The sequence below is a fragment of the Oncorhynchus mykiss genome, chromosome 14, assembly GCF_057628025.1.
Source record: "Oncorhynchus mykiss isolate SJ-2025 chromosome 14, ASM5762802v1, whole genome shotgun sequence".
In the NCBI taxonomy this organism is placed as follows: Eukaryota; Metazoa; Chordata; class Actinopteri; order Salmoniformes; family Salmonidae; genus Oncorhynchus; species Oncorhynchus mykiss.
The window spans coordinates 24,204,364-24,276,452 of NC_143035.1; the positions used below are offsets into that span (position 1 = coordinate 24,204,364).

General features: G+C 42.6%; 1 protein-coding gene and 1 pseudogene across 2 annotated transcripts; one reads left to right on the forward strand and one right to left on the reverse strand.

The window, feature by feature from the left end:
• Positions 1-14,324: 14,324 nt before the first annotated feature.
• Positions 14,325-17,289, reverse strand: hs3st1 (heparan sulfate-glucosamine 3-sulfotransferase 1). 2 transcript variants are annotated; one of them, XM_021561556.3, is made up of 2 exons: positions 17,026-17,289; positions 14,325-16,140 (listed from the first exon to the last, which is right to left on the reverse strand). In XM_021561556.3, the coding sequence occupies exon 2, from the start codon at positions 15,998-16,000 to the stop codon at positions 15,065-15,067; it is 936 nt and encodes a 311-aa protein (XP_021417231.1). In that variant the 5' UTR covers positions 16,001-16,140; positions 17,026-17,289; the 3' UTR covers positions 14,325-15,064. The 2 variants fall into 2 exon arrangements, with proteins under 2 accessions (XP_021417231.1, XP_021417232.1); XM_021561557.3 differs by having other exon boundaries at positions 14,325-16,143; positions 17,026-17,258.
• Positions 15,999-52,676, forward strand: LOC149978329 (uncharacterized; annotated as a pseudogene).
• Positions 52,677-72,089: the final 19,413 nt, after the last annotated feature.

Consider the following 72,089-nt stretch of genomic DNA (forward strand, 5'->3'; position numbering starts at 1 on the left):
TCCAATTTGACACACTGAACTCTGTCTGCAAAGTAGTTGGTGTACCAGGCGAGGCAGTCATTAGAAAAACCAAGGCTTTTGAGTCTGCCGATAAGCTTACGGTGATTGACAGAGTCGAAAGTATAAAAGGTCGGTGAAGAATCCAGCTACGAACTGGTCCGTTTGTCACAACTTGGGAAAGCTCATGGGAGACGGTGTGGCCACATTACCATAACCCTGTTTATATAATAGCCCCAGATATAAGGTTTACATCTAATTGTTGTATAAGATGAACGAGTGAGTATGATACAATTTTACAATATGATTTTGGACTGTTTAATGAAGGAAAACTCAAAAAGGGAATTGGATTTTAACAAAATCAGAGGACCGCCCCTGAGCCCAGTTAGGGTCAGACATCCTGGGACGGCCTTTTCTGCCATTCCAAATAAAACCCCCACACGGGTTTTCGATCAACAGACCGAGCTTACCTCAATTGCGAGATGGCTAAAGGTTGCAGACCATGTTTTTCTCCATTAGGAGGAAAAAGGTTGTAGACCATTGCTGAATCTTTTAACCATACCACGTGGTTAAACTCTTGGACTATCGATACCGACAGAATAAGAACAAGTCTTTGATTTTGATTACTAGTCTGCAGCTAGGAATTCGGCATCATTGAACGCGAAGAACGACAACCGCCGAAACATCCATTCTATAACGAATGTCAATCTGAACAATCCCCTCACACCACAACCGAGAGAGAGAGGGAGAGAGACGGACAATTCTACAAAATAAATTAACTTTTCACCAGCGATCAAGATGACACACTGAGTGTAAATATACACTGCTCAAAAAAATAAAGGGAACACTTAAACAAGACAATGTAACTCCAAGTCAATCACACTTCTGTGAAATCAAACTGTCCACTTAGGAAGCAACACTGATTGACAATACATTTCACATGCTGTTGTGCAAATGGAATAGACAACAGCTGGAAATTATAGGCAATTAGCAAGACACCCCCAATAAAGGAGTGGTTCTTAGTTCCTATGCTTCCTGGCTGATGTTTTGGTCACTTTTGAAAGCTGGCGGTGCTTTCACTCTAGTGGTAGCATGAGACGGAGTCTACAACCCACACAAGTGGCTCAGGTAGTGCAGCTCATCCAGGATGACACATCAATGTGAGCTGTGGCAAGAAGGTTTGCTGTGTCTGTCAGCGTAGTGTCCAGAGGCGCTACCAGGAGACAGGCCAGTACATCAGGAGACGTGGAGGAGGCCGTAGGAGGGCAACAACCCAGCAGCAGGACCACTACCTCCGCCTTTGTGCAAGGAGGAGCAGGAGGAGCACTGCCAGAGCCCTGCAAAATGACCTCCAGCAGGCCACAAATGTGCTTGTGGCTTCAAACGGTCAGAAACAGAGTCCACGAGGGTGGTATGAGGGCCCGACGTCCACAGGTGGGGGTTGTGCTTACAGCCCAACACCGTGCAGGACGTTTGGCATTTGCCAGAGAGCACCAAGATTGGCAAATTCGCCACTGGCGCCCTGTGCTCTTCACAGATGAGGTAGGTTCACACTGAGCACACGTGACAGACGTGACAGAGTCTGGAGACGCCGTGGAAAACGTTCTGCTGTCTGCAACATCCTCCAGCATGACCGGTTTGGCGGTGGGTCAGTCATGGTGTGGGTTGGCATTTCTTTGGGGAGCCGCACAGCCCTCCATGTGCTCGCCAGAGGTAGCCTGACTGCCATTAGGTACCGAGATGAGATCCTCAGACCCCTTGTGAGACCATATGCTGGTGCGGTTGGCCCTGGCTTCCTCCTAATGCAAGACAATGCTAGACCTCATGTGGCTGGGAGTGTGTCAGCAGTTCCTGCAAGAGGAAGGCATTGATGCTATGGACTGGCCCGCCCGTTCCCCAGACCTGAATCCAATTGAGCACATCTGGCACATCATGTCTCGCTCCATCCACCAACAGTTGCACCACAGACTGTCCAGGAGTTGGCGGATGCTTTAGTCCAGGTCTGGGAGGAGATCCCTCAGGAGACCATCCGGCACCTCATCAGGAGCATGCCCAGGCGTTGTAGGGAGGTCATACAGGCACGTGGAGGCCACACACACTACTGAGCCTCATTTTGACTTGTTTTAAGGACATTACATCAAAGTTGGATCAGCCTGTAGTGTGGTTTTCCACTTTAATTTTGAGTGTGACTCCAAATCCAGACCTCCATGGGTTGATAAATTTGATTTCCATTGATAATTTTTGTGTGATTTTGTTGTCAGCACATTCAACTATGTAAAGAAAAAAGTATTTAATAAGAATATTTCATTCATTCAGATCTAGGATGTGTTATTTTAGTGTTCCCTTTTTTTTTTGAGCAGTGTATATATTGATTTCAATTGTTCCCGACTGAGTGAGCATTCATGTGCAAAGGATTCGCATTTCAATTGTTATATTTATCACTTTGTAGAAACTTCTTAGTCGACCACCTTTTGTCTAACAAGCCGCCATGCCGGTTTAGCCCACTAGGGCACATTCTCCTATCATTACATTTACCTTGTTTGTTTGTTTATGCATTTCTGTGAATTACTTAGTTAGTAATAAATAAATGATTTAAGACAATTGATGTATGGATGACTCATAGTAAAGACTGGGTTCATGCAGATAACCAACAATTTACGACGTTTGGAATGAGACTAACGTGAGGTAAAGTAAATAATTTATTAATTCGAAGACTAATTGATCAGATAAAATATCTGAAAAGTTAGTTTAGGAAATGATAACTTTGTAATCTGAATATTTTTCCTTGGTGCCCCGACGTCCTAGTTAATTAGTTACGTGATTAATAAGTTGATCGCGTAGTAACTAATTACAGAGAAACTTTGATAAAAACTATCAGTCTTCAGTTAATGATAGTAAAGACACGACAGTAGCCAGGTGGAAAGCATGGCCAGCCGTAGAAAAATGCTTAGTGAAATTCTCAATTATTGTGGATTTATCGGTAGTGACAGTGTTTCCTAGCCTCAGTGCAGTGGGCAGCTGGGAGGAGGTGCTCTTATTCTCCATGGACTTTAGTGTCCCAGAACTTTTTTGAGTTTGTACTACAGGATGCAAATTTCTGTTTGAAAAAGCTAGCCTTAGCTTTCCTAACTGCCTGTGTTTATTGGTTCCTAACATCCCTAAAAAGTTAATGCTAATGCAGAACGCCACAGGATGTTTTTGTGCTGGTCAAAATCTATTCCTAGTTCTACATTTTTTGAATGGAGCATGCTTATTTAAGATGGTGAGGAAGGCACTTTTAAAGAATAATCAGGCATCCTCTACTGATGGGATGAGAATGTCATTTCAGGATACCCGGGCCAGGTCAATTAGAAAGGCCTGTTTGCAGAAGTGTTTTAGGGAGCGTTTGACAGTGATGATGGGTGGTCGTTTGACTGCAGAACCATTACGGATGCAGGCAATGAGGCAGTGATCGCTGAGATCTTGGTTGAAAACAGCAGAGGTGTATTTGGAGGGCGAGTTAGTTAGGATGATGTCTATGAGGGTTCCTGTGTTTAAGGATTTGGGGTTGTACCTGGTAGGTTCATTGATAATTTGTGTGAGATTGAGGGCATCAAGCTTAGATTGTACGATGGCCGGGGTGTTAAGCATGTCCCAGTTTAGGTCACCTAGCAGCACGAGCTCAGAAGATAGATGGGGGCAATCAATTCACATATGGTGTCCAGGGCACAGCTGAGGGCAGAGGGTGGTCTATAGCAGCGGCAACGGTGAGAGACTTGTTTATTGTTTCTGTTTTTTTTTGGTACAGACCTTGATAGTAAGATAGAACTCTGCAGGCTTCTAATGTTAGCATGCATGAAACCAAGGCTTTTACGGTTACAGAAGTCAACAAATGAGAGCACCTGGGGAGTAGTAGTGGAGCTAGGCACTGCAGGTCCTGGATTAACCTCCTCTAAGAGGCTGTTTGAGAACAATACCAACATAGCTACTGTAGAAGGTCAAAGCTGTGTGATGGAAAACCTTGGTAGTGCATGGTTGAATTGGCATTGTGGTGCTCATGTGAATTTCCTATTCTCACTTTGTTTTTAATATATCCAGATGTCTGTAACAATGGGTGTCACTACTCACAATTCTCAAATATCATGTCAAATGTGCTACGTTTGGCTGGAGTCATCATAACAGGGGGAACACTAATGAAACAATGTGACAATCATGAGATAACTACAAACATATCGCAGTAAAATTTGCTGTAGAATAACATCTGATTGCAATAAAAACGCTTAACAACATACAAAAGCATCTCTATGCTGTAGTCTGCAAAGCATTTGTAAGATTTCCAAATAGCCATTGGCTTTGAATGTTGTATCCTCTTTGTTCAGTTGTCACAGCTCTCTCAGAAACGCATAAGCATCTGTGTGCCTAAACATTTTAAGATGGAAATTGAACAAAAACACAAGATTAAAGATGTACACAAGATTCAAATTAAACCATGACGATTACTGATCATGAGTTGTATTTATACGTCAAAATGTAAATGATACTTTTCTGGAATGGGGTTTCTGACCAAGAACGGAGAGATAAACACAATAAGACATGCAGGAAGCAGTGAATAACAAAGTCTGCCATCTCCAAATTGTAATGGGTCAATTATTAAAAAGATTGCGTTACCACAGCCCAAGTGGGATGCTTACATCACCATCACAGGTCATGGGTTTTCAGGATTCATGGGTGAAAGGATTTGGTCAATGTAGCCAATGGATTGATTTTCCTATTTTTATTCAAGGATCCTTAAATTAGACTTTTCTCCTTAGATACAGTGACGGGATACAATTTAGAGCTCAGCTCACCAATAACAGGCAGCCACCATCACCTGTTTTCCATTTTCTTGATTTGACATTTGAGGAGATTAAGTTCTTGAGTGATGTGCTCATGAAAACAAACATTGAACCATGGACTTACAATTTCTCAAGGTCCATAGTAGTGGTCAGACCCTTTACTAAGTACTATGTTGAAGCACCATTGGCAGCGATTACAGCCTCGAGTCTTCTCGAGGCTGTATGACACTACAAACGTGGACACCTGTATTTGGGGAGTTACAGGTTGGATGAGGAGAGTCACTGCACAGCTATTTTCAGGTCTCAACAAAATATGTTAGATTGTGTTCAAGTCCAGGCTCTGGCTGGGACCCTCAAGGACCTTCAGAGACTTGTCCCCAAGCCACTCCTGAGTTGTCTTAGTTGTGTGCTTTGGGTTGTTGAGCGCTGAGGTCCTGAGCGCTTTGGAACAGGTTTTCATCAAGAATCTCTCTGTACTTTGCTCCGTTCATCTTTCCCTCAATCCTGACTAGTCCCCCAGTCCCTGCCGCTGATAAACATCCCCATAGCATGATGCTATCACAACCATGCTTCACCATAGAGATGGTGCCAGGTTTCCTCCAGACTTGATGCTTGGCATTCAGGCCAAAGAGTTCAATTTTGGTTTCATCAGAGCAGAGAATCTTGTTTCTCATGGTCTGAGAGTATTTAGGTGCCTTTTGGCAAACTCCAAGTAGGATTTCATGTGCCTTTTACAGAGTAGTGGCTTCCGTCTGGCCACTCTACCTTAAAGGTCTGATTGGTGGAGTGCTGATTGGTGGTTGTCCTTCTGGAAGGTTCTCCCATCTCCACAGAGGAACTCTAAAGCTCTGTCACAGTGAATATCGGGTTATTGGTCGCCTCCCTGACCAAGGCCCTTCTCCCCCGATTGCTCAGTTTGGCCGGGCGGCCAGGTCTAGGAAGAGTCGTGGTGGTTCCAAACTTCTTCCATTTAAGAAGGATAGAGGCCACTGTGTTTTTGAGGATTTTCAATGCCGCAAAAACATTTTGGTAACCTTCCCCAGATCTGTGCCTCAACACAATCCTGTTTCTGCGCTCTACGGACAATTCCTTCAAACTCATGGCTTGCTTTTTGCTCTGACATGTACTGTCAACTATTGGACCTTATAAAGACAGGTGTGTGCCTTTCCAAATCATGTCCAATCAATTGAATTTACCAAAGGTGGTCTCCAATCAAGTTGTAGAAACATCTCAAGAATGATCAATGGAAACAGGATGCATCTGAGCTCAATTTTGAGTCTCATACCAAAGGATCTGAATACTTATGTACTGAATACTTATTTACTTATGTGAATAAGGTATTTCTGTTCTTTGCTTTTAATACATTTGCAAAAATGTCTGAAAACCTGTTTTCAGTTGGTCATTATGGGGTTTTGAATGCTGATTGATGAGGTGTGTTTTTTATTTAACCCATTTTAGAATAAGGCTGTAACGTAACAACATGTGGAAAAAGTCAAGGGGTCTGAATACTTTTCGAATGCACTGTATACACTGAACAAAAATATAAATGCAACATGCAACAATTTCAAAGATTTTACTGAGGTACAGTTCATATTAGGAAATCAGTCTATTGAAATAAATTAAATAGGCCCTATATGGATTTCACATGACATGATATGCATCTGTTGGTCACAAATACCTTTAAAAAATGTAGGGGCATGGATCAGAAAATCAGTCAGTATCTGGTGTGACCACCATTTTCCTCATGCAGCGCGACGTACTGTACCTCCTTCGTATAGAGTTGATCAGGCTGTTTGATTGTGGCCTGTTGAATGTTGTCCCACTCCTCTTCAATGGCTGTGCAAAGATGCTAGATATTGGCGGGAACTGGAACACGCTGCCGTACAAGTCGATCCAGAGCATTCTAAAGTTGCTCAATGGGTGACAAGTCTGGTGCATTTTCAGCTTCCAGAGACTGTATACAGATCCTTGCGACATGGGGCCGTGCATTATCATGCTAAAACATGAGGTGATGGAGGCTGATGAATGGTACAACAATGGGCCTCAGGATCTCGTCATGGTATCTCTGTGCATTCAAATTGTCATCGATAAATTGCATTGTGTTTGTTGTCCTTAGCTTGTGCCTACCCATACCATAACCCCACCGCCACCATGGGGCACTCTGTTCACAACGTTGACATCAGCAAACCGCACGCCCACACAATGCCATACATGCTGTCTGCCATCTTCCCAGTACACACTTCTCCAGCGTGCCAGTGGCCATCGAAGGTGAGCATTTGCCCACTGAAGTTGGTTACGACGCAGAACTGCAGTCAGGTCAAGACCCTGGTGAGGATGACGAGCACGCAGATGAGCTTCCCTGAGATGGTTTCTGACAGTTTTTGCATAAATTCTTTGCTTGTGCAAAGTTTCATCAGCTGAACATGTGGCTGGTCTCAGACAATCCCGCAGGTGAAGAAGCCGATGTGGAGGTCCTGGGCTGGCGTGTTTACACATGGTCTGAAGGTGTGAGGCCGGTTGGACATACTACCAAATTCTCTAAAACGACAAACGTGTGGTAGAAATTTGAACATTCAATTTTCTGGAAACAGCTCTGGTGGAAATTCTTGCAGTCAGCATGCCAATTGCACGCTCCCTCAAAACTTGAGACATCTGTGGCATTGTGTTGTGTGACAAAATTGCACATTTTATTTACCTTGGCAAGTCAGTTAAGAACAATTTCTTATTTTAAATGACAGCCTAGGAACAGTGGATTAACTGCCTTGTTCAGAGGCAGAACAACAGATTTTTACCTTGTCAGTTCGGAGATTCAATCTTGCAACACTCTAACCACTAGGCTACCTGCCCCCACTATACATTGGGGGAATATGCATTTGCTAAATTTAATTTTACCTTTATTTAACCAGGCAAGTCAGTTAAGAACAAATTCTTATTTTCAATGACGGCCTAGGAACAGTGGGTTAACTGCCTGTTCAGGGGCAGAACGACAGATTTGTACCTTGTCAGCTCGGGGGTTTGAACTCACAACCTTCCGGTTACTAGTCCAACGCTCTAACCACTAGGCTACCCTGCCGCCCCCAATAAATAATAATGTATTTATATGCAGAGTGTAATGATTGCCACAGTTTGTAAATCAACAGAATTTTTTTTCTCTAATTCTTAACTTAAAATGGAATACCCCTCTGAAACTCTATGGCTCAGTGTCCACAAATGACCAAATATGCTCCCTTTTCACATTGCAGAGATCAGAGAGAACAGAGATAAGTGAAAATATGTTATCTGGGTGGAGAAAATACTGCCTGTGTGCTATTAGCTGCTGAAAGAAACCCTCTAACATTCCAAAATGTAGTTTAGTATGTCTCATCCACCTGGAGCGGAGCTGTCTCATCCAGCGCATGTTTTTGGGACCATACCAGCGCTGTTCAGGGGTCAGAACAACACATGGTTTCAATCAGGTGCAACTCTACACTGTCAAATAAAGACGATGGAAAAAACAGACTTTTGAACTGTTTTTATTTTTAATACTGTGCACGAATGATTTCACATCATAATAGTTTCCTATTTGATCATTTGTCAGTTATCATGGTTTCTTGGACAGTAGAACCAATCTTTCTTCAACAGAGTTGTAAATGTAATGAAACATGAGAATTGGCCAGTGTCCAAATACACTCTCTCATAATGTCCAGCAAATGGGAGCATTTCGCTATTAATGTAAAGTTGCATTCCGTTCAGTGGAGCTCATTTCTGTATTTCTGTTAGTCTAACACACTTGGGGGAATGCTTTTCATTTTAAGCCATATCAGTCTTAAGTCAGACCCTAACGCTTAAACAGATTATTCCCTGCCAATTCCTATGAAATGAACGCACGCACGCATGCACGCACACATGCACGCACACACACACACACACACACACACACACACACACACACACACACACACACACACACACACACACGTGTTCCCTGGAGAGGGAGCCGGGGCTATCTGTGGGCCCAGTCATTCTCTACACAGGCAGAGGTGTCTGGTAGCAGCGGGACTTATCCTTGGCCACCAGGGCTTATGCCTCTGTCAGGGAATGCCATGCCAGGGAATGACTGATAACACAGCATTGCAATGACTGGATTGCACTGTGCACTGGATGTGTCAAATATGAAGGAACGACTGCAAATACATACATCATCACGAGCTGCATAGCCCTGCTTTACCACTCAGTACATCCATTAATGTCTCATCAGTTCGTAAAGGGAAAAGGCAGCACACAGAAGGCACAACCACATTTCAGTTTAACTGATCCCTTATTTGTTGTGATGACAAGTTAGGAAATTAAAATGCCCAAAGATATTTTTTTTTATTTATTTCACCTTTATTTAACCAGGTAGGCTAGTTGAGAACAAGTTCTCATTTGCAACTGCGACCTGGCCAAGATAAAGCAAAGCAGTGTGACACATACAACAACACAGTTACACATGGCGTAAAACAAACATACAGTCAACAATACAATAGAAAAAGGCTATATACGATGTGTGCAAATGAGGTAGGAGAAGGGAGGTAAGGCAAAAAATAGGCCATAGTGGCAAAATAATTACAATTACTGGAGTGATGTATGTGCAGAAGATGAATGTGAAAGTAGAGATACTGGGGTGCAAAGGAGCAAAAAATAAAAATAAACTAACAGTATGGGGATGAGGTAGTTGGATGGGCTATTTACAGATGAGCTATGTACAAGTGCAGTGATCTGTGAGCTGCTCTGACAGCTGGTGCTTAAAGCTAGTGAGGGAGATATGAGTCTCCAGCTTCAGTGATTTTTGCAGTTCGTTCCAGTCAATGGCAGCAGAGAACTGGAAGGAGAGGCAGATGAAGGAGGAATTGGCTTTCGGGGTGACCAGTGAATTAGTGGTGGGAAATATAAAAAATGTGGCTGGAAATTGATGATTTGTATGATCTCTGTCAGGAGGGAAATTACTTGGAGCCCTAAGCTGTACTTAATTCAGGTAATTCGATTGATTTGATCACCCGTCTCATGCCAAAATAGCTTTCATTCAGCATGGAAGGGAAAATGTGTGAAGGTTCTTCTCCTTGAATCCTCCAAAATGTTTAGAGCCAGGAGTCCTGGGAGATATTCCAAGTTTCAGTCAGCAATGATATGGTTTTTACAGGAATCCAGAGTCCCTATTCCACCAACTGTTTCTACAAAGTTCCCAGATCAACTGAAGGGAACAGGGAGCCAGATTTGTTTTCTCCAGTCCATTATAAGTCTGTTGAAAAATTGCCACTTAGAAAGATATCATAAGCTGGCAAATTTATGTTTCTAATGCACTGTGTGGATCTCATTGGTAAAGTGGTATTACGCCATATTTAGGAGCATGTAAGACACAAGGGACAACGGTGCCACTCAATACAACTAAGCCTGACTGCCCTCTTAAAAATAGCGTGACCAGTTGAGATTGTTAGACTGCCTCCTCAATATGCCTTGCCATTGTTTAATCAAAGCTGCTCATTTAGAAGTGATATCCAGTATTCGTCGAACACCTTAGGACATTTATAATGAATGACCGTAAAGACAACAGAAAAGGCTGAGAGGCTTCTTAACCATTTTTATTGGGCCACCCTGTCCTCATCTCAAGGTCACTTTTTATATTTATTATTTAAAAAAATTGTTTACCTCTGTTTCTCCCCAATTTCGTGATATCCAATTGGTAGTTGCAGTCAGGTCCCACCTGTCACGCCCTGACCTTAGATATCTTTGTTTTCTTTATTATTTTGGTTAGGTCAGGGTGTGACAAGGGTGGTTTGTTTAGTTTTGTATTGTCTAGGGGTTTTTGTATGTCTAGGCGTTTTTGTATGTCTAGGGGTTTAAATGTCTATGGTTGCCTAGATTGGTTCTCAATCAGAGGCAGCTGTTTATCGTTGTCTCTGATTGGGTACCATATTTAGGTAGCCATATTCATTGGGTATTTTGTGGGTTATTGTTTATGTGTAGTTGCCTGTGTCTGCACTCATTGTTCATAGCGTCACGTTCGTTTTGTTGTTTTGGTTAGTTTGTTTATTTAAGTGTTCTTCCTCCATTAAAATAAGAATGTATTCTAATCACGCTGCACCTTGGTCTCATTACAACGAACGTGACACCATCGCTGCAACTCCCATACGGAATAAGGAGAGGCGAAAATCGAGAGCCATGCTTCCTCTGAAACACGTCCCTGACAAGTGGCACTGTTTCTTGACACACTGCTCGCTTAACCCGGAAGACAGCCACCAATGTGTCGGATGAAACACTGTACAACTGGCTACAGTGTCAGCGTCCATGCGCTCAGCCCGCCACAGGATTCGCTAGAGCGCAATGGGACAAGGACATCCCAGCCGGCCAAACCCTCTACTAACCCAGACGACAATGGGACAATTATGCGTCGCATCATGAGTCTTCCGGTCGAGGCCGGCTGCGACACAGTCCGGGATCAAACACGGATCTGTAGTGACGCCTCAAGCACTGCAGTGCCTTAGACCGCTGCGCCACTCGGGAGGCCCCAAGGTCACCTTTTCTAAGAGACGCTCCTTCATCTTTGTTGGTGAATGTCACTTGAATATGGCTCACTGCAAATGGTGTTGCTGAGTGGTCAATGCTTTTCAAGATGAAACAGACATGTCTCCATTCACTCGTCTGTTTTCCAGAGAGGAATTGTGACAATTTACTTTTAAATGTATACTTTTGTCTTGAAATACAAACAGAGAATTGAATGATCAGTGTGCCAGTGAGCCTTCATCCACAGATACAAGGCATGTAAGGAACGTAGCTTGAACATTCCTCTGTTATGTTCATTCTTCCTCTAAGGAACGCATTGTTTCAGTTGTAAAGAATAGAGCATGAAATAGTTCAGCAATAGCTTCCCTTCTAAGAATTTACACATTGATTTAGTCGGGGGGTCTGTCCCGGCAGGGTCACCCCTGAAAGTGTGTGTACATGTATGTGTGTCTTGGTGTGTGTGTGTGTCTGTGACAGAGAGAGGGGGAGAGAGAGAAAGAGAGTGTGTTTATGTTGGTGTGTGCGCTTCACATTTCTGCTGTCCTTCACACATTGAGTGGACAAACAATCTATTGTAATTAAAAGAAGGCTGCAGCCCTGGTAACCAGAGAAGGGGTCATACTCCATTGGATCACATCATCCCTTTAAAGTTCACAGTATGAGTGGCTGATTGTAATTCAGAGGAAACAAGCCCATCAAAAACAACAAGAGTGGACTGGCAGGGGAGAGATGGGAGAGTGTGTGTGTGTGTGTGTAGATGTCATCCAGAATATTCCATGGTCAGCAATGTGGTGTCAGGGGGAGAGTGTACTAGAAGTAGTGCCAGTCCATTAGTCTGACTTGTATAGACTGACTTGTATAGTCAGTCCCCCCACACTCCCTCAGCTTGCCCTCACCCAATACCAATTAATTTAGCGATGTTGAAAGAATATCTACGACTGTAAGCCTTTCATTTGATCAGCTCCACAGCTGATTGGGACTCATGAGGCTTTCATGAACTCTTAATAGATTCTGTGTTAATATTCTATAAAGTGTGGGTAGACTTACAGTATGGCTACAGGTGGACTTTTAGGAGCATGTCAGAGAAAGGTTGTGTCCTCTCTAAACACTGAGAGATGTAGTTTCAATGGTAAGTTTGACAACAACAAAAAAACATTTGAGAGAGCACTTAGCTTAGTAGGTGTAGGTTTTCGTAGAATCTGTGAACAAGCTTGTCTCAAGAGACTCTCTCATGGTCTCCTGCTGGCTTCACTGCTGCTCGTCTCAACGACACCTTCCACTTAGTAGTCCGGCTCAGCAAAGAGGGGAGTGGATACATACAGGAAAGGAGGAGGAGAGTCCTTGTTTGACCTGGAAAGGTCAACAAAGGTCACAGAGGAAAGATCATCTGTTGGAATGTATTTTTTGGAGGATGCATATGAGCAACCCCTACAGAGTTTTTCCCCAGTCGAGTCCCCTTTGAAGGCTGTCTGGTGGCTGCCTGGAGGCCTGAAACATTTCCATCAAAGTCAAAAGCAATGTCACTCAAAACATAATGCAACCTTGAGCTCAAAAATAGTGATAATGTTACTAGGGATTTTCATCTCTCCCCATCTTCAGGCACTCTCTCTTTGCTTTGTATCTATCTCTATCTCGCTTCCTTGATGTCTGTGACCTGCTTCGACATGTTCCGATGACGGCCGCTGATGGCATAACTCAACAATAACCACAAAACCATATGTGATCTCAGAGGAATTTAGCCAGCATTGCTCTCCACAGACTGAAAGAGGTAGTAAGAATGCTTTGGTTTGCATTAAGGAGATTAAGAGGGTTAGGAATCTGTCTGGGCAGTCCTGGAGGTGCTCTATGGTTCTACGTGGAACTAAGCTACCACAGAATTAAAGGTGCAATATGCAGAAATCACTCCGCCATTAGAGAATAGTAGAGAATCATTGTACCCTCTAAACCACTGAGAAATATATAAAATAAAAATATTTGTAGCGTTTTGAAGGTGTTGCACAAAACCGAAAGTACCAAAACTTAACGGGAAGCATACACATAGCACACATAGTACAGATCTACCGTTTCTTACACTTGCATTCAATGAGAACGATAGATCTTTAACTCACATTTCTATATGAATTGTGTTGGGTCGCCCAAAGTTATATAACTGCGTCTTTAAATTCAACACAATATAATGTGAACTGGTGGATCTACTTTTCTTAATTCAAATACCCAGAGTGTCCCATAATAGCACCAGAAAAGGTTTGAATGAATAATTAATTGTTTAAAAAATATAGTATGGACACACCTTTAGTCATAAACAACTTCTATTTTGATTAAACACAGTTTGACTTAACCTTACCTGTATCCTCCCGCTAGAACGCGCTCATAACACACATATCTTTCGCTCTACACCAAATATCCTCCTGCAACCATTTACATGAAAAATATACCAGACAGCATACTGTACAGCCATTGAATGTCACCATGATATCTCACATGAATGCAAGAAGCAACCAACTAGCATCTGTCCTCAGCACCCACTATTCGGTCCTCAGCACCCACTACTAACAAAGCAGAAGTGTCTCCCACAGCTGTTAGAGGGCTTCTGTCTACACTGGCTTAGACATATGCAGGGTAGCCAAGCAGGCATTTCAAGACTGAAATGTTTGTTAAAGATCCAATGTAGTATATAAACCCTGTATTTCTGATGCTATGTACATTTGTATTATTGAGAGGCTTTGAAGCCACCGGTCAGCCATATTGGCTCTCCCCAGTAGGAACAGTCCTCCATAGGAATGGAGTGCTATAAATCATTGGAAAGATCTCATCTAGGCATCATGCTCATCTCCTTTAACCATAATAAATACAAATGACGAAACATCCCATACCGGACTCCGAATGTGTACATTAGCAGTCTGTAAAGCTTTTTTCCCCCTTCATATCCTGAAAATTAAATAACGTTGTGGGATGAAATATGAGGTGTACATACAGAGATAGACCAAAAACATATTATAGCAAAATACATCTTTATTATTGTGTTAATCCTTCACTATAGAAAAAAAATCTATTATAATATTATTTACAGTATACTGTAGTACATGTGGACATAGCAATGACCATAATACGTATTCGACCCTTTGTTACTCAATGGCTTCTTAAACTATGTATCTATTCAGTATGAATGTGCCTGAAAAAAAATACAAATAATAATAATAGCGTAGCAGCATATAGACCCTTCAGAACACTGAATAATGACTGTTAGCAAAAATAACATGTGTGCTACTGATGACAGCACATCAATGGAAATACAGGCATACTGTTCTTCAGATTGATGCTCAAAAGAGTTGTTGCAGACATGCAATCCTTAAAAATGGCATGTGACACGTTAACTTAAATCGACCTTTGAATGCCCTTATCATTGATCACTCCATTGCTTTGAAGTGATTTAGAATTAAATAATAATGCATGTGTCTGCCATGCACTACACAGAGAGGTGAGGACACCAGGTTATCGATGAAGCCAAAACAAGACTAAATAAACTTGTATTGACTTGCAATGAATGACGATAGACAAAAAAAACAGATGTGCCAAGTCTGTCTTGATAGTTGCTGGTCAGAACGCTGCCACACGTTTCAAATAATACAAATATATATCTAGCTTAAATCTCCCTTTTATACTCTGTACAGCTTCAGGATCAGCTCTTTAACATGAGAATCAGAACTGTGGTTAATACTGGCCTGAATAACAACTCAGTTCCAGTTGAATGTTCGGCCCACAAGCTCAAAGAACTTCCTATTGGGTTCATGAAAGAATCGGTAGAGTTTGTGGAGGATGGCGGGAGCCACGTGAGGGTGCGCCCTGCCCTTAGAGTCATGTAAACAACGCTCTCGCCCGTGGTCCCTCAGGCAGTAGAAGCCTTTAGTCTTGTTAAAGTAGAAGTTAGATGCGTTTATCTGCGGTTCTAGATTCAGGAACCTCTCCACTCTCTTCATCTCCGGGAAGGGGTCCCTGATCAGCTTATCCCCGTCCACAACATGGATGCTCTCTAGGGGGAAGTAACGCAGCCAGTTCTGAAGGTGCAGGTGATACAGGCTACGGTTGAGAGCTTTGTATCCTAGGTTGATCTCTCCGTCCTTCACAAGCAATGACTCGATGGGCTGGTAGCGCTTGTGCTTCTGAAGACGGTTGTAGAAGACCTGGGTGTAGTCCGACAGAACCCGCTCGGTTGGGTCCCGGAGAATGAGCAGCAGCTTGATGCCTGGGTTCATGTCGTGGATGCGTTCAGGCACCTTGCTGGAGGTGAAGTAGGCAGGGGTTTTCTCCACAGTCAGCTGGTCAGGGAGGGCGAAGGGCATCTGGCTGAGATACCAGGGTATGCCCTTCTGGAAGTGACTCTCCCAGTCAAAAAAATGCACCTCGTTCTCGGCCGCTGCTACCGCGCTGTGCAGGCTGAGCATCTCGATGAGCGCCCGTGTGCCGCCCTTCCTCACGCCGATGATGATGATGTGAGGCAACTGCTTGAAGGTCCCGTTGGGGTGGCCGGTGGCCCCGGTGTCATTGAGGGCCAGTGGGGAAGAGGCGGTGGGGGACGGAGGGGGTCCCCGGTCACCCCTCTCCGCGGGCCTGGAGGGGATAGGGGGGGGCTGCATCGCGAAGAGAAGCAGCCCGAAGAAAAAGGCCGCCATGAGGGAGGTCCTCAACCTGGTAGATTTCAGCCTGGCTAAAGGAGCACAACGGTATCCAACATTGAAAGAGCAGCTGACTGAGGACGACGGTCCACTTGAGAAAGAACAATGGTGCCTCCTCTCTGTCGATCACAGCAACACTGCTAGGACAAAAGAACAGAGGCATCATTAGATGACACTTGACACTGCAGCTGATAAGTAAGTAAGTAAATAAATATATAAATACATACATACATTTCCCCTAGGCTTAATATATACAAATACATTGTATGCCAAATGCCAGAAATAAAGACATGGATGTTTACATTAGCTCAAATGAATCTATTAGGCTAGTTGCAAGTGTACATTCTCTAGTGTGCAGAGAGCTTAAGTTGAATAGTTGTCATGTGTAGACTACATAACTCATCTAACTGTCACTCTCATCACAGTGTACACATCTTTCCAGAGTGTTAATAAATAAAAAACGATTGTATTGCATGATTAAATCATTCTGTAAAATTACCAAGGTAGTGTAATAAGCATGATAGTTAATTGCAATATTACTCTGATTTGTTCAACAGAAATCAATAGGTTTCTCCCAATCTCTATTTAACCCTATGGCATTGCACCACTGTCTCTACAGATGCAAATCACTATTCAGACTCTCAAGACATCAATAAGGGGAATTGAACCTGAGATTGTGATATATCATCGGGTACTTCAGATTGAAAACGGGGTGTCAATGGAATACTTCATTTTATTGTTGTTGAAAAGACGTGTCTGTAAAAATAAGAATTCAAGTGCAATAGCCTGCAGAGGAAAATAAACGGAGTAAAAATATTGTAAAGTAGGCAATAATAAACTATAACTTAGACTCTATATACGACAGCCAGGGTGCACATTTCAAACATTTACTGTCGGATATGAAATGTTTGTAGACGTTTTTTTAGCCAACATTCAAATCCCTACGAAACAAACGTGTGCATGCATTCCTCGTCCGAGTTTTAGCAATCAGTTCTACCATTGGAATGCAATTGAAATCTTACCTTTGTATTTGTCGAACTAAAGTTCATTGAGCACTCCTTTTCAATGTTCTTGGTGAGGGAGAGTCCTTGAAAAATGAAGTCAGGGATCCACCAGTTCGAAAATCTATTCCAGATACATTAGAACGTGAAAATATTGCTGCAGCTTAAATTGTCGTTACTCAACTTTGTTTGCACGTCCCTCTTCTGCGAGTGTTGCGGGCTTGTGTGGTTCCTCGTATTCCGAGTTATGGCTGGATAACGTAGGCTCACGCACCCACATTACGCAGTGGAGACCACTCCCCCTCTCTGACTCAGTCTTCCGGCAATTTTATGGTAAATTACAGATAGCGTTTATGGATGTGATGATGAGTAAGTAGGCATCATATCTTTCTGATGACTTTCTGACATATATTTCAGGTGAAGGTAGGGCAGCAAAGTCATGAAGTTTAATTTCTTGTCAAAATGTGACCGTGAGCTACAGGTACAGGTGAACAACACTTCAAGCTGGAAAAACATAGTATTAGTTTATCAACTAGAGTACACTTTGAGAAATTATGATTCAGATAAATCCAGTGTTGAAACATTTTCCATGTTTAAATATGTCACAGTGTCACACAAGCCTATAAAACAACTTGATTTATGTCAATAATAAATCAAAAATGCAAGATGGCTTAGCAGTCAGACATCTTTTGTCCTTCTTCTTGTCGTGACCCATGTATATACCTTTTTATATCTTTTTCTTCGCATATCTTTTTATATTTTTTTCTAAATCTCAACTTCAAAACACTCTCCTGCAACCTGCCTCACCCAATGTGGTGCGGACCTGTTTTAAAGTATTTTTATTAACCTCAAATCAAGGATCCCCCAACAGAAGCTAGCCAGCTCACTAGCTACTAGCTAGTAGTCAGCTAACCACTGCTAGAGGTCATCAGCTAACCATTAGCTCGGAAAGCTCTCTCCAGTTTGTACAACGCGACACAAACCAGAGTATACCGGACCTATTTTCTCTCCATATCCCCGGATTCCTACCGCAAGCTCTAGACATTTTCACCTGGATCATCGCAGCAAGCACCAATTAGCCTGGAGCTAGCCCATGCTAGGCCCTCTCTCCCGGGCTAGCTAAAGAGGCCCAGCAGCTACTCCTGGACTACAATACCTGGACCCCTTCTATTGCCAGTACGGGGCACGGAACCCCACCGATTCCTCATGACTGGACTACGACGTAATCTGCTCGAGGGGGTACTCAACTGGTCTCTACATCGCGACATCCCCTGAATGTCCATCCGCTAGCCGCGGCCCGCTAGCTGCTAGCCGTGGCCCGCTAGTCGTTTAGAGCATATTGGACTGTTAGCTGTATAGATCCAGCCACTATACCTAATTTGACAATTGGACTTGGACCCTTCTGCTACTCGGAACCCTACTAATCCATCACGTCTGGTCTATCGACATCACCGCACGCGGAGGCTAAAACAGACTTTCCTCCGACGAGACATCCCTCTAAGGCCTTTCTGCTAGCTTGCTAGCCCCGGTCTGCTAGCTTGCTAGCCCCGGTCTGCTAGCCTGCTAGCCCCGGTCTGCTAGCCGTACCCTTATCCTACTCCTCCTCTGTTCCTCTGGTGATGTAGAGGTTAATCCAGGCCCTACAGTGCCTAGCTTCACTCCTACTCCTCAGGTGCTCTCATTTGTTGACTTCTGTAACCGTAAAAGCCTTGGTTTCATGCATGTTAACATTAGAAGCCTCCTCCCTAAGTTTATTTTATTCACTGCTTTAGCACACTCTGCCAACCCGGATGTCCTAGCCGTGACTGAAAACCACCAAAAACCCTGAAATTTCCATCCCTAACTATACCATTTTCCAACAAGATAGAACTGCCAAAGGGGGCGGTGTTGCAATCTACTACAGAGATAGCCTGCAGAGTTCTGTCTTACTATCCAGGTCTGTACCCAAATAATTTGAGCTTCTACTTTTAAAAATCCACCTTTCCAGAAACAAGTCTCTCACCGTTGCCGCTTGCTATATACCACCCTCTGCCCCCAGCTGTGCCCTGGACACCATATGTGAATTGATTGCCCCAAATCTATCCTCAGAGCTCGTGCTGCTAGGTAACCTAAACTGTGACATGCTTAACACCCCGACCATCGTACAATCTAAGCTTGATGCCCTCAATCTCACACAAATGATCAATGAACCCACCAGGTACAACCCCAAATCCTTAAACACGGGCACCCTCATAGATAACATCCTAACCAACTTGCCCTCCAAATACACCTCTGCTGTTTTCAACCAAGATCTCAGCGATCACTGCCTCATTGCCTGCATCCGTAATGGGTCTGCGGTCAAACGACGACCCATCATCACTGTCAAACGCTCTTGAAAACACTTCAGCGAGCAGGCCTTTCTAAGCGTCCTGGCCAGGGTATCCTGGAAGGATATTGACCTCATCCCGTCAGTAGAGGATGCCTGATTATTCTTTAAAAGTGCCTTCCTCACCATCTTAAAAAAGCATGCCCCATTCAAAACATGTTGAACCAGGAACAGATATAGCCCTTAGTTTTCTTCAGACCTGACTGCCCTTAACCAGCACAAAAACATCCTGTGGCGTTCTGCATTAGCATCGATATGCTACTTTTCAGGGAAGTTAGGTACAAATATGCTAAGGCTAGCTTTTTCAAACAGAAATTTTCATCCTGTAGCACAAACTCACAAATGTTCTGGGACACTGTAAAGTCCATGGAGAAAAAGAGCACCTCCTCCCAGCTGCACACTGCACTGAGGCTAGGAAACACTGTCACCACCGATAAATCCACAATAATTGAGAATTTCAATAAGCATTTTTCTACGTCTGGCCATGCTTTCCACCTGGCTACCCCTACCCCAATCAACAGTCCTCCACCCCCCTCAACTACTTGCCCAAGCCTCCCCCACTTCTCCTTCACCCAAATCCAGATAGCTGATGTTCTGAAAGAGCTGCAAAATCTGGACCCTACAAATCAGCCGGGCTAGACAATCTGGACCCTCTTTCTAAAATGATCTGCCAAGATTATTGAAACCCCTACTACTAGCCTGTTCAACCTCTTTCGTATCGTCTGAGATTCCCATAGATTGGAAGGCTGCTGCGGTCATAACCCTTTTCAAACGGGGAGACACTCTAGAGCCAAACTGTTACAGACCTATATCTATTCTACCCTGCCTTTCTAAGGTCTTTGAAAGCCAAGTTAACAAACAGATTACCGACCATTTCGAATCCCACCGTACCTTCTCCACTATGCAATCTGGTTTCAGAGCTGGTCATGGGTGCACATCAGCCACGCTCAAGGTCCTAAACGATATCATAACCGCCATCGATAAGAGATATTACTGTGCAGCCGTATTCATCGACCTGGCTAAGGCTTTCGACTCTGTCAATCACAACATTCTTATTGGCAGACTCAACAGCCTTGGTTTCTCAAATGATTGCCTTGCTTGTTTCACCAACTACTTCTCTGATAGAATTCAGTGTGTCAAATCGGAGGGCCTGTTGTCCGGACCTCTGGCAATCTCTATGGGGGTGCCACGGGGTTCAATTCTCGGGCCGACTCTTTTCTCTGCATACATTAAAGATGTCGCTCTTGCTGCTGGTGATTCTTTGATCCACCTCTACGCAGACGACACCATTCTGTATACCTCTGGCCCTTCTTTGGACACTGTGTTAACTAACCTCCAGACGAGCTTCAATGCCATACATGGTAAGTTGGTGGTTGAAGATATCCCTCAAGTGGTGTGGGAGCTGTGCTTTGGCAAAGTGGGTGGGGTTATATCCTGCCTGTTTGGCCCTGTCTGGGGGCATCATCGGATGGGGCCACAGTGTCTCCTGACCCCTCCTGTCTCAACCTCCAGTATTTATGTTGCAGTAGTTTGTGTCAGGGGGCTAGGGTCAGTCTGTTATATCTGGAGTATTTCTCCTGTCCTATCCGGTGTCCTGTGTGAATTTAAGTATGCTCTCTCTAATGCTCTCTTTCTCTCTCTTGGAGGACCTGAGCCCTAGGACCATGCCTCAGGACTACCTGGCATGATGACGCCTTGTTGTCCCTAGTCCACCTGGCCGTACTGCTGCTCCAGTTTCAACTGGATTACTATTATTCACTGTGTTTACTATTATTACTATTATTTGACCATGCTGGTAATTTATGAACATTTGAACATCTTGGCCATGTTCTGTTATAATCTCCACCCGGCACAACCAGAAGAGGACTGGCCACCGCTCATAGCCTGGTTCCTCTCTAGGTTTCTTCCTAGGTTTTGGTCTTTCTAGGGAGTTTTCCTAGCCACAGTGCTTCTACACCTGCATTGCTTGCTGTATGGGGTTTTAGGATGGGTTTCTGTACAGCACTTTGATATATCAGCTGATGTAAGAAGGGCTATATAAATACATTTGATTTGAAATTTGATTTGATACAACTCTCCTTCAGTGGCCTCCAACTGCTCTTAAATGCAAGTAAAACTAAATGCATGCTCTTCATCCGATCGCTGCCCGCACCTGCCCGCCCATCCAGCATCACTACTCTGGACGGTTCTGACTAGAATAGAATATGTGGACAACTACAAATACCTAGGTGTCTGGTTAGACTGTAAACTCTCCTTTCAGACATTAAACATCTCCAATCCAAAATTAAATCTAGAATCGGCTTCCTATATCGCAACAAAGCATCCTTCACTCATGCTGCCAAACATACCCTCCTAAAACTGACCATCCTACCGATCCTCGACTTCGGGGATGTCATTTACAAAATAGCCTCCAACACTCTACTCAACAAATTGGATGCAGTCTATCACAGTGCCATCCGTTTTGTCACCAAAGCCCCATATACTACCCACCACTGCAAACTGTATGCGCTCGTTGGCTGGCCCTCGCTTCATATGCATCGCCAAACCCACTGGCTCCAGGTTATCTACAAGTCTCCTCTAGGTAAAGCCCTGCCTTATCTCAGCTCACTTGTCACCATAGCAGCACCCACCCGTAGCATGCGCTCCAGGAGGTATATTTCACAGGTCACCCTTAAAGCCAATTCTTCCTTTTGCTGCCTCTCCTTCCAGTTCTCTGTTGCCAATGACTTGAACGAACTGCAAAAATCACTAAAGCTGGAGACTCTTACCTCCCTCACTAGCTTTAAGCACCAGCTGTCAGAGCAGCTCACAGATCACTGCACCTGTACATAGCCCATCTGTAAATAGCCCATCCAATCTACCTCATCCCCATACTGTATTTATTTATCTTGCTCCTTTGCACCCCAGTATCTCTACTTGCACATCCATCTTCTGCACATTCTACCTTTCCAGTGTTTAATTGCTATATTGTAATTACTTTGCCACCGTGGCCTATTTATTGCCTTACCTCCCTTATCCTACCTCATTTGCACATGCTGTATATAGACTTTTCTACTGTATAATTGATTGTATGTTTGTTTTTGCCATGTGTAACTCTGTGCTGTTTGTGTTGAACTGTTTTGCTTCATCTTGGCCAGGTCGCAGTCACAGAACTTGTTCTCAACTAGCCTACTTGGTGAAATAAATAAAATATAACTGTGGACTGGACCAAGAATGGACCAAGAATGTTTTGCATATTCAACCAACTTTCAGACTAGTGGTGTAGGCATAAATATATTGATGGCAGGGCCAGCAAAAATGTAAGTGGGCCAAAATGTGGCCACTCAAATCATAATAAAATTATCATAAAAGCATAGCCTACCCTATTACATACTGTAATTGATTGCACACAACAAACCATCTAACATGTGATTTCACATTACTGACCAAATAGTATTGTAGGCCTATGTAAATCCATGAGTCTTGCATTTAACATGTGACTCAGATAGATCTACACATAATAAACCATAGGCCTATAATTAATAGTATGAGACTAGAACATATGTAACAACAAAAAATAAATCTCAACAAACAAATTTAGAACAACAAAACGTAAAATAATCTTCAGTTCACATTTGATGGTACATTCATACGATGCATTCGTTACATATGTTACATATATGTAATGCCCTGTTAGAACAGTAATAATCACAGTAATAATCACAATAGGTTTGGCAACCTCTCACTGTCTCACTGACCAGGAGATTGTCGGCTAGGCTAGGCAACCTCTCACTGTCTCAGTGACCAGGAGATTGTCGGCTAGGCTAGGTTAGGCTAGGCAACCTCTCACTGTCTCAGCGATCAGGAGATGCTAGGCTAGGTTAGGCTAGGCAACCTCTCACTGTCTCAGCGACCAGGAAATGCTAGGCTAGGCTAGGTGGCCACAAATGTAATATTTGAACACTAGGAGTGCCGAGAGCTCAAAACTGACACAAAACTAATTTACTCTTTTAATTACTCTGCCATTTTTAAAGTTATGTCCCCCCTTTCCTAAATATGTCTATTTAACACACTATTATTGTTAGAATCTTAATATCTCAAACATAATTTGTGTTATAAGCAGTTAAGAGGACATGTCATTGCTCCGCCCATCAGGCCTGTGCAGCTGATGATGGCCCATTGAAACTACACCTAAATTATATCAAAACTAGTTTAGCACATATAATATAATTAGCCTAAAGATAATATTATATTGACAATAGTCTGATGGGTGAGAATATTATCAACTGTATATGAAGAATCTGATGAATTGCGCAGCTTGGATTTGACACAGTGTACTTTATTTTGATGGGGAGTTTAACCGCATGTGCCAGCCGGTGCTAAATGTTGAGCCACACTGTTAATCACTCTCTGATTTGTATTCGGAAACAAGAAAGACAACAATACATAATTTTGTCATTCAGGGTTACTGTACGTAGACACATTTTCTCCAATTAGCAAAGATTTTTACTGTCTGTTTCCTGTGTGTCACTCGTGAGTGTCCTCTCTCTCAGCATGGAAATGTCTGTGTGAGTGAGAGTGACTGTAACAATCTGGTGAGAAACTATGTAGATAGACACATTGCTAAAGTGGGTAGGTCCCTTGGCAAAGGCTCAAAATTGCTCAACGGAGCGGATGTACTTGGGTGTTATTTACTGTCGTAATTTCTGTCATGCATAGACTAGGCTACAGCTGAAGTAATTTCTTCATTGGAATAAACAGGACAAGGCTCAGTCACAAACTCAAATATGCATGCACTGTACAGTATGTAGTCTATGTGGAAATGAATAGGAAGCAATGGGAGTATCAAGCAGACATACTGTAGGAGGAAATACTATATTGATTTGACAGTTTATTTATGTTCATGAATGCTCCTGTGTAGATAAGTTCCCATTAGTGGGGATACGTTAGTACTACTGTAGCTGGGGGCAAGGCAACTGAATATGGATGTACTGAACTGAACTGTACTGTACTAAACTGTACTGAACTGTACAACCTATTTTACGCATGTTGCAAAAACAATTCTGTTATGTTGATTTTCAGCCTTGACCATTATGCACATTAAAGGGGCAATCTGCAGTTTCTACATACGTTTTTTTGCCCACACAAAGGCTAAGATGCCTGGCACCACTGTACGTACAAGGTCACCATCAAATCCGTTTCTTCAAGCCATTAATTTTCCTATGGTGAATAGTGCAGACTGGTGTAGCTTGCTCCTATACACATTTTTAAGTGCTGATATGGCCAATCAACAGCCTCCCTGCATGGATTTTTATGTGCAGGTCAGTAATCTTCAGATTTTTCTCCTCTCTCAAGTACTGTGAACTCAGCAAAGTTTGAGAGCCAAGCGATATAAACCTACTGTGAGGATGATCAAAATCATCCAGCCGCCCACATTATCATTACAATTGGACGCTTTCACACATCATCATTACAATTGGACACTTTCAGACATTATCATTACAATTGCACACTTTCACGCCACATAAAAGTGCCCTCCATGCCACATCAGTGGCTTAAACTCTTCGAACCATCAAAGGGACTCGGCCTTGAGAGAATCAAACAGTGAAAACCATGCATAACTCCTCTAGACTAGCCATGTGGTTTGAATTGAGTACTAAAGGGTTGAAAAATTCTATATATGGAATTTGTGGCATGTTTTCAAAGTGTAGTGCAAGGACTACCTTGACATGTATGTTTAGAGTTTTGTTTTGAGCTGTACTCACTTACACACTCACATATTCTGTTTTAAGTATTGAAATGTAACTTGGGTTACAGATGAGCAGAATATGTACAGTATGCTATGATAATTTCACCTGGCACGTGAGGTCATCATTGTAGCAAAAGCAATACTGAAATGCAGTGAGAGAACAAGAGGTCCCTAATAATTTCCCTCATATTGTTTGATGGGTCAACACAACTAGTAATGTACTGAGTAACTTGCAATGACAATGTTGAACCACAATATTCCTGGTTAAAAAACTATGTGGGTCCCTTTATTGATAGTACTTTCACTTAGTGACTGATTTGAATGTTGACAGAAAAAATTCACAAACAAGAAATCTATTCATCTATGGTATGGTGTGTCAGTGACAAAGAAACATCAATGATATTGAAGTCACGTATTCATAGTAGCAATGTATTCTGTAGGAGAAATGAATACACACCGATGTCAAATGTGGGTCTTAGTGGAAATCTCACCTATGCTAAAAAGCAAAGGTGCTACATTGCATGTGGTACTGTATGTATACATATCCAGGCTATTAACCTGGTAATCAGATGAGGAAACCACAGTTTATGCAGCAACAAACACATTGAAGCCAACTTCATGCTCTAAGAGTTTTTGTTGAAAAACAGTGTTTGTTCATTATCTTTCCATAGAGCTCCTATGTGGCCATTTAAATATTCCCTTAGGGTCTGTGATAGGTGTTCCATTTTGCTATTTCACAGTTCATTCTATTTCCCCCTTTTATTTCCTACCCTACACTATTCGTGTTTTGATTATGAGCTCTTGATACAGTTTATGGCTACATGGTTCAACCCTTAGGCCAGTAACTGTTATGTTGTACATGTTCCACATTCAAATTAATATTCTCATTTACAGGGTTGGAAATTAGAATTCCATGAAATGCTCATGCATTAAATGCTCACGTTATGTCCCTTTCTTATTCAAATCAACCTAGAAGGAACAACAATTATGTTTTCATTCAATGGCTATTATTTTTATCTCCTAATTTCACAGTATAATTATATGGTCAGTGAATCATAATTTCTCTCTCACCAACAATAATAAAAATGACTCTGTATTACAGGTCATCAGTGAGTACTAGAATCCCCAATTTAATGAAAGCATGCATTGTGCTCTATAGGCATAAACAAGTAAAACTGTAGTGTATGGCCATTTCATGATTAGAATTATTCCTGCTGCTGATTCAGAAATAGAAGAATGTTGGAAACTCAAAATGAAGTTGTTGACCCTTGGCATGTTTTTACATTGAACTGGAAAAGGAATTCATACAGTATGTGCTTGCTTACTTACTTATGCTTTCTTATGGTGCCATATGATGGCCTGCCACAGCTCTCTGTTGGTCATGGTAGGTCCTCTGTTCTGAGACCAGTGTCTAGGCAGATGTCCATGATTGTGAGTAATGTCAATATTGCTACAGTCGTCACCCATTAGAGGGTTCTAATGGTATGAGACTGCTGGTGGCCAAACTGTATGGAAATATTTAAAGCTTTGCTCCTTCAAAAACAGTAACACAATAATAGAAACAGACTTTTCTGTGGCACATCCATCCATGCTGTCCTCTATTTCTGCCTTTGTATCCTCCTCGTCAGGAAGGATGGTCTGAGTCCTGGGAAAGAGGACTAAAGTGATGTCAATGCAAGTGCCCCCCTGAATGCACAAGTTAGCGAGATGTCACATTTGGATTGGAAGTCCTCATGCTCCAGAATAGAAATGTGGAAGTTGAATAGTTGAATACAACCTATCCCAATGAATCTTTGAAGAGTGGGATTTCATAAGGACGGTGTGTCAGGACAGAGATTTCACACAGGTTCTGTTCCTGTGCCCACAATACCCCCATACTGTAATAAAGTCTGTATTCACAATATCCCCATACTGTGGTTAAGTCTACAGAATCATCCACAGTCACAGTCTTGTGCAGTGTTCGGGTGGGTAGGGCAAGGTTCTTAAAGGCCCAGTGCAGTCAAAAACACGATTTCCTTGTATTTGATATATATATTGAAATAATACTGTGAAATTGTGAAAATTATGATAATGCCCTTTTAGTCTAAGAGCTATTTAAAAACACAGCCTAAAATTGCAGCCTGTTTTGGTGGAATGGAGTTTTGGCATGCCTGGTGACATCACCAGGCGGTAAATTAGTTGATAGACCAATAAGAAAGAGAGTTCCAAACCCGTCACCCAATAACAGCTAGTTTTCTGTTAGTTAGTTTTCAGCTAGTTTTCAGATCACTCCCAGACAGTCCTAACACAATTCTTGATTGAGAAATTGTTCTTTGCTAAGAAGCTATTTTTGACCATTTTAATTGAAAACAATCACAGCAAGGTACATAATTGTTACGTAGAAATGATTTGATATTGAGATAAAATGGCTGCATCAGGCCTTTGCGTGAGATTCGAACTTAGGGCCAGATACAAACAAGTTACTGCTGCTTGACAAAAACAAGCTCCATTAATGGTCATCAACCTTAGCAATGCCAAGTTCATTACAATATGATTGATGATATTATCCAGTGACTATTCACAGTAAGTTAACGAGGCTGACAAAACATTCTAGAACCCAATGAAAAAAACTGGCAGACCTGTATGAAGAGAACACAGAGGTGATACAGAGAAATGGAATTGAAACAAAGGCCGATATAGACAGGAGGCTAATAAATAAAGTAGAGAGGCAGGGATGGAGTGGCACAGTGGTCTAAAGCACTGCATCTCAGTGCTAGAGGCGTCACTACAGATCCTGAGCTGCATCACCACCGTCTGTGATCGGGAGTCCCATAGGGCGGTGCAAAATTGGCCCAGCGTCGTCCGGGTTAGTGTTTGGCCGGAGTAGGCCGTCATTGTAAATAAGAATTTGTTCTTAACTGACTTGCCCAGTTAAATAAATAAAAAAATGGAGGGAGTTTGAGGAGCGATTATTGTCAAGTTGAGACCTGCTTGTTGAGGTTACCTCCAGTTTTTTGAGCATGGGAAAGTGAGCTGGACTTTATCCCGGAAATGGGAGTGCTGCACCTGACTCACCTTCTAGAGAAATGTTTCTGTAATTCATTAACTGAAACCTGGGAAAATTAAGTCACCAAATGAATTAATGTGACACTGGAACATTCATGCATACAAACGCACACACACACACAAATTTGCCAAATGAATGCCCAGGTAAAGGTAAAGTATCATTCCAGTTGTACATCTACATAGGAAGGGATTGAAAACAAAACAGATGATGTAAATACAATCAGTTGTTACAGATATACCATCATCGCTGTAAAACGTTGTACATCCTACAGTAAAAAACGTTGTACATCCTACAGTAGCCAACATCATTATCAATCTGAATTTGAAATGCTTTGGATATTTCCATTTCCTGCTGTCTCTCACTGGCATAGTGGAGGAAGGGGTGGGGGGGGCGCGACTGTGGTGTGTGTGTGTGTGTGGGGGTGGGTGGGTGGGTGGGTGGGGGGAGGGTGAAGAAGAGAAAGATGAAGGATTGCTTTTGATAACTGGCTGTTAAAGGCCATCAGCGAAGAAGAGATTCACTTTACTGGCAATTAGAATCCGTGACGTGCGAAGCACAAATCCTCTGCAACCGGGCTCTCATTATGATGTACCCTGGCACCCTGCACACTGCTGTTCAGACGCAGGGATAATAATGGACTAGGACCCCCCTCTTCTCTCAATCCCCCCCATACTACCTCCTTCCCTATCTCTCCTTTTTTTGAAGCAGCACTTCTCTCAGACAATGCTAGAGCTAGCCGAGGGGGGTTTTGATCATCCTCTGATGCGGAACTGTGTGATGTCACTGTGTGACAGGTCTAGTTCCCCACTCTGAGCTCAGGAGCTTGAAAAGAAAAACTTCTGACTAGAGACGAGAAATTAAACCCTTAACATTCCTGGCTCCCCTGAAATATGTTTTGTGTTTTTCTTTCTTTTGGCTGGCTATTTTCTGTGCCGCTCAAAGTTACAACAAGTTTTTATGATGTCTGAATCAGCTTGTTTTCATTGATTTGTATCCAGGATTTGGAAGTTAAAGTGAGGAAGATTAGATTTAGTTTAGCAAAAATGTGTTTACGTAGAAATCAATCCATTTGGCTTAAGTGGAATAAACAAAGCATGAGAGGATTGCAGCTATACATGTTGCACCTGGAACAAGTTTTTGTAAGTATGTGTTAGATTAGTAGCATACCACTAAACTAAAATATGGAGAAACACTTGTTGTCATCTTTTTGGTCAACACTGGCAAAACGAGTAGATTGGAAGGTAGTAATGTTATGGTCGTGACATGACACACTGGAACCATAACAGCTGTTGAAGGCGGGTCAAGATTGTAAAAGTACAGTACTTCTAGTACATGGTTGTGTCATGCCCTGACCATAGAGAGCTTTTTATTCTCTATGTTGGTTAGGTCGGGGTGTGACTAGGGTGGGTCATCTAGGTGATTTTATATTTCTGTTGGCCTGGTATGGTTCCCATTCAGAGGCAGCTGTTTACCGTTTGCTAGAGAGTAAAATGGAAACAAAGCCTACAGAAAGGTGGCTACACATTGACTCTATCTCACACACATATGATGAAAGCACCCACCCACAAACATCTGTTATTTTCTTTTACTCTGGTTCTCTCCAATGCTAACACGACTGAGCTGGAGGGAAGGGCTGTGTGGGTGTGTGGGTGGGTGTGTCATCAAGTGGGCCTTTTCACGAAATGAGTGCCTTTTGCAAACCTTTGATACTTTAAGTAGAAATGATGCACCAGTATTGAATTTTAAAACCCTGTCATATTAATTGAAGTGCCCTTTAATACAGACCACATGGAGAATTCAATAAAACATTGTAATATGAATAAAGACTTGCTAAAGTGCCAAAATTCAGCATTTTGACATGTACCTCCGTGACATTTAGGAAGATTTTAGCACACTTAATCCCAAGATTTCACCATTACATTTATATTTTAGTCATTTAGCAGATGCTCTTATCCAGAGCAATTAGGGTTAAGTGCCTTGCTCAAGGGCACATCAACAGCTTTTTCAACTAGTTAGTTCAGGAATTCGAACCAGCGGCCTTTCGGTGACTGCCCCAAAGCTCTTAACCGCTAGGCGACAAAAGCCCTTGTTATTTTGTTCCTTTGACTAAGTCATTTCTGAAGATTACTATTTATTTGACATGATTAGTGATTCATTTACATACAGTGGTTTTCTTTGAGACTGTGGTACCAACTCTCTTCAGGTCATTGACCAGGTCCTGCCGTGTAGTTCTGGGCTGATCCCTCACCTTCCTCATGATCATTGATGCCCCGCGAGGTGAGATTTTGCATGGAGCCCCAGACCGAGGGTGATTGACCGTCATCTTGAACTTCTTCCATTTTCTAATAATTGCACCAGCAGTTGTTGCCTTCTCACCAAGCTGCTTGGTGAAATTACAGTTTTGCAAAAGAAACATTGAACATCCAATAGTCAAACCTTAGTGTAAAAGCAGGTGAGCTGGTTCTACCCTTTTTGTCCATCTTCTGGTGTTTTGTGGTGGAAAAGTGAGAGTGTCGAACATAACATGTCAACCCTGTTACCCATAGATTATTTTTCTGAAGCTTACTTTCAATTGCCCCTCCCTGTTACACACAAAACAATACCATTCCCCTGTCACCAACAAGGGGATTAATGGCTGTTTCAAGATGAAATTGTGAATCCTGTTACTTTATTTGGCACTTAATAGGCATTTCCTATATTCATTTTTTTATTAACCTCTTGAGATGGGAAAACATGTTTTTTTAATGAAGTTGAACTAATTTTAACATATGACAGAATGTTAAAATGAGATGAAATATATACAGTACCAGTCAAAAGTTTGGACACACCTACTCATTCCAGGGTTTTTCTTTATTTTTTACTATTTTCTACATTGTAGAAAAATAGTGAAGACATCAACACTATGAAATAACACATGGAATCATGTAGTAACCAAAAAAGTGTTGAACAAATCAAAATCTATTTTACATTTGAGATTCTTCAAAGTAGCCACCCTTTGCCTTGATGACAGCTTTGCACACTCCTCTTCTTGACATGCACTGTCAACTGTGAGACCTCATATAGACAGGTGGGTGCCTTTCCAAGTCATGTCCAATCAACTGAATGTACCACAAGTGGACTCCAATCAAGTTGTAGAAACATCTCAAGGATGGTCAATGGAACCAGGATGCACCTTAGCTCAATTTCGAGTCTCATAGCAAAGAGTCTGAATACTTATGTAAATAAGGTATATCTGTTTCTTATTTCTAATACATTTGCAAAAATTTCAAAAACCTGTTTTCACTTTGTCATTATGGGATATTGTATGTAGATTGATGTATGTAGATTGATGAAACAATATTTAATACATTTTAGAATAAGGCTGTAATGTAACAAAATGTGTGAAAAGGGAAGGGGTCTGAATTTAACACTTCTATTTATCAAACACAGGTACAGAAGGCTTTTTTGCAGAGGAGATCTTGGTCGCACAATTTTACATCTAACTAAGATGTAAATAGTTTGCAAGTCCTGCCACATAATAGTTTGCAAGCCCTGCCACACTAGCTCCTACGCTCGTCTTATGTGGCAGGGCTTGCAAACTATTACAGACTACAAAGGGAAGCACAGCTGCGAGCTGCCCAGTGACATGAGCCTACCAGACGAGCTAAATCACTTCTATGTTCGCTTCGAGGCAAGCAACACTGAGGCATGCATGAGAGCATCAGCTGTTTCGGACGACTGTGTGATCACGCTCTCCAGAGCCGACGTGAGTAAGATCTTTAAACAGGTCAACATTCACAAGGCTGCGGGGCCAGATGGATTACCAGGACGTGTGCTCCGGGCTGACCAAGTGGCAGATGTCCCTGATTGAGTCTGTAATACCAACATGTTTCAAGCAGACCACCATAGTCCCTGTGCCCAAGAACATGAAGGCTACCTGTCTAAATGTCTACTGACCCGTAGTACTCACGTCCGTAGCCAGGAAGTGCTTTGAAAGGCTGGTAATGGCTCACATCAACACCATTATCCCAGAACCCCTAGACCCACTCCAATTTGCATACCGCCCAATCAGATCCACAGATGATGCAATCTTTATTGCACTCCACACTGCCCATTCCCACCTGGACAAAAGGAACATCTATGTGAGAAGGCTATTAATTGACTACAGCTCAGCGTTCAACACCATAGTACCCTCAAAGCTCATCACTAAGCTAAGGATCCTGGGACTAAACACCTCCCTCTGCAACTGGATCCTGGACTTCCTGAAGCGCTGTCCCCAGGTGTTGATGGGAGGTAGCAACATATCTGCCACACTGATCCTCAACAATGGAGCCCCCCAGGGGTGCGTGCTCAGTCCCCTCCTGTACTACCTGTTCACCCACAACTGCATGGCCAGGCACGACTCCAACACCATCATTAAGTTTGCAGACGATACAACAGTGGTAGGCCTGATCACCGACAAAGACGAGACAGCCTATAGGGAGGAGGTCAGAGACCTGGCCGGGTGGTGCCAGAATAACAGCCTATCCCTCAACTTAACCAAGACTAAGGAGATGATTGTGGACTACAGGAAAAGGAGGACCGAGCATGCCCCCATTCTCATCGACGGGGCTGTGGTGGAGCAGGTTGAGAGCTTCAAGTTCCTTGGTGTCCACATCACCACAAACTAGAATGGTGCAAACACAACAAGACAGTCGTGAAGAGGGCACAACAAAGCCTATTGCCTGTCAGGAAACTTAAAAAGATTTGGCATGGGTCCTGAGATCCTCAAAAGGTTCTACAGCTGCAACATCGAGAGCATCCTGACTTGTTGCATCATTGCCTGGTATGGCAATTGCTCGGCCTCCGACTGCAAGGCACTACAGAGGGTAAGGCGCACGGCCCAGTACATCACTGGGGCTAAGCTGCCTTCCATCCAGGTCCTCTACACCAGGCGGTGTCAGAGGAAGGCCCTAAAAAATGTCAAAGACCCCAGCCACCCCAGTCATAGACTGTTCTCTCTACTACTGCATGGCAAGCGGAATCGGAGTGCCAAGTTTAGGACAAAAAGCCTTCTCAACAGTTTTTACCCCCAAGCCATAAGACTCCTGAACAGGTAATCAAATGGCTACCCGGACTATTTGCATTGTGTGTATCCCCCCCAACCCCTCTTCTACGCTGCTGATACTCATATATGCATAGTCACTTTAACTATACATTTATGTACATAGTACCTCAATTGGGCCGACCAACCAGTGCTCCCGCACATTGGCCTACCGGGCTTTCTGCACTGTGTCCCTCCACCCGCCACCCGCCAACCCCTCTTTTACGCTACCGCTACTCTCTCTCTGTTCATCATATATGCATAGTCACTTTAACCATATCTACATGTACACACTACCTCAATCAGCCTGACTAACCGGTGTCTGTATGTAGCCTCGCTACTGTTATTTTTCACTGTCTTTTTACTGTTGTTTTTATTTCTTTACTTACCTATTGTTCACCTACTACCTTTTTTTGCACTATTGGTTAGATTTACAGATTTCTCTTGTTGATTTACAACAAACACTTAATTGAAGAATCCCTACTGTTGACCTTCACTGACGAAGGGGGTGAAGACTTTGGCTCCAGACTTCGGCTACCAACTTCGTTTTGTGTACACTAGCAGCCGAACAACCCTTGCTGAAGAACAAACCGAACCAAAACATCACAAAATGTTATCATAATATACAGTATGCACAAACTGCTCCGAACTGTTTCAGATAGGAAGCATGCGGATGTCTTTATTGGGGTCCAATGGACAAGGTTACCCATTGAATTCCCACTAACATGTTAATTAACAGTAACATCAAGCTGTTGATTAATTCAGCATGTTAGTCTGAAAGGGGTAATGTTGATTGCCAAAATGAGTACGAGCATATTTTCTGCCACAAGTCTGTATGAATGAGACAATAGCCCACATGACTGTAAGAATTGAAAGATGATCTGAGATGTATTGACGGCAGTCTTTACTGAGGATATGCATCAACCCAGGGTTGACATGCATCGATTGAGGGAAAAGGTTGAATATGATCACAATGGCATTCTTTTAGACCAATAGTGAGCTGCTGCACTCATTTTCTACTCAGGATATACAGGTACCTGCCAAAATAAAGGAAACACTTGAAAATTCGGGATACAAAGTATTTTAGAGGCAGGTGCTTCCACAAAGGCGTGGTTCCTGAGTTAATTAAGCAATTTAAACATCCAAGATTAGGGTCATGAATAAAAATGCCTAGTAATCCATTATTTTGGTTACCATGACTAGAAGAAGATCCCACTGACTTTGAAGAGGGGTCTCAAAGGAGCACAGGGGATTTAAAGTGTGTGTGTGTGCGTGCGTGCGTGTGTGTGTGTGTCTCAGTCACCAGATCTCAACCCAATTGCACACTTATGGGAGATTATGGAGTGACGCCTGAAACAGCGTTTTCCACCACCACCAACCTGTTCTGGTGGCCCAATGCCCTATTTAGACACTTTATGTTGGTGTTTCCTCTATTGCCACCCCCGGTGCCTTGTGTAGTCTAAAATGAATTGTATGCCACTTTAATACTTGGCTGTCGAAACGTTGGTAATTACATTTTTTGCATCCGAGCTCCTAGAGTGTGTGGCTCTCTTTTATTTTCAGGCAGTTACATGTATGTCATGACTCTACAGACCTCAGTGTCTTCCATAAAATCTCCAGCACCACGATGACAGAGGGAACAATGACTAAAGGTGAAACAGACCAGAAACATAATACATTGCTGCTTGGCAGACTTTTATAAAAACGTTGATATGTTTTGTATTCTGCCTCCATGTTTCACAGAGAGATACTGTAGTCCTTGAGGGGACAGGCACAATTTACAGTAGGATAGTGTGGTAAATTGGCAAAATCTTTGAGCAAATAGCTGTGGCTTGGAGGGCACCTCTGTTAGGGTCCATAGAGGCCTCTTATAAATGCCAGCTGTCATACACAGGTGTTCTGAGAGGGGAGAGAAAATCAATAGTGGCCATGATTGCTCGATAACAGTGGAACCTTAACCCTTAGACTGGAAAGCATAGACATGGCTCCCATGCACATGCACACACTCACGAGCACACACTCACACGCACAGAGCCGGCTTCAGGCAACAGAAGCAGTCTTTTTATTTTATTTTTATGAACTCAGTCTCAACTTCCTGTTGAGAGTTAAATAGTAGAATACACAAGGTGCAAGTTCAACATTTGGTTGCTATTGATCAAGCACAGGTACAGTAGGCCGCAGTAATTCTTACAAAGGTCAGACAATATTGCAGCCTTATCTGAAATCAATACTTCTGAACTCTGTGTTTATTAATTCCTATGTGCTGGTTCAATAAGATAATAAAACCCCATAAATGACAAAGCAAAGAAAAAAAAAGAAATACCTTATTTACATAAGTATTCAGACCCTTTGCTATGAGACTATCTCAAGGCCATCAGACTGTTAAACAGCCTCCACTAACATTGAGTGGCTGCTGCCAACACACTGACTCAACTCCAGCCACTTTAATAATGGGAATTGATGGGAAATTATGTAAAATATATCACTAGCCACTTTAAACAATGCTACCTAATATAATGTTTGCATACCCTACATTATTAATCTCATATGTATATGTTTATACTGTACTCTATATCATCTACTGCATCTTTATGTAATACATGTATCACTAGCCACTTTAACTATGCCACTTTGTTTACATACTCATCTCATATGTATATACTGCACTCAATACCATCTACTGTATCTTGCCTATGCCGCTCTGTACCATCACTCATTCATATATCTTTATGTACATATTCTTTATCCCCTTACACTTGTGTCTATAAGGTAGTAGTTTTGGAATTGTTAGCTAGATTACTTGTTGGTTATTACTGCATTGTTGGAACTAGAAGCACAAGCATTTCGCTACACTCGTATTAACATCTGCTAACCATGTGTATGTGACAAATAAAATTTGATTTGATTTGAGACTCGAAATTGAGCTCAGGTGCATCCTGTTTCCATTGATCATCCTTGAGATGTTTCTACAAATTCAATTGATTGGACATGATTCGGAAAGGCAGACACTGGTCTACGTAAGGTGCCGCAGGTGACAGTGCATGTCAGAGCAAAAGCCATGAGGTCGAAGGAATTGTCCATAGAGCTCCGAGACAGGATTGTGTCGAGCACAGATCTGGGGAAGGGAACCAAAACATTTTTGCAGGATTGAAGGTGCCCAAGAACACATTGGCCTCCATCATTCTTAAATGGAGAACTTTGAAATCACCAAGACTCTTCCTACAGCTGGCCGCCCGGCCAAACTAAGCAATCGGGGAAGAAGGGCCTTGGTCAGGGAGGTGATCAAGAACCCGATTGTCACTCTGACAGAGTTCCAAAGTTCCTCTGTGGAGATAGGAGAACCTTCCAGAAGGACAACCATCCCTGCAGCACTTGACCCATCAGGCCTTTATGGTAGAGTGGCCAGACGGAAGCCACTCCTCAGTAAAAGGCACATGAAATCCTGCTTGGAGTTTGCCAAATGGCAGCTAAAGGACTCTCAGACCATGAGAAACAAGATTCTCTGGTCTGATGAAACCAAGATTGAACTCTTTGGCCTGAATGCCAAGCGTCACATCTGGAGAAAACCTGGCACCATCCCTACAGTGAAGCATGGTGGTGGCAACATCATGCTGTGGGGATGTTTTCAGTGGCAGGGACTAGGAGACTAGTCTGTGTCGAGGCAAAGATGAAGGGAGCAAAGTACAGAGAGATCCTTGATGAAAACCTGCACCAGAATGCTCAGGACCTCAGACTGGGGCAAATGTTCACCTTCCAAATGGACAACAATCCAAAGCACACAGCCAAGACAATGCAGGAGTGGCTTCGGGACAAGTCTCTGAATGTCCTTGAGATGCCCAGCTAGAGCCCGGACTTAAACCCAATCTAACATTTCTGGAGAGACCTGAAAATAGCTGTGCAGCTAAACCAGACAGAGTTTGAGAGGATCTGCAGAGAAGAATGGGAGAAACTCCCCAAATGCAGGTGTGCCATGCTTGTCGCGTCATACCCAAGTAGACTCAAGGCTGTAATTGTTGAATACTTAAGTAAATGTGAAATTTCGGTTTTACAATTTTAACACATTTGCAAACATTTTTGCTTTGTCATTGTAGGGCATTGGGTGTAGATTTAAAAATATTTAATACATTTTAAAATAAGGCTGTAACTTGTGGAAAAAGTCAAGGGGTCTGAGTACTTTCCAAAGGCACTGTACATATAAGTTCTCCCTCAGCCTCCTGAGGGAGAAGAAGCGTTGTTGTGCCCTTTTCACAACAGTGTTGGTGTGTGTGGACCATGATAGATCCTTAGTGATGTGGACGTCGAGGAACTTGAAGGTCTGGACCCCATCGATGTGAATGGGGATGTGCTTGGCCCTCCATTTCCTGTAGTCCACGATCAGCTCCTTTGCCTTGCTGAAGTTGAGGGAGAGGTTGTTGTCTCTGACCTGCTCCCTATAGGCTGTCTTATCTTCGTCGGTGATCAGGTGATCAGACGACACCGTTGTGTCGTCTGCAAACTTAATGATGGTGTTGGAGTCCTGCGCTGCCATGCAGTCGTGGGTGAACAGGGAGTACAGGAGGGGACTAAGCACGCACCCCTGAGGGGCCCCCGTGTTGAAGGTCAGCGTGGTGGATGTGTTGTTGCCTACCCTCACCACCTGGGGGCAGTAGTCCAGGATCAAGTTTCAGAGGGAGGTGTTCAGTCCCAGAGTCCTTAGCTTAGTGATGAGCTTGGAGGGCATTATGGTGTTGAACGCTGAGCTGTAGTCAATGAACAGCATTCTCACATAGGTGTTTCTCTTGTACAGGTGGGAAATAAAGATTGGATCATCTGTGGATCTGTTGGGGTGGTATACGAATTGGAGTGACCCACTCACCGTGGTGTCTGGGATGATGGTGTTGATGTGAGCCATGACCAGCCTTTCAAAGCATTTCATGGCTACAGATGTATGGGAAAATAATCATTCAGAGAGGTTACCTTGGCGTTCTTGGGCACAGGGACAATGGTGGTCTCCTTAAAAGATGTAGGTATTACAGACCGGGTCAGGGAGAGGTTAAAAATGTCACTGAAGACACTTAGCAGCTGGTCAGCGCATGCTCCGAGTACGCATCCTGGTAATCCATTTAGCCCTGTGGCCCTTTGGAATGTTAACCTGTTAAAAGGTCTTACTCCCAGAGAGCGTGACCACACAATCGTCCAGAACAGCTAGTGTTCTCATACATGGTTCAGTGTTGCTTGCCTCGAAGCCAGCATAGATGGCATTTTGTTTATCTGGTAGGCTCGCTTCACTGGGCAGCTCATGGCTGGGTTTCTCACTAGTAGCGCCGGTGCTTGTTGATTGCGGTCTTAGTGCCAGCTTCGAGTTGTGGTAGTAAATAAACAACTCCGAATAATATTGATGAAAACTCTCTTGGTAAATAGTATGGTCTACAGCTTATCATGAAGCATTCTAACTCAGGCGAGGAAGTTAGGATTACTATTACAGCTGTAGTTGCATTATATTACTAGTCTAGGATTAAGATCAGGGTTAGGGTCAGAGTTAGGGTGAGGGTCAGTGTTAGTTTTAGGGTCAGAGTCAGGGTTAGGATCAGAGTCAGGGTCAGTGTCAGCGTTAGGGTCAGTGTCAGCGTTAGGGTCAGGGACAGGGTTAGGATCAGGGTTAGTACTTATATCCTACTGCTCTTTGGACCTGTAGGGTGCAGGAGCCCAGCGCTGGGTAGCTCTGGTTCAATTTAATCACTAAACAACAAAGGTAATCTCCTGCAAAATCAAGTCTGCTAAACAAAGCAACCCATGCCGGTTTATAAACAACATGGCTACTTTAGCTGGTGTAACAAAATCACTGCTTTTCTATATAACCGAAACAGACAGATTGAATAAATGTAATTTCTCTCTGGTGGGGACAGGGGAATAGGAGGGAGGGTTGAAAGCTACTTTACTTTGTCAGGGAAGTCGGTGCCACCATCACCTTGATTCGGTTAGGCTCCAAAAGAAGAGGTATCCTAGCAACAGCACTACAGAAACTGTTCAATTTGTTTGCCCTGTCATGCAACATGTCGCTGTGTGGAAACTTGTGCTTTAATTCCCCCTCTATTTCCAAGTGTTGTTCAACTGCAAGTCAACATCTCACAGCTGACCAAAAACTTTTGGGTTTATTTGTCACTCGGGGAAAAGTTGTTTGCGGTATACCTGTAAGGCTTTCCAATAGCCATGCTAATGCCGTCTTACAATACTTAGTGTTTTTTTTCTCTCACTGAGTGTATTTACTCTACAACTGTGGGGACAAAAATAATCTCTCTTGGCAAAGTTTCACATTATGTTTGTATCTAAAAACAAATACATGTTTCCTTCCTCTTGACATTGGTGGAGTGATGTGTAGATTTTTTATGTTCAGTATATGCAGGGTTTAAATCTATTGGGCAATGTGAAAATGGCATTTTATTGCATTCAATGCATCTTAATTCATACCTTTTTAAATGTGCAATTTTGTTAAGTGTATTAACTGGGCCCAAAACAGTTTAACTATTCAATCGATTATATGTATACGTTTACAATTAACTGTTTTGTCAATTTCAGTGTTCAGGTGTGTTGGCCACACCTAGTAATTGGCCAACCTGATCTTAATTGTTATTAATGCATGGAAGAGGTAGTCCAGCTATACAGTGTTTTCGGAAAGTATTCAGAGACCCACATTTTGTTACGTTACAGGCTTATTCTAAAATGTAAGAAAGAAAATGCATCAATCTACACGCAATACCTCAAATGGACAAAGCAAAAACGTTTTTTGATTTTTGGCAAATGTATTACAAATACAAAACTAAAATCACTTCTTGGGGGATGGGGTTTTAACCTTTATTTAACTAAGCAAGTCAGTTGGCCTGAAAATAAAGGAGAGCCGCCCACTCTTGGAGCTCAGATGCAAAAATGTAATATCCACCGTTTCGACAGCCAAGCTGTCTTCATCAGGGTATAATCACAAACACTGCGGGATGACTTGTTTATATAGTGTCAAAAGACACACAGGTGTCTGTAATCATGGCCAAGAGTGGCCTAATATCATTGGTTAATTCTCAAATATTCATGTGTTTTCGGACCTTCCCTTGGTTGTATTCTCACGTGGCAGAAATCTCAGAGACCAATTGGTACACTCTGATTTACTACCCCAAGATATTCCTGAACAACGTCTATTTGCGCCCCTACTGGGTGGAAATTACAAGTGTAATGGCTGTGCTCAATGCAATAGCACTTAAAAATGTACATCCTTCAAACACCCACAAACATGAATGACTAACGGTGAGCGACTGAACGATAACTAGGACGCGTTTGAGGTCGCTGGCTTGGAGAAACGGTTTGCCGGGTGGTGAAGTGTGGCCGGAGACTTAAAGGGGAGCGGTTAAGGGAATCCATAGATGCTGATGTAAGCCATGGGGAGAGCTGTTCCTGCGGCTCCATTGGTGGACGTCAGAGGGTCCAAGGGGGCACTTTTCAGGGGCTACAGAGGAAGGCAGCCCAGGGTCTGAGGCTTCAGCTCAGGAATCCTGGGTAATCTGAAGGGAATACAGAGGGGGAGCTGTTGGGGTTGGTGCTCCTTGTATCTGGAGCAGGGAGTGGTGTGCTGAGGGACTGGTCTGCTGAGGGACTATGTTCTGTCAACAGATGTTCCAGGAATGTGCCTCAGAGGTGTGTTGATACCTTCATCAGAGCCAACGATTTGACCTGTTTGGACACTGGTATATGTTTTTGTTTCAGGTTCTACAAGCAGCTCGACACAGGAAAGGGAAGGATGTGAGTGATTGCACATCTTCGCTAAAATACGGAACATTCTCCATTTTATGTGTGAATGTGTTAAAGGGCCCTGTTTTCAGTCATATTTCATATCCTGCAATAGTTAACATGTTCCACCTGTTGCAGTTAATTAAGTGTGTCAATTGAATGTGTGAGGAATGTGAGTAGAATCAGGATTGGCTAATTGTGTAGTTGTAGGGCCCTCCCACTAACTTGAGTTGATTGACTACAGGTGTATATGTTTGGGGGAGAGGCAGTTGGTAGTTGGAAGCAAGGCTAGAGGAGAGCATGTTTGCTAGATTTTATGCTCTTTTTAAATCCTTGTTTTTGTGTTGGAGATTTTAACTGGTTGTATTTATCTATTCATTGACAATAAATTCAACATTTTGGGAGTATAACTTCAAGGAACCTTTTATGTGCACAAGGTAACAACTTTGTCACATACAGGAATTTTAATCTCATTTACAGTATAACTTAATAATCACAAAGAATACAGAATTGTTGGTGACAATCCAACAGTGTGGTTCTCACTTGGGGCCCCAGGAATCTTCCTTGCACTAAATTATTGAACACTCACCTTAGAGGCCCACTGTCTTCTCTATGTCCACCTCTCCTTACACCTCTCTTTACTTAGAGTTGTTTGTTAGGCAGTTATCAACTTCCACGCTTAATAATTCCCCTTATGATATTGTAATGGTCACAGTGTTTGCAAGCAGATAGTGCCACTGCCAACTCTCAGATCGATATCTATCACGATAAGGATACCAACACATTCAGAAACAGCCGACAGGCATCTCTGTACTCTGCTGATACGAATCATAACCCCTCTTTCAGTGGATCTCACTCCTCTCCCCAATCAGTTTCTTCCCCTAACTGAAAATGCGTGGAGAAATTCAATTTCTGATAAAGTTAATCTTCACGGTGATTAGGCGCCCCTAATCCCCATAGAAGGGATCACGTTTGATGCTTCTCTCTCTCTATCGCTCTCCACACATAAACACACACATACTGTACACACACTGGTTACCTCACTTAAAATGGAGCGGAGCATACCTTCAGACTGCTAACATCTGTTCTCGTTAAATTGCAAAGGGATTGTATTGATCTAAGTAGCATCCCAAATTGCTCCCTATTTAGTGCATAACTTTGGCCAAATGTATTGCACTTCACAGGGAATAGGGTGCCCTTCGGGACACAGCCCTGGTGAAGGAGTTGCATTCCTTCACAATTTACTACTTCTGGGAGAAAAGGCAGAGGAGTATACTATTAAAAAAGCAAAGTAGTTCAGGTGGTTAATGCCCACAATCTTTTTTTGTTTGTTGAGGGGGTGTGTCCTCGGGAGACGTGCATGGAATTCAAATGAAACTAGACACCCCGCTCTCCAGTCGAGTTTCACAGACTAAATGTTAACATAGTCAAGTTAAATCCGGGACACTGAAATTAATGTGATATGTTACATTTGGTATGGCTACATAAGACAGGTTACTTAAGTAAAAAATGAAAGTAGGGTGGTTGGTTGGGAATATAACGCAAACATTTCGAATCTCATCATGAACGACTTTAGCTAATTAACAACTTTGCAACTACTTACTACTTTCTAGCTACTTTGTAACTAAAATGAGGTTGGCATTTATTGGGATGACTCATGTACTGGAGACAGCATGCAGGGCAGTCACAAATCAAATCAAATCAAACGTTATTGGTCACATACACATGGTTAGCAGATGTTAATGCGAGTGTAGCGAAATGCTTGTGCTTCTAGTTCCGACAGTAGGGTAATATCCAGCAAGTAATCTAACAATTTCCCAACAACTACCTAATACATGCAAATCTAAAGTGGTGAATGAGAATATGTACATATAAATATATGGACGAGCGATGGCCGAGCGGCATAGGCAAGGTGCAATAGATGGTATAAAATACAGTATACAAATGATATGAATAATGTAAGATATGTAAACATTATTAAAGCGGCATTATTTAAAGTGGCATTGTTTAAAGTGACTAGTGATCCATTTATTAAAGTGGCCAGTGATTGGGTCTCAATGTAGGCAGCAGCCTCTCTGAGTTAGTGATTGCTGTTTAGCATTCTGATGGCCTTGAGAGAAGCTGTTTTCAGTCTCTCGTTTCCAGCTTTGATGCATCTGTACTGACCTCGCCTTCTGGATGGTAACGATGTGAACTGGTAGTGGCTCGAATGGTTGTCCACTAGCTGGCATTTGGCCATGGCCCATTTATGTTAAACCTAACCTTAATCCTAACCACACTGCTAACTCCATGCCTAACTTTAAATTAAGACCAAAAAGCTAATTTTGTTTTCATGAATTTATACTCTATATATATATATATATATATATATATATATATATATATATATATATACATACATACAGTGGGGCAAAAAAGTATTTAGTCAGCCACCAATTGTGCAGGTTCTCCCACTTAAAAAGATGAGAGAGGCCTGTAATTGTCATCATAGGTACACTTCAACTATGACAGACAAAATGAGAAGAAAAAATATCCAGAAAATCACACTGTAGGATTTTTAATGAATTTATTTGCAAATTATGGTGGAAAATAAGTATTTGGTCACCTACAAACAAGCAAGATTTCTGGCTCTCATAGACCTGTAACTTCTTCTTTAAGAGGCTCCTCTGTCCTCCACTCGTTACCTGTATTAATGGCACCTGTTTGAACTTGTTATCAGTATTAAAGACACCTGTCCACAACCTCAAACAGTCACACTCCAAACTCCTCTATGGCCAAGACCAAAGAGCTGTCAAAGGACACCAGAAACAAAATTGTAGACCTGCACCAGGCTGGGAAGACTGAATCTGCAATAGGTAAGCAGCTTGGTTTGAAGAAATCAACTGTGGGAGCAATTATTAGGAAATGGAAGACATACAAGACCACAGACGTGTCCCCCTGCTTAAGCCAGTACATGTCCAGGCCCGTCTGAAGTTTGCTAGAGAGCATTTGGATGATCCAGAAGAAGATTGGGAGAATGTCATATGGTCAGATGAAACCAAAATATAACTTTTTGGTAAAAACTCAACTCGTCGTGTTTGGAGGACAAAGAATGCTGAGTTGCATCCAAAGAACACCATACCTACTGTGAAGCATGGGGGTGGAAACATCATGCTTTGGGGCTGTTTTTCTGCAAAGGGACCAGGACGACTGATCCGTATAAAGGGAAGAATGAATTGGTCCATGTATCTTGAGATTTTGAGTGAAAACCTCCTTCCATCAGCAAGGGCATTGAAGATTAAATGTGGCTGGGTCTTTCAGCATGACAATTATCCCAATCACACCGCTGGGCAACAAAGGAGTGGCTTCGTAAGAAGCATTTCAAGGTCCTGGAGTGGCCTAGCCAGTCTCCAGATCTCAACCCCATAGAAAATCATTGGAGGGAGTTGAAAGTCTGTGTTGCCCAGCAACAGCCCCAAAACATCACTGCTCTAGAGGAGATCTGAATGGAGGAATGGGCCAAAATACCAGCAACAGTGTGTGAAAACCTTGTGAAGACTTACAGAAAACGTTTGACCTCTGTCATTACCAACAAAGGGTATATAACAAAGTATTGAGATAAACGTTTGTTATTGACCAAATACTTATTTTCCACCATAATTTGCAAATAAATTCATAAAAAATCCTACAATGTGATTTTCTGGATTTTCTTTTCTCATTTTGTCTGTCATAGTTGAAGTGTACCTATGATAAAAATTACAGGCCTCATCTTTTTAAGTGGGAGAACTTGCACAATTGGTGGCTGACTAAATATTGTTTTGCCCCACTGTATATAAACTCAGCAAAAAAAGAAACGTCTCTTCTTCAGGACCCTGTCTTTCAAAGATAATTCGTAAGAATACAAATAACACAGATCTCCATTGTAAAGTAATTAATGAACATTCACCTGTGGAACGGTCATTAAGACACTAACAGCTTACAGACGGTAGGCAATTAAGTTCACAGATATGAAAACTTAGGACACTAAAGAAGCCTTTCTACTGGCTCTGAAAAACATCAAAATAAAGATACCCACAGTCTCTGCTCATCTGTGTGAACATGCCTTAGGCATGCTGCAAGGAGGCATGAGGACTGCAGATGTGTCCAGGGCAATAAATTGCAATGTCTGTACTGTGAGATGCCTAAGACAGCTGGACAGCTGATCATCCTCGCAGTCGCAGACCACGTGTAACAATAGCTGCACAGGATCGATACATCCGAATCTCACACCTGCGAGACAGGTACAGGATGGCAACAACAACTGCCCGAGTTACACCAGGAACACACAATCCCTTCATCAGTGCCTAGACTGTCCGCAATAGGCCGAGAGAGGCTGGACTGGGGGCTTTTAGGCCTGTTGTAAGGCAGGTCCTCACCAGACATCACCGGCAACAACATTGCCTATGGGCACAAACCCACCGTTGCTGGACCAGACAGGACTGGCAAAAAGTGCTCTTCACTCACAAGTCGCGGTTTTGTCTCACCAGGGTTGATGGCAGGATTTGCGTTTATCGTTGAAGGAATCAGCGTTACACCGAGGCCTGTACTCTGGAGCGGGATCGATTTGGAGGTGGAGGGTCCATCGTGGTCTGGAGCGGTGTGTCACAGCATCATCAGACTGAGCTTGTTGTCATTGCATTCAATCTCAACGCTGTGCGTTACAGGGAAGACATCCTCCTCCCTCATGTGGTACCCTTCCTGCAGGCTCATCCTGACATGACCCTCCAGCATGACAATGCCACCAGCCATACTGCTCGTTCTGTGCGTGATTTCCTGCAAGACCATGCACCTGCATGTCATTGTTCTGCCATGGCCAGCGAAGAGCCCGGATCTCAATCCCATTGAGCACGTCTGGGACCTGTTGGATCGGAGGGTGAGGGCTAGGGCCATTCCCCCCAGAAATGTCCGGGAACTTGCAGGTGACTTGGTGGAAGAGTGGGGTAACATCTCACAGCAAGAGCTGGCAAATCGGATGCAGTCCATGAGGAGGCGATGCACTGCAGTACTTAATGCAGCTGGTGGCCACACGAGATACTGACTGTTGCTTTTGATTTTGACCCCCCCTTTGTTCAGGGACACATTATTCAATTTCTGTTAGTCACATGTCTGTGGAACTTGTTCAGTTTATGTCTCGGGTGTTGAATCTTGTTATGTTCATACAAATATTTACAAATGTTAAGTTTGCTGAAAATAAACAAAGTTGACGGGGAGAGGATATTTCTTTTTTTGCTGAGTTTATATATAGCCAATTATGACTTTGGAAAGCCCTCAGCTCTGCCTCCAGGACAAGACTCATCCCAATAAACATCAACCTACAGGTTAAAAGCGGATCTTAACCAGGAAGAATGCCTGAATGCTAGAATCCTGCCTTCTAAATAAAGATCCTTGTCTCCCAACAACACTCCTCATCTGCTCAATACACATATCCTACAGAGGAAAGAGCAGTAGCACGGTTTAACACATGTTGAATGGTATCTGTCAATCTCACGGATAGTGCCAAGCTGCAACCACCCTCATCCTGTGAATGGCACTCTGGTAAATAGATCTATGATTTCGTCCCAAATGACACCCAATTCCCTACATAGCGCGCTACTTTGACCACAGCCCATAGGGGCTCTGGTCAAAAGTAGTGCACTACACTATATAGGGCCATTTGGTCCATGAAAACATGGTGAATAGAGTGGCATTTGGTCTGTGAAAACATAGGGAATAGAGTGCCATTTGGTCCATGAAAACAGGGAATAGAGTGCCATTTGGTCCATGAAAACATAGGGAATAGAGTGTCATTTGGTCCATGAAAACATAGGGAATAGAGTGCCATTTGGTCCATGAAAACATAGGGAATAGAGCGCCATTTGATCCATGAAAACAGGGAATAGAGTGCCATTTGGACCATAAAAACATAGGGAATAGAGTGCAATTTGGCCCATGAAAACACGGAATAGAGTGTCATTTGGTCCATGAAAACATGGTGAATAGAGTGGCATTTGGTCTGTGAAAACAGGGACTAGAGGGGCATTTGGTCCATAAAAACACATAATAGAGTGCCATTTGATCCATGAAAACAGGGAATAGAGTGCCATTTGGACCATAAAAACATAGGGAATAGAGTGCAATTTGACCCATGAAAACACGGAATAGAGTGGCATTTGGTCCATGAAAACATAGGGAATAGAGTGCCATTTGGTCCATGAAAACATAGGAAATAGTGTGGCATTTGGTCCATGAAAACATAGGGAATAGAGTGCCATTTGGTCCATGAAAACATAGGGAATAGTGTGGCATTTTGGTCCATGAAAACATAGGGAATAGAGTGCCATTTGGTCCATGAAAACATAGGGAATAGTGTGGCATTTTGGTCCATGAAAACATAGGGAATAGAGTGTCATTTGGTCCATGAAAACATAGGGAATAGTGTGTCATTTGGTCCATGAAAACATAGGGAATAGTGTGGCATTTTGGTCCATGAAAACATAGGGAATAGAGTGTCATTTGGTCCATGAAAACATAGGGAATAGTGTGGCATTTGGTCCATGAAAACATAGGGAATAGAGTGCCATTTGGTCCATGAAAACATAGGGAATAGTGTGGCATTTTGGTCCATGAAAACATAGGGAATAGAGTGCCATTTGGTCCATGAAAAGATAGGGAATAGTGTGGCATTTTGGTCCATGAAAACATGGTTTTCAACCCTGTTGAACTGGCTGGGCATGGCAGGACACAGTTGTTTCCTTAATTTCTCCCTAGTTTGGAAAAGAGAGGCCAATCTCTACTAAAGCCAACAGCTGAAGTCTATAATGTGTCATTAACAGTTTATCATCGGAAGGAAATTATTTTGCAGTACAGGCATGGAAAGGTTACTGCCTTGACACTAGTGAAAGTAAGGAAGGAAATTGATACACAGCAAACAGTTTACTTGGTAGTGTATACTATAGAGTTTCACGATTATCATACTGCTCTGTGAAGTCTCCCTAGGTCACCTAGTCTACTCTTCTTGTGTGTGTTGTATTGCTTTGATACTGTTGATACTCCTCATGTGGGAGTGGAAGGATCATTTTCTTAAGTTCCATGAGAATAATAACATGACAATTTAGTCTAGCCAGGGAATGGTTATTGCCTTCATAAAAAAACCTTTTGCTACAGTTTACACCAATGAATACGATACTGGAAACCGATTAGCAATGTTAGTACCTTATCAAAGTGGATTAGACTGAATGAAGAATAATGACCTGGATTTAATCCAACTTGACTGGAATCTGGTGAATCCTAAGAGAAAGATAAAAGTTGTGACAGCAGTGTTGCTATCAGGAATGAATGATTACTTATTAATCTGCCAAACCAGACACCACTGCGGGGCCAATAATCACTACCCATTCTATTAGACATGTCACCCTCTTTTATGGCAGGCGGTTCAAACAGCATGACACACTGTCACCTTATGAAACAGTGTGTGTTTGTATGTGTGTGCATTGGTGTATGTGTGTGTGTGTGCGTGCGTGCATGTATGTGCATGTGTATGTATGTGTGTGTTTGTGTGCATGTGTGCGTGCGTCTGTGTGTGTGTGTGTGTGTTTGTGTGTATGTGTGTGTGTTTGTGTGTGAGCGTGTGTTTCTGTGTGTGTATGTCTGTGTGTGTGTGTGCTTGCGTCTGTTCTATGACACCTTGGGCATTGGGCCCTGATGAGCAAAAAGCAGAGCTGTGATTTATCAATGACAAACAAGGACGTCCTGTAATTTCAGTGGGATTATGTCACTTCCTCCTCCCATGATATGTAGTATGAGGAGTAGTGTTGGTGACTATGACAGAACAGAGGAATGCACTGGTGTGTCCTCAAGAGAAGACCAATGCGATTGGGGGTGAAAAGGATGGTAAATTATGGATGACATAGAAAAAGTAATCACCATACTCAACTCAAAAAGTCTATAGGGGGCTATCAGAAGGTCTTCGGGTGCCGGGTTAAAAAATGCACCCCCTGTTGCAGTTGTAATATATTTTATCAGCAGCAGAGGTCAACAAACGGATTCATTTCGGCCGCAGCCTTTGTAGAACGCTGATGAAGGGTGATGAAGGCTGGTGATGTCAGAGTCTAGGTGATGTGGCTAAAGCGGTGTCAGGCGCAGGACAAAGAGATCAAAAATAATCTTCGAAAAGGAGAACAAAAATTCAGAATCACATAAAAGAGACAACTGACAACAATAAACACGCACAGACCATGATGGCTCCAGAGGGTTAAATAGGGAAGTAATCCAACTGTAATGGGAACCAGGTGTGTACAATCAAGACAAAACAAATGGAAAAAGAAATGTAGATCGGTGGAGGCTAGAAAGCAGGTGACTTCGCCTCCGAACGCCACCCGAACAAGGAGAGGCACCAGCTTCGGCGGAAGTCGTGGCAGGTGAAGTGTAATGAAGGCTGGTGAAGGCTGATAAGGCTACGGAGTTTGAGCTCGAGATACTTGTACCTCACTAACAACCAGAAACATTGTCCAAAGCACCATTTATGGGTTAGATTCAATCAGTTTAACTGTAACCCGCGATAACTGATAATTGTACAGTAGTTTCATTGTTTTTATTAAGGCAATGTAACTGTGTTAGAGCTGTCAAATCAGCAAGCTGCTCCCGGCATTATACCTATCCCGTACAGTGCTATTGGATGCGGTCAGTCACATTAGTAATAATCCCATGCAGCCGTATTACAAGTTTGAACACTGGGAATGTAAAATGCAATCTACACCTGGATTAGGCTAATATAAATACTCATCATTTAGTTGAATTAGTTTCAATTTGAGTGTCATTATTTCAATTCATAAACTGGGTGGTTCGAGCCCTGAATGCTGATTGGTTGACAGCTGTGGTATATCAGACCGTATACCACGGGTATGACAAAACATTTATTTTTACTGCTTACGTTGGTAACCAGTTTATAATAGCAATACGACACCTCAGGGGTTCGTGATATATGGAAAATATACTCTGCATTGCGTTGTACGTAAGAACACCCTTCGTGCCTGATTGCTTAAATAGCCTACACTTTATTTTTTCTGAACTTATAACACGAGAGGGACGGTAATGGCTTTGTGACAATGACCAAACGAGCAGGCCATCTGATTTGACAACTCCAATGCAGTTCCACCTCTGACACTGGCAAAACATCAGCTATGTGGATGTCGGATATCGCCGGTTAACGCTTGATCTGATTGAATCTATTCCAAAGTTTATTTGATTTGAGCAAATGCTTAATGGTTTGTTGTAAGTTTTGTATTTTGTATTGTTTTCAACAAATACGTTATTACTATACTAGTACATAGTAAATGTAGTGAAGTACATTGAGGCCTCGTTTATTTCTGAACTCTACCACATTTCTCAGTAAACAACTTGAAGCCAAATTGACATCACATGGCCGCTGAAGTTCAGCTTCACCCATCCCCGTCTTTTAGTTGGAAGAAGATTTCATGACTATTTTGTGAGCATAAACAAAAATAACATGTTCTGTGTGTGGGTTGAATCTCTGTGTGCCTTCTAGTGCCAATATAAATGGAAGTTGATGACATTCTATAGTCCTGTCTTTGATTGAGCCAATATTGTCTTATTAAGCATGTGAACTAAAGGTACATTTCCCTTTTGTAATGAAATCCAATAGAAATCTGTTGTCACAAAAAGCAAGAAAGCCTTGTAAAGCTATCTGACATGATGGCCAATTGCTTAAACAAGTAATCAGTATTTGATTTAACATAATGCTCTGCATAATGATCCCAATGTTCCCAGAGGTTTCAGCAGGTTGCCAGAATGGAGGGGATATTCCATCTGTCACACACATTCAAGACGAATTGTGTCTACTGAAGGAATCGTTCAGCACTGAAATAGAATCTACTGAAGGAATTGTCCAACTGTCACCTGAGAGCCTTTTTATGTCTCTAGTTTGGTTTGGTCAGGGTGTGATTTGGGTGGGCATTCTATGTTTTGTTTTCTTGTTTCTTTTTTTCTATGATTTGGCCGGGTATGGTTCTCAGTCAGGGACAGCTGTCTATCGTTGTCTCTGATTGGGAATCATACTTAGGTAGCCCTTTTTCCCTCCTTTCAGTGTAGGTAGTTGACTTTTGTTAGTGGCACTATAGCCCTGTAAGCTTCACGGTTGTTTCTGCATTTGTTGTTATGTTGGCGACATTTGAAATAAAAGGAAAATGTACTCTCACCACGCTGCACTTTGGTCCACTTCTTTCGATGGCCGTGACAGAACTACCCACTACCAAAGGACCATGCAGCGTGGTAAAAAGGAGGACTGGACATGGGATGACATCCTAGACGGCAAAGGATCCTGGACATGGGAGGAGATCCTGGCCGGAAGGGATCGCCTTCCATCGGGAACAGGTGGAAGCAGCCCGAGAGGCAGCCCCAAAACTTTTGTTTGGGGGAGGCACACGGGGAGTTTGGCTGAGTCAGGTTGGAAACCTGAGCCAACTCCCCGTGCTTACTGTGGCGAGCGTCGTACTGGTCAGGCACCGTGTTATGCGCTGGAGCGCACAGTGCTCCAGTGCGAGTTCACAGCCCGGTGCCCTACCTTCCAGCTCCCTGAATTGGCCGGGCTAGAGTGGGCATCCAGCCAGGTCGGAGGGTGCCGGCTCAGCGCATCTGGCCGCCAGTACGTCTCTACAGCCCAGGTTATCCTGCACCGGCTCTGTGCACTGTTTCTCCGGTGCGTCTGCACAGCCCAGTGCGTCCTGTGCCTGCGCCCCGCACGTGCCAGGCCAGAGTAACCATCCAGCCAGGAAGGGTTGTGCAGGCTCTATGCTCGAGACCTCCAGTGCGCCTCCACGGCCCAGTGTATCCTGTGCCCGCTCCCAGAGCCAGGCCTCCTGTGTGTCTCTCCAGCCCAGTGATGATCCATGGCACGAAGCCTCCAGTGATGATCCATGGCAAGAAGCCTCAAGTGATGATCCTTGGCACGAAGCCACCAGTGATGATCCATGGCAAGAAGCCTCAAGTGATGATCCTTGGCACGAAGCCACCAGTGATGATCCATGGCAAGTAGCCTCCAGTGATGATCCATGGCAAGAAGCCTCCAGTCATGATCCATGGCAAGAAGCCTCCAGTGATGATCATTGGCACGAAGCCTCCAGTGATGATCCATGGCACGAAGCCTCCAGTGATGATCCATGGCACGAAGCCTCCAGTGATGATCCATGGCAAGAAGCCTCCAGTGATGATCCATGGCAAGAAGCCTCCAGTGATGATCCATGGCACGAAGCCTCCCGTGATGATCCATGGCAAGAAGCCTCCAGTGATGATCCATGGCAAGAAGCCTCCAGTGATGATCCATGGCACTAAGCCTCCCGTGATGATGCATGGCAAGCAGCCTCCAGTGATGATCCATGGCACGAAGCCTCCAGTGAGGAGTCATGGCATGAAGCCTCCAACGACGGCCTCCAGTCCGGAGCCTCCAGCGACGGCCTCCAGTCCGGGGCCCGCAGCGAGGGTCCCCAGTCCGGGGCCCGCAACGAGGGTCCCCAGACCGGGGCCCGCAACGAGGGTCCCCAGTCTGGTGCCCGCAACAAGGGTCCCCAGTCCCAGTCTGGGGCCCGCAGAGAGGGTCCCCACATCATAGGCGCCACCAAAGCGGGGTGAGCCAGAGGTGGAGCGAGGTCTACGTCCCGCACCAGAGCCGCCACCGCGGATAGATGCCCACCTGGACCCTCCCCTATAGCACCTTTGGGGGGGGGGGGGTTACTGTCATGCCCTGACCTGAGAGAGCCATTTTATTTCTCTATTTGGTTAGTTCAGGGTGTGATGTGGGGTGGGCATTCTATGTTTTGTTTTCAATGTTTTTTTATTTCTATGTTCTGGCCGGGTATGGTTCTCAATCAGGGACAGCTGTCTATCGTTGTCTCTGATTGGGAATCATACTTAGGTAGCCCTTTTTCCCTCCTTTGATTGTGGGTAGTTAACTTTTGTTAGTGGCACTATAGCCCTGTAAGCTTCACGGTTGTTTCTTCGTTTGTTGTTTTGTTGGCAACATTTTAAATAAAAGGAAGATGTACGCTCACAACGCTGCACTTTGGTCCACTTCTTTCGATGGCCGTGACACCAACACTGCACTAGAAACTTACAGTACCAGTCAAAGTTTGGACATACATACTCATTCAAAGGTGTTTCTTTATTTGTACTATTTTCTACATTGTAGAATAATAGTGAAGACATTACAACTATGAAATAACACATGGAATCATGTAGTAACCAAAAAAGTGTTAAACAAATCAACATATATTTTATATTTGAGATTCTTCAAAGTAGCCACCCTTTGCCTTGATGACAGCTTGGCACACTCCTGGCATTCTCTCAACCAGCTTCACCTGGAATGCTTTTCTAACAGTCTTGAAGAAGTTCCCACATATGCCACTTTTCCTTCACTCTGCAGTCCAACTCATCCCAAATCATCTCAATTGGGTGAGGTCAGGTTATTGTGGAGGCCAGGTCAACCGATGCAGCCCTCCATCACTCTTCTTCTTGGTCGAATAGCTCTTATTTGTTTATTTTACCCTTATTTTACCAAGTAAGTTGACTGAGAACACATTCTCATGTACAGCAACGACCTGGGGAATAGTTACAGGGGAGAGGAGATGAATGAGCCAATTGTAAGCTGGTATGATGGTATGGACACCCGTTGAACGTCCCATCCAAAAGACAATACCCTAAACCTGGGGCATTTTTTTAGACAGAGAAAAGGGAGCTTCCTACTGGCCCTCCAACACCACATCCAGCAAGATCTGCTCTCCCATCCAGGGACCAACCAGGACCAATCCTGCTTAGCTTCAGAAGCAAGCCAGCAGTGGGATGCAGGGTGGTACACCGCCTGGAGGTGTATTGGGTCATTGTGCTGCTGAAAAACAAATGATAGTCCTACTTAGCACAAACCAGATGGTATGGCATATCACTGCAGAATGCTGTGGTAGCCATGCTGGTTAAGTGGGTCTTGAATTCTAAATAAATCACAGACAGTGTCACCAGAAAAGCACCCCCACACCATCACACCTCCTCCATGCTTCATGGTGGGAACACACATGCAGAGATCATCGGTTCACCTACTCTGCGTCTCACAAAGACACAGTGGTTGGAACCAAAAATCTCAAATTTGGACTCATCAGACCAAAGGATAGATTTCCACCGGTCTAATGTCCATCGCTTGTGTTTCTTGGCCCAAGAAAGTCTCTTCTTCTTATAGGTGTCCCAGTAGTGGTTTCATTGCAGTAATTCAACCATGGAGGCCTGATTTACAGTCTCCTCTGAACAATCCTCTGCAGCAGAGGTAACTCTGGGTCTTCCTTTCCTGTGGTGGTCCTCATGAGAGCCAAAGTTCATGACATTTTCTGGATTGACTGAACTTCATGTCTTAAAGTAATGATGGCCTGTCATTCTGCTTTTCTTATTTGAGCTGTTCTTGCCATAATATGGATTGGTATTTTACCAAATAGGGCTATCTTCTGTATACCACCCCTACCTTGTCACAACACAACTGATTTGCTCAAATGCAATAAGAAGGTATGAAATTCCACAAATGAACTTTTAACAAGGCACATCTGTTAATGAAATGCATTCCAGGTGACTACCTCATGAAGCTGGTTTAGAGAATGCCAAGAGTTTGCAAAGCTGTCATCAGGGAAAATGGTGGATACTTTGAAGAATCTAAAATCTAAAATGTATTTTGATTTGTTTAACAAATTTTAGGTTAATACATGATTCCATGTGTGTTTATTTCATAGTTGTGATGTCTTCACTATTATTCTACAATGTTGAAAATAGTACAAATAAAGAAAAACCCTGGAATGGGTAGGTGTGTCCAAACCTTTTACTGGAATTGTACATCAAAGCAATTTTTTTGTCAAGGATGCATATACTCTCAACATTGATACTGATTGAACGTTTGTCATCAGGATTTTTTTCATGGATGCATTGTTTCTGCATTATTAGTTGTAGAACATTCTGTAATTACATATTGTAACAGCTCCTTGTTATACAGTAAGGGTTAAGGCTAGATTAAGCTGTACGTACTTTAACTTAATTAAAGTGTTACTGAAGACTGATGGCATTCTATTCCAACCTTTTACTTGCTGCGAATAGTTTGCATTATCCATTCCTAAATGTATAATTTCTAGTTGTTTATACTCTGATCGTATCAGAATGCACAGATTAAACCTTTCTTTGAAATTGCTACCTAACATAATGCAATTGTTCTGCAACATTGGTCTGCATTTAAGCTAAATATGAGCATGAATTGAGATCTTGCTTTTTGTTTCATTGCCTTCATTGATGCTTTTAGGCAGTTAAATACATTATTAAACAAAAGGTTTATTCAACCCCAGGCTTCCTTTCCTCATTTTTATCTCATTGTTCTATAAATCATGGCAACTGTCAGATTTGGAGACGGTTGTTAAAACAACCTGCTATTGTTTTTATCTCAGTGGGAAGAAGACACGTTGCATTTCGTGAAGGCTTCCATTGTCTTTCACAATATCACAGCTTGATAACCTACAGTACTAACATAGTTTTCAGAGAAGTTCATGCTGTTTTTCTTGCACAAAAAATGTTCAGGTGATATTGGTGATTACTTCACAGCCGTACGTACTGATGCACAATATTAAAAAACATTGATAACAACTTGGTTGCTTAGACCTATTTGTAAACTTTAAAAAGTGGTAGCTGTAATAGTGTAATTATAACTGATGTAATAGAACACTCACTACTGAGTCAACCAGGCCCTGGATATCTGGAAAAAGAGATACCACACAACCTGTACAAACAAGTTAAGTCGCTTGTAGTATGAATGATGTCAAGATGCTTTAAAACAACAAGAAGGAATTGCAGAACAGATCCCTTGGACACATTCACATGTGAGAATATCCACCCTTATCTCAGTGCTGTAGAGGGACATGTACCATATGTTTGACACATTAAACTAAACAATGCAAAGCTCCTAATCTAATTTGACCGCATGAAAACGCCATAACTTCATGGCCAGTGAACTTCATCAGGCCTCACAGTCCAAACACACCTGAGCAACGGGGTTCAGAACATTGACACCGACAAAATCAAATGTCTACGATAAGGCCCGGTCTGTTGCTCAATCTGTAAGATTAGAACAGGGGTGTCAAACATACAGGGCCAGATTCGGCACTCGGGGAGGTTCAATCCGGTCTGCGGGTGTTTTCAGTTAATCAACCTGAGGTTAATATTCTTTAGAATGACTAAAACCAAATCGAAACTGTGTAGATATGATAATGGCACCACAGTGCCGTGACAAAGTATTTGCCCTTGTAACGCTTGAAGAGCGAACGGGTGTGTAGTTAGGCGCAGAGAGCAGAGGATTCGGGAAAAGCGCTTTAATGTCCAAACAGGAAATCGTACAATGGCTGACGCCGAACACAGGCGTAAATACACATACACAAGTAAAAACTGGTACCTCACCGACAGCGGAAAAAACCCAACAATAATCAATAACACTCTTGACATAAACAGTAACAAGCCCGCACAAACACAGGCGGGCTAACCGAATTTAAATAACCCCAACCCAAAAACCCCAACAAGGAACAGGTGAAACCAATTAGACAAAACCAAACGAAAAGGGAAAAAAGGGATCAGTGGCAGCTAGCAGACCAGCGACACGCCCGCCGAGCGCCACCCAAACAGGAAGGGGAGCCACCTTCGGTGATATTCGTGACAGCTCTCTTTCGGATTTTCTCTATTTTTGCATATTTTTGATACTGAACTTTACCAGATCTTCAACCAAAACCTAATATTAGATAAAGGGAAACTTAGTTTACAAATAACAAAAAAAAACTGATACTTATTTTTGTAATTTTTTAAATTTAATTAATTAATTCCACCTAGCTGGGGCAGCGCACAATTGGCCCAACACCGTCCGGGTTAGTGGAATGTTTGGGGAAGGTTTGTCGGGGATTGGCCTGTCATTGTAAATAAGAATTTGTTCTAAACTGACTTACCTAGTTAAATAAAGGTTAAATAAAAATACAGTTGAAGTCGGAAGTTTACATACACTTAGGTTGGAGTCATTAAAACTCATTTTTCATCCACTCCACAAATTTCTTGTTAACAAACTATAGTTAACAAACTATAGTTTAAGTCGGTTAGGACATCTACTTTGTGCATGACACAAGTAATTTTCCCAACAATTGTTTATAGACAGATTTTTTCACTTATAATTCACTGTATCACAATTCCAGTGGGTCAGAATTTTACATACACTAAGTTGACTGTGCCTTTAAACAGCTTGGAAAATTCCAGGAAACGATGTCATGGCTTTAGAAGCTTCTGATAGGCCAATTGACATCATTTGAGTCAATTAGAGGTGTACCTGTGGATGTATTTCATGGCCTACCTTCAAACTCAGTGCCTATTTGATTGACATCATGGGAAAATCAAGAGAAATCTGGTTCATCCTTGGGAGCAATTTCCAAACAATTGAAGGTACCACGTTCATCTGTAAAAATAAAAGTATGCAAGTATAAACACCATGGGACCACACAGCCGTCATACCGCTCAGGAAGGAGACGCTTTCTGTCTCCTAGAGATGAACATACTTTGGTGCGAAAAGTGCAAATCAATCCCAGAACAATAGCAAAGGACCTTGTGAAGATGCTGGAGGAAACAACTACAAAGTATCTATATCCACAGTAAAACGAGTCCTATATTGACATAACCTGAAAAGCCACTCAGCAAGGAAGAAGCCACTGCTCCAAAACCGCCATAAAAAAGCCAGACTATGGTTTGCAACTGCACATGGGGACAAAGATCGTACTTTTTGAAGAAATGTCCTCTGGTCTGATGAAACAAAAATGGAACTGTTTGGCCATAATGACCATCGTTATGTTTGGAGGAAAAAGGGGGAGGCTTGCAAGCCGAAGAACACCATCCCTACTGTGAAGCACGGGGGTGGCAGCATCATGTTGTGGGGGTGCTTTGCTGCAAGAGGGACTGGTGCACTTCACAAAATACATGGCATCATGAGGTAGGAAAATTATGTGGATATATTGAAGCAACATCTCAAGACATCAGTTAAAGCTTGGCTGCAGATAGGTCTTCCAAATGAACAATGACCCCAAGCATACTTCCAAAGTTGTGGCAAAATGGCTTAAGGACAACAAAGTCAAAGTATTGTAGTGGCCATCACAATGCCCTGACCTCAACCCTATAGAACATTTGTGGGCAGAACTGAAAAAGGGTGTGCGAGCAAGGAGGCCTGCAAATCTGACTCAGTTACACCAGCTCTGTCAGGAATAATGGGCGAAAATTCACCCAACTTATTGTGGGAAGCTTGTGGAAGGCTACCCGAAACGTTTGACCCAAGTTAACCAATTTAAAGGCAATGCTACCAAATACTAATTGAGTGTATGTAAACTTCTGACCCACTGGGAATGTGATGAAAGAAATTAAAGCTGAAATAAATCATTCTCTCTACTATTATTCTGACATTTCACATTCTTAATATAAAGTGGTGATCCTAACTGATTTAAGACAGGACATTTTTACTAGGATTAAATGTCAGGAATTGTGAAAAACTGAGTTTAGATGTATTTGGCTGAGGTGTATGTAAACTTCAGACTTCAACTGTAAATAAATAAATAAACGCTGCAATGACTGCAACCACGTCTCTCACATCACTGTGGAGGAATTTTGGCACACTCGCATGCAGAACTGCTTTAAAACCTGAATGATCCAATCCTTTTTTTCAATTTTCGTCTAAAATGCCAAACCCAAATCTAACTGCCTGTAGCTCAGGACGTGAATCAATGATATGCATAGTATTGATACCATTTGAAAGGAAACACTTTGAGGTCTGTGGAATATAACACATTTAAAACATATTTTTTTACCATCTTCTTTGAAATGCAAGAGAAAGGCCATAATGTATTCTTGCAGCCCAGGCGCAATTCATATTTTGGCCACAAGATTGCAGCAGTGTATGTGCAATGTTTTAGACTGATCCAATGATCCATTGTATTTCTGTTCAAAATGTTGTATCAAGACTGCTCAAATGTGCCTAATTGTTTTTTTAATACATTTTCAAGTTCATAATTGGGCACTCTCCTCAAACAATAGCGTAGTATTCTTTCACTGCAATAGCTACTGTAAATTGGACAGTACATTAACAAGAATTTAAGCTTTCTGCCCATATCAGATACATGTATGTCCTGGGATTGTTTTTGGTTTCTTACAACCTCATACTAATCACATTAGCCTACGTTAGCTCAACCGTCTCACGGGGGGAGGCACCGATCCCATAGAGGTTAACTAAGCAACATTTGTGGGTTTTTAAGCCACAACATGTCAACTGGGATTCGGTCTGGACTTTGACTTGGCCATTCCATAACGTCAAAACGCTTTTAAGCCGTCTTCATTTAGACTTGATTATGTTTTGGATCATTGTCTTGCTGAATGACCCAGCTGCACTTCAGCTCACAGACGGATAGCCTGACATTCTCCTGTAGAATTCTCTGATACAGAGCAGAATTCATGGTTAAGGCAAGTCGTTCAGGTACTGAGGCAGCAAAGCATCCCAAAACCATCACACTACCACAACCATGCTTGACTGTTGGTATGAGGTTCTTACTGTGGAATACAGTGTTTGGTTTTCACCAGGCTTAATGGTATCCATGTTGTCCAAAAAGTTTGACGCAAGTTTGCCAAAAAGCACCTGGAAACACCTGGATGATCATCAAGACTCTTAGAAGAATGTTCTATGGACAGAAGATTCAAAAGTATAACTTTTTCACGGCACAGTATATTCATACAGTTCCTTGACTAATAATCACTGGTCAAGGAGCATAAAAAATTCCCCAAACTATGGATAGAGGACTCTTTTTTTGCACATTTTAACAGCAAGGAAATATAACACATTTTCAGTGGGACTCTCAGGACCTCGTTGAAGACCGAATGCAGCCCCAGGGGCTACATTTCTTTGACACTTCTGGACTAGAAGATGCAGCCAATGTCGTATCAAGTCTGGCTGGGTCTGTTTTCTCAAAACGGGTTGTCGGGAGTGCCGGAGCGGTTTAAAACAAATCCTCAACAGCATGTTTTGGACCCGTCCCATGGCAGCTTGTGTTCCCCCTGGGGGCTGCCATTGCTCAGTCGCTATCTCTACTCAGCATGGGTGGGGGGTGGGAATGGTGGGGAGGAACTCGCCCGGCTCTGTTCCTGCCAGTGGAGAATCGAAAACCAGCCTCTGTTAGACATGGCAAGAGGCCCAGGCGTGTAATCACAACACACACAGGAGGGTGCGGTAGCCTTCACTTCCAGCATCGCGGGATTTAGGAAAAGTTGTCCAGAGGGATGGGGGAGGGAGAGGGGGGATACTAGGGCGGGGTGGGTGGGGGGGCTGCTGCTCTGCATCTATCGTTTCCCAGCCAGATGAGCTATTTGGACAGCGATCAAAAGAAGGGATTCTGGCTGATCTGCAGTTTTTCGTGTCTGGCTTCCAGTTCTAGTTTGTCTCTTCTCTTCATTTGTTATATTCTTCCTCTAAACTCTGTCCGTCTGATCTTTCTAAAAAAATCATTTTTATCTGCTCTCTCTCTTTTCTTGCTTCCTCTCTCCCAGTGTCTATTTGTCGGGGGGTTCCTATCTGAAGGCTGCTGAAGGCTTAGACCGCTGCTTAGACTGCTGCTTAGACTGCTGCTTAGACCACGGGCTTCACATCAACTTTACTCCATCAAACAGACAGCTCACTCAGGAGGCTCAACAGTTGGTCCTTTCTTTTCATTCTTTCATCCTCCATCCGTTCTCTGCGTCATCCTTGTCATCATCATCATCATCATCAATCATCATCATTATCATCATCATCCAATGGTCCATCTGTCATTCTCAAAATGCTTGACAAATGAGAACAAAATGGCTAGAGTGCCTCTGTGATATGTTGATGTTTTGAATCAGCTGAAAGAAATGAATGGACAAAGCTGGAAAAAGACAATTATAGACATTGCCATTTCAGCTAAACCAAATGACAGTGTACTGTGTGTAATTTGCTTTGTCAAGGTGCGCAGTAGTGGCTGTACAGGTGTGCTCTTAAAGAGCACCAACTGCAGCAGTTTGTCATTACTGAAAAGTAATGGTTTTAAATGGCACATTGTAACATTTAACAACATGTACTGTAGCAGTGTGATCCTGTTTACCACAGTGGCTATATTACGAGCAGGAAAATACACTAAATGTTCAAAAGTATGTGGACAACTGCTCATTGAACATCACATTCCAACATCATGGGCCTTAATATGGAGCTGGTCCCCTCCACTCATCTGGGAATGCTTTCCACTAGAACATTGCTGGAACATTGCTGCGGGGACTTGCTTCCATTCAGCCATAAGAACATTAGTGAGGTTGGGCACTGATGTTGGGCAAATTGGCCTGGCTCGCAGTCCCAAAGGTGTTCGATAGGGTTGAGTGCAGGGCTCTGTGCAGGCCAGTCAAGTTCTTCCACACCAATCTCAACAAACCTTTTCTGTATGGACATTGCTTTGTGCATGGGGGCATTGTCATACTGAAACAGGAAACCGTATGCTGTAGCATTAAGGTTTCCCTTCACTGGAACTAAGGGGCCTAGCCCGAACCATGTAAAACAGCCCCAGACATTATCCCTCGACCACCAAACTTTACAGTTGGCACGGCTATTTCAGCCCAATCCACTCATCTGAATGGGTGTCCACATTCTTTTGTATATATAGTGTAGCTTCACAACAAATAAAATATAATAATCAGATAATTCATCTTTCCTGCATTCATGATTGGAGTGATTGTATTTTACAAGATAGAGTAGGCCATAAAGACTATAAAGACTATATCACAACTCAGGATACGACCCAGATGCAGACACAGGGACTGGATAGTTTGAATCTCAGAATGTTTATTTTAACATGGGGGCAGGCAAAAGGTAGGTTCAGGGCAGGCAGAGGTTCGTAATCCAGGAGAGTCAGGCAGGTACTGGACATCAGGCAGGCTCAGGGTCAGGACAGGCAGTAGGGTCTAAAAACAAAAACTTGAGAAACAGGAAAACGGGAAAAACCACGCTGGTACGACCTGACAAGATGAACTGGTAACAGACAAACAGAAATCGCAGATATAAATACATAGGGGATAATGGGGAAAAATGGGAGACAGCTGGTAGGGGGTGGATAGAAGCAGAAGACAGGTGAAACAGATCAGGGTGTGACAGACTATTAAGCTACTGTATCTGCATGTCCTGTTTAACACATTCAGCTGCCTGATATTTCTTGATGTAATTGGGAAACTGAGATGTGCTTGGTTTATTTTAATGCTGAAATAGAAATTACAAGGTTGGGAGTGCTATGAAGCTGTAAGAAGTGCTGAAACCCTTTGTCGTTGCATCCTTGTTCAACTCCCAGGCAATATCCTCCTGGCACCTTTCAAAGGTGCCCAACAGAGAAGCATGTAGTAGGGGACATGGCGTTGTGTCATTTAACACTGCTGAGTCAAAGGAGACAACACTTACTATAATGTACTGAAATGACTGTTGGAGAGAGAAGCTATTATTTCCGTCAGTCAGGACTCTTTACCAAGTGGTAATCACAGCGTTACAGTAATTAAGCGTACACTTATGGTAGCCCTTGCATGATGACAAGGGAAGACATCAGAGAAAGTCTCAAGAGGGACTTCATGTTGATAGTGCCAAAACAGTGGATCTACCCCAAGTGTAGCTCTATCGACTTTGGTACAAAGATGTTTAAACATTTGTATCATAGAGAGTGGATTAATTCCCTTGCTCTTAAAACCCAATCATACAGAACAGTCCATTTATTGTTAGGAATGACACTGAAATAATTTCCAAATGGATACAAATTAAGTCATTATCATCATAGACACTATGTCCTGGGCGGAAATTGTACTTGAACTTGAAATTGGTAAAATAATCTTTAATATCCACAAGATACAGTGTCTCCAGAAAGTAGTATTCATACCCCTTGACTTATTCCACATTTTGATGTGTTACAGCCTGAATTCAAATGGATTGAATAAATACAAATTCTCTCCCATCTACACACAATACCCCAAAATGACAAAGTGAAAACTTGTTTTAGAAATGTTTACACATTTATTGAGAATGAAATATATAAATATCTAATTTACATAACTATTCACACTATTGACAAGCATACCCATAACATGATGCACCCACCTCTATGCTTGAAAATATGAAGAGTGGTACTCAGTGATGTGTTGTGTTCGATTTGCCACAAACATAACACTTTCTATTCAGGACATAAAGTTAATTTCTTTGCCACAATTTTTGCAGTTCTACTTTAGTGCCTTATTGCAAACAGGATGCATGTTTGGGAATATTTTTTATTCTGTATAGACTTTCTTCTTTTTACTCTGTCATTTAGAATAGTATTGTGGAGTAACTACAATGTTGTTGATCCATCCTCAGTTTTCTCCTAGGGGTGGCAGGGTAGCCTAGTGCATTGGCTTAGTAACCAGAAGGTTGCAAGTTCAAACCCCTGAGCTGACAAGGTACAAATCTGTCATTCTGCCCCTGAACAGGCAGTTAAACCCACTGTTCCTAGGCTGTCATTGAAAATAAGAATTTGTTCTTAATGGACTTGCCTAGTTAAATAAAGGTTAAAAAAAATCTTTAACTGTTTTTAAGGCCTCATGAGCGGTTTCTTTGTAGTCACTGGGTGTACAGCATCCAAAGTGTAATTAATAACTTCCTATTGCTCAAAGGGATTTTCAATACCTGCCTTTTTTTTACCCATCAATCAATATGTGCCCTTCTTTGCGAAGCATTGGAAAACCTCTCTGGTCTTTGTGGTTAAAAATGTGTTTGAAATTCACGGGGAACAGAGATGAGGTAGTCATTCAAAAAGTATGTTAAACTCTATTATTGCACACAGAGTGAGTCGATGCAAATTACTATGTGACGTGTTAAGCACATTTTTGCTACTGAACTTATTTCGGGTTGCCATAAGAAAGGGGTTGAATACTTTTTCACTCGACATTTCAGCTTACATTTTGTTTTTCATTTGTAAAAAGTTCTTAAAAAAACATAACTTAACTTTGACATTATGGGGTAGTGTTAGTGATTTAAAAAAACATCTCAATGTAGTCCATGTTAAATTCAGATTGTGGAAAATGTCAAGGGTGTGAATATTTTCTGAAACCACTGTATTGGCAATACATTATCTCCTTCTGTGACCACTTTATTGACCAAAGAGATCAGGACCTACTTATCACTTATCATGTTTTAATGTATGACAAAATCAATCATCCAACTATTTTTTAATTTTTTTATCATTCCACTTTGACATTATGGGATAGAATTAGTAGGCCAGGGACAAAAATCTAAATTCAATCCGTTTTAAATTCAGGCTGTAACACAACAAAATGTGGAACAAGTCAAGGGATATGAATACTTTCTGAAGTCACTGTAAATGTCTGAAATGCATCTGAGAGATGAGCTCAGGAAAACATCAGGGATGAAAACAGGATATAAAGTAGAACCAAGCCTATCAGGTAAGGTAAGTGGATGTGTTTTCAAGGAAGTAATTCATCCAGAATGAAAAGCATACTCAAATCACAGAAAGCATAGTGACAAATACAGGACTATTCGGTAACTCAAAAGTAATTCTCAAGTCTGTGCAAGGGTGGCCATTTTCTCCACCAGAAGATAAAAATGTTGATATATCATCTAGTATGAAGGTGTTCAACAGATGTGGTGAAGGGATGTTAGAGAAATAGCAGGGAGGTATTTCTCCACAGCAGACAATCTATGCACGAGGGACCTGACAGTGTCTACCAGCTGGACTCATAACCCACTGGGGCCTGTGTGTCTTCATTAGCCTTTATTTTCCATGTTATACAATCATTTTCATTTATTGGGGGCAGAAATGTCTGGTGTTACTGGGGGAGGTTTTAAATCAGGTCCCATATAAATATTGTGGATGGGCAATAATATGTGCATGTTTATGGTGGGTATTGATTTAAACCCTGTTTTTATGCACAAGAGTTTTTACGGCCGCCACTGTTACTCAAGGTGATGATGGCTTTGTTGGGCTGTAAACTTTAACAGCCTAGGAAAAATTGCAGACTGTTATCACATTATGACACCTTTCCAAAGCAAGGATGACAAGGCTAGGAGGAATACGCCTAGGAATGGGCATTTTGTGTTAAAAAAAAGAGACATTCATGACAAATTATTCCTGTGTGAGTAAATGGTTAAAGTAGGCTTTTTGTTCTGTTATATAGGAGCAAATCTGTACAATTATATCGTTCATGATGTACTGCACTCTCAATCGTTCAGTATCACTGAAAAAATTCAATTATTCCCAAATGTTTGCAGTTTTATATTGGTTAGATTACATTATTTTGTTAATCTGTTTGAGAAATCTGTGCAGCTGCTGAACCATACATTTATAGTCCCAGGAAAGATTGCCATCTCTGTCCCAGAGTGAAATATATTGCTTTATGACAACATCACACAGTGTTGTCTAGGCAACAAAGAGCCTAGAGACAAAGGAACAAGTAATATTCTTTCAATCATCATATGATCGAGTAATGGAGGGAAATAGTCCCACACAAAATGGTGTTAAATCTTAAAGACCCCAAAGCTGTCTGTAATTGACAGTCCCAATGCCATTACGCACCATAGTTATTTATTCTACTTAGGTGCTGAAAAATGTTGAGTGTGTGTGTGTGTGTGTGTGTGTGTGTGTGTGTGTGTGTGTGTGTGTGTGTGTGTGTGTGCATGGATTTAGTGTGTAGGAAGATACATTCTGTATCAGGAGGATCTGTAGGAGGATCTATAATGTAGTAAAGCAATGTAAGAATTTACTTTACATACTGTACCATTACACAGCATGTACCAACTGTACTGTACTTTACATCACAGTTACATGAAATATTTCACCATTAACAGTATCCAACTTAACAACTTAATAAACAGTTACCATTGAAACATTCCCTTTGTAGAATACAATGAATACAAAATATTTGAAATCTACGCTATTAACTGATTTCCCTCAGCAACCGAAACAATACACAAACACAATAAGATCTGACCAAAGCCAGATACAACTGCTGGCTAGAGTGCATGACAAGGGCAGTGTGCTCTGGGTGTGTTCCATAATGCTTGGGAGTTTACATCATTTAATAAATGTAACTAAATGTAATCGGAAATATGATCTATGTAATCCCAAAATGTAAGCATTTATCATGAGAGGGCCATAAACAATAACTAGTAATGCTGCATACTACAATAAAGGTTCAATTCTCCCCTTTCCAGTAAAAATAGTTATAAATTGCTGAGGTGTAGTCTTTTTTGAGGACACAAGCTCAGGTACACAGTAACAATGTGATAAAAACATGATGCATTTCCTATTCAACAAAACTGTATGAATAAGGCTTGAAATTACTTAATTTATAAATATACTAACTATAAGCTTTCACCTTCCTTATAACTGGTGTGCATCTTTTAGAAAGGTGTCTCTTGATCAAAACGTCTGCCCTCATCCCTGTGAACGTCTCACAGAGCTCTAGTTTAGCTTCCCGAACTCGTTGGGAACTTGCCTTTCGTCTCATATCCGTCAATGACAAACAGAAATGTTTGATGTTTGTTTAAAAACTATGAATTATTTTAGATTACTGGCTATAAATCGATCTCTGAATGTGCTACAGCGACGAACCAATATTTTCTGCTAAGTTACGATGGAAGGATTCCAGGCATATGCCTTGTTAGTGGCTGTGACGTAGGGTTCAGCCAGGAGTTGATGGACAGTCAGAAGAGCGAATGGGGACATCCCAGCTTCAAGTGGTGTTAGGTTTCACATCCTGCTTCCCACAGGCAGAATATACATACTTCTGTGTTCGTGAGAACCAGGACTACCGCTGAATGCAAGCCATTTCCATCTATGGTGTCCACGTATCGATTTATAAGAAAAAATGTTGGTCGGAACTGGTACCAGAACCACGCAGGTACCCAAAACAGGCGACCTTAATTCTAAGAGGATAGTCTCAATAGGGAATGTGATCAATTATTCAAGTGGAAAGATCCAAGATATTACTTACTGCAAAGGCAATTAATCATTATGTGTGATGATTCTGGCAATGACATTGTTGCTAAACATGGAGAACTTTGCATGATAAAAATGCTGCAATCATTCATTCAAGCTCCAGGCCATTGAATGTCTTCCGATGTTGAGAATGCCTTGAGTCATTACAGCCACATGGACTGTGTCCTAAATGGCAACCTATTCCCCTAAATAGGGCAATACTTTTGACCAGAGCCCATAGGCCCACTATATAGAGAATAGATCCATGGAAGAACTCATCCATGGACTGCACAATTCCTTTCATGACAATGTCAGAGACAGCTTTATCTCCAAGATGGCGTAGCAGTGCAGACGTGTTTTGTTCGTCCTCTTGTGTACTTTTGTCTTTTTTTGTCTTTTTTGAATATATTTAAATTGTATTTTCAATCTCTTCTCCATTTTAGTTCAATTATATCTTCCGGTAACCTGCCTCACCCAATGTGATACAGAACCGCTATTATTTGTCATATTTAGACCTTATAGCAAGAACCACACCCATCAGAAGCTAACCAGCTAACCGCCATCGATAAAAGACAGTACTGTGCAGCCATCTTCATCAACCTGGCCAAGGCTTTCGACTCTGTCAATCACTGTATTCTCATTGGCAGACTAAATACCCTTGGTTTTTCTGACGACTGCCTCGCCTGGTTCACCAACTACTTTGCAGACAGAGTTCAGTGTGTCAAATCGGAGGGCATGTTGTCCGGAACTCTGGCATTGGGGGTACCACAGGGTTCAATTCTCAGGCAGACTCTTTTCTCTTTATATATCAATGATGTTGCTCTTGCTGCGGGCGATTCCCTGGTCCACCTCTACGCAGACGACATCATTCTGTATACTTCTGGCCCTTCTTTGGACACTGTGCTAACTAACCTCCAAATGAGCTTCGATGCCATACAACACTCCTTCCATGCCCTCCAACTGCTCTTAAACACTAGTAAAATCAAATGGATGCTTTTCAACCGTTCGCTGCCCGCACCCGCCCGCCCGACTAGCATCACCACCCTGGACAGTTCTGACCTAGAATATGTAGACAACTATAAATACCTAGGTGTCTGGCTAGACTGTAAACTCTCCTTCAAGACTCATATTAAACATCTCCAATCCAAAATCAAATCTAGAATCGGCTTTCTATTTGTCATCTACAAAATAGCTTCCAACACTCTACTCAGCAAACCGGATGCAGTCTATCACAGTGCCATCCGTTTTGTTACCAAATCACCTTATACCACCCACCACTGCGATCTGTATGCTCTAGTCGGCTGGCCCTCGCTACATATTCGTCGCCAGACCCACTGGCTCCAGGTCATCGCTAAGTCTCTGCTAGGTAAAGCTCCGCCTTATCTCAGTTTACTGGTCACGATAACAACACCCACCCGTAGCACACGTTCCAGCAGGTATATCTCACTTATCATCCCCAAAGCCAACACCTCATTTGGCCACCTTTCCTTCCAGTTCTCTGCTGCCAATGACTGGAACAAATGGCAAAAATTGCTGAAGTTGGAGACTTTTATTTCCCTCACCAACTTTAAACATCAACTATCTGAGCAGCTAACCGATCACTGCAGCTGTACATAGTCCATCTGTAAATAGCCCACCTAATCTACCTACCTCATCCCCATACTGTTTTTATTTTATTTACTTTTCTGCTCTTTTGCACACTAGTATCTCTACTTGCACATCCTCATCTGCTCATTTATCACTCCAGTGTTAATCTGCTAAATTGTAATTATTCGCTCCTATGGCCTATTTATTGTCTACCCCCTCATGCCTTTTGCACACACTGTATATAGACTTTCTTTTCTCTACTGTGTCATTGACTTGTTTGTGTTATTGGCTTGTTAATTGTTTACTCCATGTGTAACTCTGTGTTGTTGTCTGTGTCACACTGCTTTGCTTTATCTTGGCCAGGTCGCAGTTGTAAATGAGAACTTGTTCTCAACTAGCCTACCTGGTTAAATAAAGGTAAAAAGAAGAAGAAAACAATTGGAGATCCTTATTGGTCCTTGATGTTGATGTTAGAGGTGTGGCTGGTTCAAGGCCATCTCTGGCCTTTGCTACAATCTGTCTAACTAAAGTCTGCAATCATATGTGAGATCTTATGTTAAATAATGTTGGTCCACCATGAGTAGTTTTTTGTTAAAGATTGGCTTATTCTTGTACGTTTCATTAAAGAATGGCTCATGTAGTCAATAATGTCAGTTCCGTCTGATGTATAGAGTAGGTACAATCTGACTAATGCAAACGAGCAAACTAATGTAAAAAAAAAAAAAAAAAATCCTGCGGTCTACAGGTTCAATGACGATACTGGAGAACTGAAAGTTTACACATTGAATCATATCACCACTCAGACACATTCTCATTCGTATCAAGATGAAACACCTGTAATAAGCCATAGAGAGAAGACATGAACTACCTTGATAACATTTCAAATGAAAGCAGAGATATGTCAACGGCATATCACCTGACACTCATTTTTGCCTAGGGGCAGCCACCTGGTTCTGTGTGCAAGTATGTGTCTCTCTTATCCAATAAGTCTACATAGGCTGCACTGTGCTGGTTAATGAATTAATGGAATCATTAGTGTTTATGTTTTCCACAGTGAATTATTAGTTTCACGTTCATTCTTGGGCAAACTAGCCTACTGGCATGGGACAGATTGCATTTGTAAAATGATACATTGTTGCACAGGTCGTATATGGCTGCATCATCGCTTGGTATGGCAACTGCTTGGCAACCAACCACAAGGCGCTACAGAGGGTAGTGCGTATGGCTCAGTACATCACAGGGGCCAAGCTCCCTGCCACCCAGGACCTCTATACCAGACTGTTCTTTCAGCTTCAGCATGGCAAGCGGTACCAATGCACCAGTCTGGATCCAACCGGAGAGACAGATTGCATTAGCTTCCACCCACAAGACATAAGACATAAGACTTCTAAATAAGCTAACCAAATGGCTACACAGATTACCTGCATTGACCCTTTTTTTCACTAACTCTCTGGCACTGACTCTATGAACACACACTGGACCGTACCCAAACACTCACACGTACTTACACTGACACCCCAACACACAATTCAACACACACACTACATACATCCACATAACATGTACACAAATGCATACTGATGCCACACACACCACATATGATGCTGCTAGTCACTTTACCCCTACCTACAGACAAATCAAATCAAATCAAATGTATTTATATAGCCCTTCGTACATCAGCTGATATCTCAAAGTGCTGTACAGAAACCCAGCCTAAAACCCCAAACAGCAAGCAATGCAGGTGTAGAAGCACGGTGGCTAGGAAAAACTCCCTAGAAAGGCCAAAACCTAGGAAGAAACCTAGAGAGGAACCAGGCTATGTGGGGTGGCCAGTCCTCTTCTGGCTGTGCCGGGTGGAGATTATAACAGAACATGGCCAAGATGTTCAAATGTTCATAAATTACCAGCATGGTTGAATAATAATAAGGCAGAACAGTTGAAACTGGAGCAGCAGCATGGCCAGGGGGACTGGGGACAGCAAGGAGTCATCATGTCAGGTAGTCCTGGGGCATGGTCCTAGGACTCAGGTCCTCCGAGAGAGAGAAAGAAAGAGAGAAGGAGAGAATTAGAGAATGCACACTTAGATTCACACAGGACACCGATTAGGACAGGAGAAGTACTCCAGATATAACAAACTGACCCTAGCCCCCGACACATAAACTACTGCAGCATAAATACTGGAGGCTGAGACAGGAGGGGTCAGGAGACACTGTGGCCCCATCCGAGGACACCCCCGGACAGGGCCAAACAGGAAGGATATAACCCCACCCACTTTGCCAAAGCACAGCCCCCACACCACTAGAGGGATATCTTCAACCACCAACTTACCATCCTGAGACAAGGCTGAGTATAGCCCACAAAGACCTCCGCCACGGCACAACCCAAGGGGGGGGGGGGGGGGGGGCGCCAACCCAGACAGGATGACCACATCAGTGAATCAACCCACTCAGGTGACGCACCCCCTCCAGGGACGGCATGAGAGAGCCCCAGTAAGCCAATGACTCAGCCCCTGTAATGGGGTTAGAGGCAGAGAATCCCAGTGGAAAGAGGGGAACCGGCCAGGCAGAGACAGCAAGGGCGGTTCGTTGCTCCTGAGCCTTTCCGTTCACCTTCCCACGCCTGGGCCAGACTACACTCAATCATATGACCCACTGAAGAGATGAGTCTTCAGTAAAGACTTAAAGGTTGAGACCGAGTTTGCGTCTCTGACATGGGTAGGCAGACCGTTCCATAAAAATGGAGCTCTATAGGAGAAAGCCCTGCCTCCAGCTGTTTGCTTAGAAATTCTAGGGACAATTAGGAGGCCTGCGTCTTGTGACCGTAGCGTACGTGTAGGTATGTACGGCAGGACCAAATCAGAGAGATAGGTAGGAGCAAGCCCATGTAATGCTTTGTAGGTTAGCAGTAAAACCTTGAAATCAGCCCTTGCTTTGACAGGAAGCCAGTGTAGAGAGGCTAGCACTGGAGTAATATGATCAAATTTTTTGGTTCTAGTCAGGAATCTAGCAGCCGTATTTAGCACTAACTGAAGTTTATTTAGTGCTTTATCCGGGTAGCCGGAAAGTAGAGCATTGCAGTAGTCTAACCTAGAAGTGACAAAAGCATGGATTAATTTTTCTGCATCATTTTTGGACAGAAAGTTTCTGATTTTTGCAATGTTACATAGATGGAAAAAGCTGTCCTTGAAATGGTCTTGATATGTTCTTCAAAAGAGAGATCAGGGTCCAGAGTAACGTCGAGGTCCTTCACAGTTTTATTTGAGACGACTGTACAACCATTAAGATTAATTGTCAGATTCAACAGAAGATCTCTTTGTTTCTTGGGACCTAGAACAAGCATCTCTGTTTTGTCCGAGTTTAAAAGTATAAAGTTTGCAGCCATCCACTTCCTTATGTCTGAAACACATGCTTCTAGCAAGGGCAATTTTGGGGCTTCACCATGACAGATAAGATCTAAAC

Excerpts from the sequence above, each read along its gene's own strand:
- hs3st1 (XM_021561556.3), bottom strand. The coding sequence starts at position 16,000 with ATGGCGGCCTTTTTCTTCGGGCTGCTTCTCTTCGCGATGCAGCCCCCC.